At 40.3% G+C, this 60948-nt stretch overlaps 2 protein-coding genes across 5 annotated transcripts; one reads left to right on the top strand and one right to left on the bottom strand.

Annotated features, from left to right (window-relative positions):
- Window positions 1-282: 282 nt before the first annotated feature.
- RBM12B (RNA binding motif protein 12B) lies at window positions 283-8119 on the top strand. 4 transcript variants are annotated; one of them, XM_054708209.1, is made up of 3 exons: window positions 283-330; window positions 4031-4078; window positions 4635-7708. In XM_054708209.1, exon 3 carries the CDS (start codon window positions 4663-4665, stop codon window positions 7480-7482), a length of 2820 nt encoding a protein of 939 aa, XP_054564184.1. In that variant the 5' UTR covers window positions 283-330; window positions 4031-4078; window positions 4635-4662; the 3' UTR covers window positions 7483-7708. The 4 variants fall into 4 exon arrangements, 3 of the variants coding, with proteins under 3 accessions (XP_054564184.1, XP_028011916.2, XP_028011917.2); XR_008554522.1 differs by lacking the exon at window positions 4635-7708 and adding an exon at window positions 7718-8119 and having other exon boundaries at window positions 286-725; XM_028156115.2 differs by having other exon boundaries at window positions 286-357.
- Window positions 8120-11177: 3058 nt separating this feature from the next.
- On the bottom strand, window positions 11178-33869 carry CIBAR1 (CBY1 interacting BAR domain containing 1). Its single transcript, XM_008148546.3, has 9 exons — window positions 33743-33869; window positions 33069-33303; window positions 30171-30239; window positions 29078-29179; window positions 26134-26139; window positions 24820-24924; window positions 19287-19400; window positions 13820-13939; window positions 11178-12255 (listed from the first exon to the last, which is right to left on the bottom strand). Exons 1-9 carry the CDS (start codon window positions 33766-33768, stop codon window positions 12166-12168), a joined length of 867 nt encoding a protein of 288 aa, XP_008146768.1. The 5' UTR covers window positions 33769-33869; the 3' UTR covers window positions 11178-12165.
- Window positions 33870-60948: the final 27079 nt, after the last annotated feature.

The raw sequence follows: 60948 nt of genomic DNA, 5'->3' as shown, positions 1-60948 counted from the left end.
AAAAAAAAAACAGAAATCGCCAACTTTTCTCTGCTTTTACATCCCTTAACTCCTCGAAATCGCGAACGTTTGTGCAGTGCACGCAGGCAGTTCTCGATCGCAGCTTCCAAAGAGCTACAAACGAACCTCCCAGTTTTGGGTCAGAATCTCTCCTTTCCGTGGTTGGCTGGGATCTGAGCATGCGCAGAAGCTCCGCGAGGCCGGGCGGGCTCGGGCTGGCGCCTCCCCCACGCCCCGACAACAGGAAGTGGGTGAGCGTCACGGCGCGTGCGCAAAGCTGGCCGGGGCGCCGGGCTGGTGGGTTACGCCTGGAGAGCGCATGGGCAAACTGTACGTCCGTTTGTCCGGAGTGGAGGGGTGAGTGGGCGCCATCTTCTTCTAGGTTCACTGAGGGCCCTTCTGGGAAGGCTGCTGCGACGAGGAGTGTTCCCCCCGCCCTCTCCCCCTCAGCCCCCCGCCTGTGTGTCCGACCCGGCGGCAGTGGCGTGTGCTTACTGCCCAGTGCGAAGCCGTTACCGCGGGGGCGTCGGGGGCGGGGAGGGGTCGGCCTCGGAGACGGAAGAGCCGCGAAAGGCGGGGCCGGCCGCCGCGCCAGCATCTAGCACCGCTCGGCCGTTAGGGCACCCGCTTTCCTCGCTCAGCACCGACTCCCGCCAGCCTCCATGTGCTGTTGTGTGTGCGCTTCCCAGGTTTCTTAAAAGTGAAGAGATCGACGGATTTCATAGGTATTTCCTCCCCCCTCTTTGCTATGTCATCGTAGTCAGTGTTGGCAGGCAAGAAGGCCCCAGCTCGTCAGGCTTAGGAGAAGGGGCCAAAGTGTTAGATTTGGGGAGCAGTTCACCCCGTGGCGAGTCACGGTGGCATGTTTGTCCTTGGGACTCGGTAACGGAAAGGCACGGAGGTTGGGCGGTCCAAGTTAATTTGAAAGCTGATTTTGTCCGAAGGTCCTGGCGACAGCATCGGATCGGACCGAGCAACTTTGGCCTGGCGTGGAAAGAAGGAAGCTCTGACCCCCGGGAGTCTGGACAAAGGCTGTGGGCAATAGCAGCTCTGCCTGCGGCTGCTCCCCATTTGAGGATTTGATGGATGTTTTGGGAAAACCTGTGCCATGTGGATTCGTCGTCATTTACAGTGCCTACGGGGGACCCTGGCTCTGTGTCTAAATGCCTTTGGTTTTCATTTTAACCATCTACATGATAAAAGGATAAAGGGCAGGTCATCATAAAGAATAATTGTGGACCAGGGGTAGATTATTTTCTGCAGGGGAAACTCGTGCATTTAGAGTTTGAATGTGCTTTATCATAACTTTGGGCTTTAAGAAGTTGTCGCATTTTTCTCTCCTTGACCATGTTTGGAAAATGACTTGTTATTCACTAGTTAAAATCAAATGGATCTGAAATAATGCCTATTTAAATTTAGTCCTCCTCCAGGTTCCCCGCTCAGGCTTGATTAGAATATACACATTTCTTGTTGTTTAGTGATAATGGTATTAAGGGGGATGAATTGTTGGCTAAAAATAGCAGCAAAATAAGTTTATTAATTTCACTAACTTGCCCTTAAATGAGCTTTTAAGGACCCATTTCCTTCTTTTCATAGGTTAGAAGTTCTAACCTATCGCTGTCTTTAAATCAGCAGTTACAAAAAGTACTTGTGTTGCATTCAGAAGTAGTAACATTTTAAGTGCTTTAGAGTATTTTGTGTCTTGTTTTTTGTGTGTGATGTTCTAAGAATAGAATTTCTGCAGAATTTACCTAAGGAAATTACACGGCAACCACAGGAAAAGTGCTTATTTTGAGAACTGGTCTCTTATAGGTAGTTGGTGGTCTCGTATGTTGTTATAGAGAGATAAATAGTACATTACCCTGGTATCTCAAGGCAAAAAAGTTTAAGCATTTGTTATATTTAACTGTGACAAATTGAAACAGTTTTTATATAGTCTGCTTAAACTGAATTTATAAAATTTGCCCTCATTTTAACTCCTTAGTTACAATAATTGTTTTTAAGTTAGGGAGGATATATTATTAGAGATCTTTTGAATTTGACATATAATTATTTATTGAAACACCCCTAACTTTTCTTGTAGATTTATTTTTGTTCCCAGGATAAACCTTTAAAAAAATAAAATAATAGAAATTTGGCAAGGACAAATGATGTGTACTTACACTGCTTTCTAAAATGTTTTAAAAGTAAAGGAGCTAAGGCAGTTTGCATCAGGAGTCTCAGAACTTGAATGGGGACAACTATTCCAGAAGCCACTTACAGTTTTTGTAAAATTGCTGGTGTGGATTGGTATATTGAATAAATTAGGCTGTACTTGATTTTTTGATACTGCAGATTTTTCTTTTAAATACACATTTTTTTAGAGCAGTTTTTTAAAGGTTCACAGCAATATTGAGTAGAAGGCACAGAGATTTTCCATATACCTACCATGAAAATAGTTTAATAGTAAATCACTATATATATATATATTTAATATATTTAATATATTTAATATATTTTATTGATTTTTTTACAGAGAGGAAGGGAGAGGGATAGAGAGAAACATTGATGAGAGAGAAGCATCGATCAGCTGCCTCCTGCATGCCCCCTACTGGGGATGTGCCTGCAACCAAGGTACATGCCCTTGACCGGAATTGAACCCGGGACCCTTCAGTCCCCAGGCCGACGCTCTATCTACTGAGCCAAACTGGCTAGGGCAAATCACAATATTTTTAATACAATTTGACATTGATAATTAAGATGTAGACTGTGCCAAGTAATTTCTTGATAACTTTTTTAGTTTAGCTAATAGTTTTAAGTTTAACCCATGGACACTTTTCAAAAGAAAATAAACTTTGTAGACCTTAAAGAATATGACTTAAGATCCTACTTTGTGGAAGAGTAGTACTTAACTGTAAGTACCAAATTAAAACATTTATTTGCCTATTAAGAACAAATTTATAATTATTAGTAGGTCATAAAAGCTTATTTGGAAAGACTACTTTGGGTATCTCAGAGTATTAGATGTGAATTTCCTTAAACACTAAGTTGGGATTTTTCAGTAGTTAATATTGATAGTTCCCAAACATTCCAAATTAATGTATTTTTATTATATTTTTACTTTCCTACATTGTCATTTGTGTTTCTGCATTAGAACTCAGGACATAGCTTAAGAAGATTCTATATCTGAACATTTTTCTGTTTGTCTTGAGATGAATTTTAATAGTAATTATTTTAGGAGTTTAAGTAGTAGTAGTTGAGTTTAAGATAGGGAGTGGTAGTAGTTGAGGTTTTTGATTTTAGGGATATTTTACTATTTGCCTTAATTATATTTGGTTCCATGTTTGGAAGTGTGAGCTGTCTATGTAGAACTTAACACTGTTTCCAAATGATAGCCATTGTTTGGATTTTGCTTTAAAAAGTAGTGTTTGAATTTGAAATGTTAGTGTTTCATTAATTTACTTTGTCATTTTGAATGGTTGCTTTTTAAATTTGATTTGGTCTTATGTTTTGAAAGAGAGGAGAATTGCAAGAGAGTCAGACATAAGTTAGGTGTTGGGTCTTTTCATGGTTGGAAGAGATTGAAAGTTTTTGGGAATTTTCTGGTGTTTTTAAATTGTCATTTTACTTGTGGAGCAGTTTTTGTTTTTTTAAGTGAATGTAAAATTTATATACAGTGAAATGCACAGACCTTAAAGATAGAATTCATTTAGTCAATAAATTTATACACCCATGTAACCTAACACTCCAATTAAAATATATAACATTTCCATCATGCCTTTCCTTGTACCATCTCAAGTTTAGTTTATAAAAGGTTTTTGTTTTTAAATAATTTGCAGATGTCTATTCTGAATTTGTACCTCCTTTTTGCTAACGGATGATTCATTTCCTCTTGGAATAAAAAAGGTCATCTTGTAATGTCCATAGTTGTGGTTCCTTATATTGCTTCACAGTTTAAGTAGGTCATTCTGAAGTGACTATCCTAATCTGGCGTTGTTTAAGATCAATTACAGGGTCCTGGGATTAATTATATTTCATTTTCTTTCCACAGTTAAGTTGCTTTTACAGAATTAGCAGGTCTCCAAGAAATAATAAAAAGGTAAGCTATTCAGAGCTTAAGGCTTTTTACAGAGGCTTGACAAAAAAATGTAAAAGTAAAATAATACATCTTAGGTATCCATGCCTTCTGTACTTTATGTCTGGCCAGTGATGCACTAGTGGTAAGCAAGCAACTTAGCAGAAATTATATACTGACTGTAGATGGCTTTGTAAATATGTAAAATTCCTCAAACCACAAAGTTCTCTCTCATGTGTCAGAAGATATGCTTCTTAGTGAGTTTGAAAATAGTTTGGTCTTGGTGTGAAGCAGCACTTGGCAGACTTACAAGAAGATTTGATATTTTTGTTGTTCATACTATATAGGATAGGTGATATGAAAATGTACCTTCGAAGTAGTTGGTTTATTTACATGTTTAGATAGGAGGTAGTTTATTCCTTTTTTAAAAATTGGATGCAATCAATATTTTTGTGAACTTGTATTTTGTTTTCATTTATATATGCTGAAGAAGGTAGGAAGCAAGTAATTATTAAGCTTAGTGTGGGATAAGGTACTTCAAAAATAAGACTTGCTATTATGTGTACCTTTTTGTCTGCAGGTCATTATTGCTGTGATTTGAGCTCAGCATGGCTGTAGTCATCCGTTTACTGGGGCTTCCTTTTATTGCTGGGCCTGTGGATGTTCGTCGTTTTTTCACGGGATTGACTATTCCTGATGGAGGAGTGCATATAATTGGAGGGGAAAGAGGGGAGGCTTTTATTATTTTTGCAACAGATGAAGATGCAAGACGTGCCGTAAGTCGTTCAGGAGGGTTTATCAAGAATTCATCTGTAGAGCTCCTTCTTAGCAGTAAGGCAGAAATGCAGAAGATTCTAGAAATGAAAAGAACTGATCACATAGGAAGAGAGCGACCAGGATCTGGGGCATCAAGGGTTGGCTGCTTATCTAATTTTGTTGAGGGTATTAAAGAAGAAGCAAGTAATTCTGGATATGGCTCTCCAATTAATCAAGATGCTGGGCTTCATACTAATGGTACAGAACATGGTGATATAAGGCTAAGAAAGACACGGCCATTGAAGGCAGAGAATCCTTACTTGTTTCTACGAGGTTTGCCTTACTTAGTAAATGAAGATGATATACGTGTCTTTTTTTCTGGTTTGTGGGTGGATGGAGTAATTTTCTTAAAACATCATGATGGCCGAAATAATGGTGATGCCATAGTAAAATTTGCTTCATGTATTGATGCTTCAGGAGGTCTTAAATGTCATAGAAGTTTTATGGGTTCCAGATTTATAGAAGTAATGCAAAGCTCAGAAGAACAGTGGATTGAGTTTGGTGGTAGTACAGTTAAGGAGGGTGACATTCCTGTGAGAACTGAAGAACATTCTCCAACAAGAGGAATCAATGATAGACATTTTCGAAAACGAACTCATTCAAAATCTCCCAGAAGAACACGTTCTCGTTCCCCTCTCGGGTTTTATGTTCACTTAAAAAATCTGTCCCTAAGTATTAACAAAAGAGATTTAAGGAATTTCTTTGAAGATATTGATCTGACTAATGAACAGATTAGGTTTTTATATAAAGATGAAAGAAGAACAAGATATGCCTTTGTGATGTTCAAGACTCTGAAAGACTATAACTGTGCTCTGGGTTTACATAAGACTATTTTACAAAATCGTCCAGTTATTGTTGATCCAATTTCTAGAAAACAAATGCTGAAGTTCATTGAATGTTATGAAAAGAAAAGACCAGCATCAATAGAGAAAGAGAGGCTTGGACATGTTTCACAAAAACACTCTCAAGAAGACTACTCTGGCCAGAAACTGTGCATATATATAAGAAATTTTCCATTTGATGTTACAAAAGCTGAAGTGCAAAAGTTCTTTGCAGACTTCTCTCTTGCTGAAGATGACATTTACTTGCTTCATGATGACAAAGGAGTTGGTCTGGGAGAAGCATTGGTGAAATTCAAATCAGAAGAACAGGCCATGAAAGCTGAACGTCTAAATCGTCGAAGATTCTTGGGGACAGAGGTATTGTTAAGACTTATATCTGAGGCACAAATGCAGGAGTTTGGTGTAAATTTTTCCAGCAGGAGAAGGCAAGACCATTCCCAGTCATGTGATAGAGATGACCCTGCCCATTCATTTGACTCAGATGATCCACCAAGATCCACAAGGGGCCTTTCTGTAAACTTGAGGCATCAGCAGGAAGATGTGAGGCAACTGGACCATTTCAAGCATGCCCAGGGGGATTTCCAGCGGCCTGAGCGGTGCCCTCCAGACTTTAGGCATTCCCCGGAGGACCTCAGGCACCGGCGAGAGGGACATTTCCGGAGGCCTCCTGAGGAGGACTTAAGGCGACGGGAGGATTTCAGGTACCATCGGGAAGAGGGCTTAAGTCACCCCAGGGAGGAGGACTGGAGGCGGCCACCAGAGGACGATTTCAGGCAGCCTCCTAGGAAGGACTTTAGACGATCCCCTGAGGAGGACTGGAGGCGACCTCCCCATGGAGAGTTCAGACGGCCACTGGAGAAGGATTGGAGGGGCCCACCTGACGAGGATTGGAGACGACCCCCCGAGGCCGACTTTAGGCGGCTTCCCCAGGGGGAATGGAGGCGTCGACCTAAGGAGGACCTCAGGCGGCCCAGGGAGGGAGACTTAAGGCAGCCTTCCGGTCAGGACTTCAGGCGGACTCTCGAGGAGGAGCTCAGGTGTTCTCCTGAGGAGGCCTTGCGGCGGCGGCTGCAGCACTTGCGGAGGCCGCCCCAGGAGCACTTCCGCCGGCCGCAGGAGCCTTTCCGGAGGCCGCCCCAGGAGCCTTTCCGGCACCCCCTGGAGGAAGACTTCCGGCGCCCGCGGGATGAAGACTTCAGGCGTCTTCCGGATGAAGACCTCAGGAACCCTCGGGAGGACGACTTCCGGAGCCCGCAGGAGGAAGGTTTCAGACGCCCTTCTGGTGAGGACTTCAGGCCGCTCCCGGAGGAAGAGCGCAGGGAGGCTCCGGAGGAGGACTCGAGACTTCTGGACGGTTTCAGGCCGCCCGGGGAGGAGTTCAGGAGCCCACCCGATGATTTTAGAAGTCCTCGCCCTTTTGTGAATTTTGGTCGCCCAGAAGGTGGCAAATTTGATTTTGGAAAGCGTAATGTGGGAAGTTTTCCCGAGGGGAGATTTATGCCTGATCCAAAATTAAATTGTAGTTCAGGTAGAATAACACCTATTAAGATAATGAATCTTCCATTTAAAGCTAATGTTAATGAAATTCTAGACTTTTTCCATGGTTATAGAATTATACCCGATTCAGTTAGGATACAGTATACGGAGCAAGGATTACCTACAGGGGAAGCCGTTGTTGCTATGATAAACTATAACGAAGCCATGGCTGCTATTAAAGATTTAAATGATAGGCCAGTTGGCCCGCGCAAAGTTCAGCTACTTTTGCTCTAGAGAGCACTTTAAGTCACAGTTACCTTTTCCCAGTATTAATGCAGTAAAATGCTTTCATGTTTTTCTAAAAAGTGTTTATTTTAATTATCTAATGAAACATTTTAAATTTGACCTGTGACTAGAACAAATGTAAGTAGTAGAATGTAAGTCTAGTTATCTTTTGCTTGCAAATTGTCGTTTTTTTTTCTAATTAAAATTAAATGGTTTTCTTTCGTTTGTTTTTTTTTTGGTTTAGATTGACAGTAGGAAGAGGACTAATTCTCTGAGTGCATTCATTTTTTTGTTGATGTCATGGGTAAACCTCAAGACCTGTATGAAGTAGTGCTGTATTTGAAGAAGATAAATTTTATATTCGCTTTTGTTTGCATTCTGTAGCCTGCATCTTTTACTAAAAAATGTATAAGGAAATGGTCAGTAACTGATTGTTCAGGTTTAGCATTTTTATTGCGACTGCCTGCAGAATTAATGCCCTCTTTCTTGTCTGAGATATTACTGTTAAGCTTCCCACTAATTATCAATACTTCAAAATGAACATACTGTGAACTTGAAATTTACTTATGTAAAAAAGTTAGGAGATTCTTAGTTTATATGTTCACATCTTGAAAAGTTTTATAAAAATAAAACAATTACAACTGGAGAGACCAACTAATTAACTTGTATTTGTATAAAAGGTAAAAAGAATTAAAACTTCTGTGAAGTTTTTCAGCAGCTACATTAATATTTATGTTAGTGCAGAGTGTTATATATAGTTCTATGGTTTCTTCAACATCTCATCAAACAAACTGATAATTTAACTCAAAACACTTAAAAGACAAAAAATAAAGTGTAGATTCAAGGAGACTTGCAGGCTTATGCTGGGAACAACTGATAAATGGATACAGTTTGTGTTTCTAGGAAGAATTTTCTGATGATCCATTTAACTTCTATTTACTCTTAGGTTCTCATTTTTTAAAATTCAAAACTTTGTATCAAAAGTCTTAATAACTAAATATAACGAGACTTGTGAGATTGAATTTTGATTTTGATATTCAACATTTAGTATAGACATTTTTGCAAATACTGGATTTGATTTTTCTATACCCATAATAATAATGGCTAAAAAATACTGGGCACTTACTATGTGCTAGGAAATATAAGTGTTTTACATGCACAATCTCGGTATGATAAGAACCATGAGTATTATTTACCCCTGCTTCACAAATGAGATACTGAAGTTTGGAGAGGTTAAATAACTTACTTTAAATCATAGCCAGTAAATCATGGAGCCAGTTACAACAGACTCACTACTGACTTCAGTTTATATTCTTAACACTTTTGCCTGCTAACTTTGTTAAATGGTACTTTAAATTTTAGTAAGACGATGCCAAAAATATTTTCAAGCGTGAGCCTTATTTTCTTTCATTGTTGTTTTAAAAATAGCGTTAAAAATAAAATTAGTATTCTCAAACATTTTTAATAAAAGACAAAGTAACTTTAAAAGTTTTTATATATTGAGGGTTTCTCTTGTATACTAACATTATATATTGGCTTATTTAAAATTGTTCATTTTACCAAACTAAATTTGATTGTGGGCCTTTATAGTTATATAAAGTTAATTTTTTCAATTCTGTGATCCAGAGATTATTCACATTGAGCAAATAAGTATAAAATTTGAGTTTACATACAGTAGTTAGTTATCACTTAGTAATAGGGTATTGCAGAAGTAGAATATATTTAGTCAATTAGTACTATACGTATTTTGGATTAATCTCCAGTGATTTAAAGTCAAAGGAAGCCAACTTAATTTTATTTTTTTTAAATAATGAATATCCTGCTTGCTGGTAGAATGAATAAACTGGTAAATTTGTTTTTTTTTTTTTAAAAAAAACACATCAATATGACTCATTAAGCTAGTAAGCTTTTAAGTAGCTAGGAAAATGATAAACTAATATCCAAACCAAGCACAATGAACAAAATAGGTATTTTTAAGTGCTAAAGGATTATATAGATGGTTCATTTGGTCAGCATTCTTAAGGAATATATGGAAGACAAAAACACTTCTCAAATACATATCAAAAGCTAAAATGAAGCTTAAAAAATGAAATATCACAATGTGGAACTGCTGAAAGTAGGCTGGGGTGGTGTGATAGTGGTAGATGAGGCTAACAACAGTAAACAAGCTTTAAAAAAAAATTCTTACTGGAGGGTATGTTTATTTTTTGGGGGGGCGGGGGAGAGAGGGAGAGAGAGAGAAACATCAATGTGAGAGATCAGTTGCCTCCCATAAGTGTCCCTACCTGGGATTGAACCCATAACCATTTTGGTGTACAGGATGCTCCAAACAACTGAGTCACCTGGCGAGACATAAATGTAAGCTTTGTATTTCGATTATAAATGTAAAATTAATGAATTGATATGAATAACTTTATTCTGTAATCTATCAGTTTAATATATTTTAAAACTTTTTTTTTAAAGTTTATTATACAAAGCTGGCTTCTGGTTAGGAGCCATTTTTCCCTATCTTTTCCCAGCTCTTCCTCCAGTGATATGTTAATGACTGAAATTAGCCATGGAGTATTACACCATGGAAATAGGCAAATGAGACAAATCAGGGTGCTTTCTATTCTAGAGAGCCAGATTACCAGCAAACCACCAAATTTCAAACACATAAAAGAGAATAATATGCTAAATCCTCATATCCCTATCATCCAGCTTCAGTAATTATCATCTCATAGCCAGTTATGTTTACTTTCTCTTAATGTGAAAAATATTAGTCATGTATAGGAAGTAACCAATCCCACAACCAATAGGATGGTAAGAATCTTTTTAGGAGTGTACTTTTATCAATTACTGAGAACATGGTCAAGAGCAGTGGTTCTTAGTCCATATATCATCTATTAAGGAGTGACTCTGTCATCTCCATACTTGTATTAATGTTAGCTATCATTTATTGAGCTGCATTAGATAATATATATGTATGATCTAATTATATATGAGTTAACTATATCATTTAATCCCAATAACCTAAGAACCTAAAACCTATTTTGGAGATAAGAAGTAGGCTATGTTAACTGGTTGAGGTGGTGGTTTTTTTTTTTTTATAAGAAAGCTAAAAGGTTTTCACATTTTTAAAGGTGGTTACATTTTAAAATAGTTGACTTTTGTCTCTCGGCCCATTAATATAAAAAAATATTTACCATCTAGCCTTTAAAAGAAAAAGTTTGCCAATCCCTATCTGGTCTAAAAGAAACTTAATTTTACATTGGTGAAAGGTATTATCATCTATAGTATTCCTTTTGCCCTTAGAATATTTCTTTGTCTTTTTATTTAAATTTCTTTATTGATTAAGGGATCACATATTTGTCCTAGAATATTTCTTAGAGGTAAGCAAAGCATACATTTTATATCAGAATCAATTGCTAATTGTTTTTTATATCAGTTTTGACTTGACAGGGCAACCGATGCTCAAGAGAAAGTGACTTGCCATTGTAAGCAGCAAAATAAATACTATAACCCTGATTTTTTTTCTCAAGTTCAACACCAAAATTAAATACTGGGACATAAAAATGCAATAATATCCTCAATTTCTTAAGAATATCAATTTAGGATTTTATAATGTGTTGAATATTTTAAAGTTCTGAAGTAATTTTACCATATGGGATTTTTCTCAGGAAGCAGTACTTTGTTAAGAACAGAACCATGAATAACAGTCAAAAAAGCTTTCTAGAAAGTCTTTATTTTTCTGTAGTTTTCCCAAATGATTTTATAAATTTCATAGTTTTTATATGCCTGATTGGGACCCATGAAATAAAGTACAATGTCCTATCCAAAGAAACAAAAGCAGCAGCATACTGAAAGGCTCTGATTAAATTGTTTTAAATTTTCAGGAGTAAGTGTGAAAATTTAAAACAATTTTATTAGGTGGTAATTTGGTAGCATTTTTCATAGAATTTTTAATGATTTATGGTTTTTCATGATGCTTTCATAGGCAACATTTCACCAAATTACAGGTTCCTAGAAGTTGTAGTACCATGACAACTTAAGTATGATAGTTTTGCTTTAAAACCAGAATCAGGCTAAATATGGCACTCCTTTTAAAGCTGAAATACATACTATATGTATAGTTGTAAAACACTGATATCCTAGACTTCCATTACTTTTAATCAAGAGTGATTATACTCTTGTTGAAAAGTAAATTTATGTATTAAATGAAGAAATTTCAGGTTTTAGTAAAAGTGAAAAAGAAAAAAAGATGCCTTTTTGATTAAGGCTTAATGGAATAGAATTTATATTTAATCAGAATGAGTAAGGACCCTTTTTTGATAATGAAAGCATGGTATCTTAACCTAGAAGAAGCCAGTGGAATTGTTAAATATTTTTCTCTTTTGTCACCTATTTACTATTGCAACCTCAACTAGGTATATAGTGCATAAATATGAAATACTTTTAAAATCCATAGTCTTTGAAAAAAAAAAAAGGAACCTATACAAAATGATCACATACTGCTAGACAGGATGTTGAAATGACTGGTGTGTAATGTTTTTTAAAGCCTCCATTTTTTGTCAACATAAATTTCCTTTATTTTACATTTCTAGAAGGATTTCATTTTGAAGTTTGATGTATCAAGCCAGTATAAAGTTTTACAATTTAGTTCTGGATTCCAAGGCATTTAAGATAAAAATGGAAATGTGAAGTTTAAGAAAATTAATTTTCTTCTTCTGTTACATCTAAGTCTTCATCCTCTTCCTCATCATCGTCTGCTTGTTGATCCTTTCTTAGTCGACAAGTGGGTACCTGTTAAAAAGCACATTTTAAAGAATTCTCACTTAAAAATATTTTTACATGCTTGGTATCTTAAAATGCCCTAAAAGAGAATGGTACATAGGACAAATATTTCAGAAAAATGTCCATAAGTAATAATTTTTAGTAATGAAAATTCCCTATGAATTACTGTATTTTAAGGTAAAAAACAGTCAAAAGATTTTTCACTTGTTATTTTTTGAATAAAAATGTGAAATTAATCATTCCAGTTGGATACCAGTACTTCAATAACAAAATACTTTCAGAAAAAAGTAGTCTCAGTATATTATGAATGTCAAAAAGTTTAGGTTAAACAATTCTTGGGTCTCAAAACAGGTATTTGAGAATGATTAAAGGGATAGCAAAAACAAGGATATTTCAATGAGGCAACTGAAAGATTAAACTTTAAAAATAGTGTGATTTAAATGGAATGAGTTGATAAACTGAATTCATCACTTAGCGTGAAGTCCTTACTATTATCACTTGGGTCATCTTGTTTCAAACCTTTCTGAGGGTGATTATACCTCCTAGGGGACATCTGGCAATGTCTGGTGACACTGTTAATTGTCAGACTGGGTGTGTGGTGTTACTAGTCTCTTGTTAGTAATGACTAGTGATGCTTAACATCTTGACAAGGCACAGACCAATACTACCCCCTCCACCACCAAGTTGTCTGGCCCCAAGAAAGTATTTTGCTCAATTTTAAATTCTGAAGGCAAGATATGAAAACACAGCTCTCTCAATTAGAAGTTGGCAAGCTATGGCCCAGTTTGTCTCTTCTTTAAAAAATAAAGTTTTATTATGGCACAGCCATTTTTTATGTTTTAAATTATTTAAAAAATATTTTTATTGATTTCAGAGAGGAAGGGAGAGAGAGAAACATCAATGATGTGCCCTTGACTGGAACTGAACCCGGAACCCTTCAGTCTGCAGGCCGATGCTCTACCCACTGAGCCAAACTGGCCAGGACCATTTTGGTTTTTTAAAATGTATTGTTTATGGTTGCTCTTAGTTGGGACAGAGGGACATAGACTATATAGCCCACAAAATCTATTTTTCTCTGTGGTCCTTTAGAGAAAAAGGTGGTTGACCTCGTCCTGTTCTACTAGTACATACCAGGTAATTTAGACTTTCTGGATATGGAAGAAATGAGAAAATTGGCACTCTGAAGATCTGTGCTTCTGGATCTATGATAATGCTCAGGAAAAGCCCTTTTTAGGTATAATTACTAATCATTATAGTGGGGCTTAAACCCTAAGCAGTTTTACTTGAGAATTTGCTCTTCTTACTATACCAGAGAACAAATTTAGATTAGCATTCTCCTGTGCTTTCCATCTTTGCTCTGAAGTGTTCTGCTTTAGAGAATATTATGTGTTATAGTATACACAGTAAAATAAGAAATAACAGAGCTGCACTTAGTGCAGTCTGACATCATTTTACCTAAGAGACAAGAAAGGGTAGTTATAGGAGGTTAGATGACTTAAGGGAAGTATTTTTAGTACTGAACAATTCCAAAGGCAGCAGCTCAAATTCTTTTAAATTATGGTTTCTAGCTCACCTGTCCTGTTCCAGATACACACTTAGCTGACAGTGATCTCTGAAGTGGTGACTTTGAATTTGCTCTTACAATATCTAAACGAGATGAATAATCTGGTGGATACAGAGAATTTCGGAAAACCTGTTGCAATGAAAGGAGATATTAAACAATGGAAATCTAGAAAGCCATGTTAAATTCTTCTTACATGTTATTTTTTAAAAGCACCCACCTCAATTCCCCGATACAAAATTTCTATTATTTATTGTACATTTAAAACAAAACGAAAATACCAAAAATATTTTAAGTTGTAAAGATGAAGGCTAAAAAAATCTATTTGGACCATATGTGATGATGAGCCCTGAAACAATCACTTGAGCTTTTCCTGGGAAAAAGTGCAAGTTCCTACCCTCAAAGAATATGCAATCCAGTTGGAAGGCTGCAAGTCCCCCCTTTGATTCTCTGCTCTGCTGGTCCTCAACTCTTACTGTTTAACTTCGCTGTAGTACAGCACATCAGAGTAAATTGGAACCACTGTAATTTATGGATTCCAGTCTCACTAGGATCGGGACTGCCATTACTTTCAGTCCTTTCTCCTTATCTGTATCTTTTCTCTTCCCCATTTCTCTAACATGTAGATCTATGGGTAAGATTACCAGATGTAATTTCTTCAACTTCCTTCCCTTTTTCCTTCACCTCATCTTTTTTTAAAAGTAAATATTCTGATTCTTTCAAAGGTGTATTTTTCCTTTGTCCAAAATTTCAAACCAAACCAACAAAAAGGCTTTATTTCTCCACAGATTCCCTCTCCAGCACACAAGTTCAAGATCAATCTTTTTCCCTCTCCTGTTTGTAGTCAACTTCAAGATACAACTTTACTCCTTAAGAAACTTCTCAAATAGTCTACTTCTCCATTCTTTTGTCAATAAACTACAATTAAGCGATCACCTTCCACTGAAATTGTTTTTGCCAAAAAACTCACTATTCTTTCGTCCTTTTCACTGACCTTGTACTGAAACTTCCATGCATGCCATTGCTACACTCCCTGTGCCAGCTACCCTATTCCTTCATATCCCTTCCACGGTAAATATTTTTAAAGGGTTTCCCTTAGGCCACTTTTCCTTTTTCTTTTGAAATATATTTTTATTGACTTCAGAGAGGGAGAGAGAGAAACATCAATGATGAGAAAGAATCATTGCCTGGCTGCCTCCTGCACGTCCCCAACTGGGGACGGAGCCTGCAACCCGGGCATGTGCCCTTGACTGGAATTGAACCCAGGACCCTTAAGTCTGAAGCTCTATCCACTGAGCCAAACTGGTCAGGGTCACTTTTCCTTTTTTGACACCTTTCTCTGAAAGATCTTATTTGCAGTGTTTAATGGCTACCCTTCAACCATTCTCTATGGACTCTCTTCTGACAGTTGTATCTGTACTCCCAGTGTCTTCTGTTCTCCTAGACCAGCAGTCAACTAGAACTTTCTGCAATGATGGAAATGCTTACTGTTTTAGGATGTCCAAAAAGGCTGCATGTGGCTTCTGAGCCTTTAATTTTAATTTAATCTTAAATAGCCACACATGCCTAATATACTGGACAGTATCTCTCTAGATTTATCTTTATAATGAAAGACATTACCACAAATTTAGTAGACTGAGCTAGAAGCTGGGCATCATTCTCAATTTCTCACCTGAGCTATTTCTGTTTTAATTTTTGACTATGCATTTTTCTTTATGGTTTACTTGGAATTGTCTTACTAAAGACCAAAATATGATTCCTATACCAAAAAATTTTGTGGCTCCTGACTACCAGAGTCCAAATGTCTTCAGTGACATCCAAGGCTTAAGATCACCCAAACCTACCCATCACTCTTCACTCTAGCCTATATACCTACATGCAGAACATGCTGTACTCTCACTTTGCAATGAATGCTGGTTTCTCATCCTGAAATTCCAGTAAAATTACTCATCTTTCAAAAGCCAAGTCAGATTCCATCTTCTGCTTTCCCCTATTCTCTAGTCAGTAGCTCCCACTGTTCACACACTCAGTATAGCTTTTATCACACTGTTTTGTAATTACATATGTCTCCACAACTAGTTTTAAGTTCCTCTAAAGCAGGGGTGGGGACCGTCTGGTCCACGGGCATATAAGGCCCACGAGATCATTTGGTCTGGCCCTGCCAAGGCATTAGGGGTGAGTTAATGAAATTGTCTGACCAAATATAGCAGGCTAGTTTTTAAGTTGTTAATTTTAAATGGCCCGTGAATGAGGTTATCAATATCCAAATGGCCCTTGGCAGAAAAAAAGAGTTCCCACCCCTGCAAGGAGCCCTGTTTTATCTGCACATTTTCCTAGCTGAAGACGGCGATGACCTGGTAAATTAGTGATGTTAACATGAACTTAATTCTGAAGTTTTTTGGGGAAAGGAGAACCAAACTAGAGGACATCTATGCATTCCTTTAACCTTTAGAGAGGTACAGAACACAAAAGGAATCAGGGAATGAAACTTAAGAGGCATGACTTGTGTTTTAGGGAAATTCAGGCATGCTAATTAGGTTATTTAGCAGGTTACCAAGGACCCAATTGTATTTTGGTGCCAGACATGGAACATTGGCATCCTGGTGTGATATAGAAACTGGATGACTTATCAACTAATATTTGGAAGGGACATATGTTTTGTTAGAACATTATTTTTTAAACTTTTCTAGCAAAATGAAGTAAAATGTAGGAAGTAGAAGACAATATACACTCCTGGGATAAAATTTTAAACCAGTTAAATATTAATCTCTTACTGCAAAACAACAGATTTATTGGCAATAATGCACTTTTCAGTATGGTCCAAGAACTCTTCTAGGAGTGAATCCCAAGATCTGAATATGCTCTGAAGTGACTACACAGAGAAAATGGGCCTGACAGTACTTTTTATGTGAAGTACAAATAAAGTAAGATGGTTTGATATAGCTAGATGCCTAACTGGAAAATGAGGTGCTGCCAGAATAAGTCATGGTGAAGCCTGGACTACCTAATAAGAATATCAATTTCTCTGTCCCTCGCTGCATATTTTCTCTACTTGATTCCAAGAAACCTTGCATTTAAAGGATACTTCCTCTTCTCAGTATTTGTTTGATATAATTTTACTTTGGTTCTATAACTCTCCCAGACTATTGTCCTCTCTTCTCCACAATTTCTGTATGGCATAATAGTAATAGTTTATACCTATAATTCATTATGCCTCAGAACCTTTGTATATCTATACCCTGTGCCTAAAAGTTGTTGCCAGGCATTCTCCTCATCCTCAAGCTTCTAATTAAATCATTTATTTGATGCTTCAGACTATTTAGAATCCTCCATCACATTTCACTCACAGCACACTGTATATTTTCTCTATGAGACTGACTGCATTACAAAATTTAGTTACAAAGTATATTTTTTTAATTGTCTTAACTCCATGGTAGATTTTTAAGTTTCTGCTTTGACAAGTTGGACCGTTTCCAACTTACAAGGCTAAATCCTCAGCACTTAGAATGGTGCCTGGCTTATATCAGGTGCTCAGTAAACAGTTGTTGAATAAACATTTTATGAGGTAAGTGCCACAAGAATCTGTTTTAGAGATGAGGATGCTGAAGTGTGGAAAAATTAACTTGCTCAACATTTTCCCATTAAACAGTGGGAGAGAGATACTAAAAAATGCACCTACTATGATGCATCTACCACACAGCCCTGAGAGCTTTAATTTTTTATGATTTGCTCCTCCCACAAGCTACCTATCTAGCTGATTAAAAACAGTGGTAAGAGAAGTTGTAAAGCAAGTGCTGTGACAAAAATATATCTTAGGACCTCTGGAATGAGGAAAATCCTGGGGTCCAAAGGACCTGAAGGAACTTTAGTGTCAGTTAAATGGCATGTCAAGGGTATTAGAAAAAGGAGAATGAAAATATTTGTAAAGGACTCCAGTCTTACAGGAAAAGTGGGGGATCAATTCTGAACCTGCTACTCGATGCAGCATTGTTTCTGCAGGAAATGGTTCGTGTCACTCATGAAGAACCACGCTTCTGGCAGTATAATGGAGAGGATAAAAAGTGTCTACTATAAGGGATTTGGATCCTAGCTATGGGAACCTCTGGAAGTTTCTTAACCTCACTGTGTCTCAGTTTTCTCATCCATAGAAAGGACAATAAGTACTTTCATCAAAGTTGATGGAAGGATTAAAGTGCATAGATCAGTAACTGGGCCAAAGTAAACACTTGCTATTTTATTCCACAAATGACAGATAAAAGCTTGATAACCTAGTTTTAAAAACATAGGACATGAAAAGTGAAAATGAAGAAACAGCTTTAGTACTTGGAAGAAATGGACACTTAGGAAGTGTCCATCTATTGACAAATAGTAAATATAAATATGATCATGTATGAGTAACAAAACAGATTTTGGCATTGGAAAACTACACGAACTAAATCCCATGTACCTTTTTCATATAATCTGGTTTTACTCTATTAAATTTCCTGGAACCAGTGGAGTAGTATAAAGCCTGTAAAAGTTAAGTCAGTAAAAAAGAAATCGGGGGAATCTTCAAAATTGTCAAATGGCAGACACTCCCAAATTCCACCACTTACTACAGAATTCTAGTTATATCTTGAGAACGCATGGCCTTTTTCACTTCTACTGTAGAGATAATACGTACAAAGTATATCTCGAATATTTTATCTATTTTAGCAAAAATACTATTGTGCCTCCCCTCCCACTCCCTTTGGAAGGTAAGAGGGTAGGACATACATAAATTCTTCAGATATGCTTATTGTAGCCAGGTTTTGATATTAAATTGCTCTAATGTTAGTTGGCCAATCAGATTTATTTGTGTTTAACTATCAATACAAAGCAAGCCATATATACTAGTATAATACACACACACATATACATATATACACATACCTGTGTTTATTTCATGGCTTACTAATGAAGTCCTAGAAAACTGGTTAGAATCCTGATTCTGCTATTTACTAGCTAAGTGTCCATGGACTAGTTATTTAAAGCCTCTAATCCTGTTTCTGTAGCTCTAAAATGAGAATAATAACAGCACCTACCTCACAGGATTAAGGAGTGAATAAGAAAATGCACATAAAGCTTTGGGTACTGTGCATGGTGTAAACACTCAGATGTTAGTTCAAATCAGTGAATGCTTTAGCACACTTAAATGACATTACCATTATATTAAAATGATGCATTATTTCATGTAATGGCTTTATTTAGATTATATTTTACTGGTATTAAGTTATCTCTTAGAACTTTACTGTGGTTAACTTGCAAAGTTAAAAATACAGAGTAAAATCATACGAGTTCAGCTATTTGGAACTGCTATGTATTCAGTACAATAACAAAATTAACAAATTAACCATTGTAGAATTCTAATTTAAGATATTTTTACCCAAATAAACTAATGGTCTCTTTTAAAAATTTCCATACTAATAGTAGTTCTAAGCTTAGATAGACAAAATCCTACCTCTAAATCTTCTTCTTCATCAATCTTTTGTATATTTTGGTAGGCAGCAGTGTAGACCTCCAAAGCTTTGCCATGAAACAGCATTTCAATGGTGATAAATTCTGAAAATATAGTCTAAAAAAACACAAAGATCTGAATTTAAACAATCATAAAAATTGCATTGTGAATGTACTGAAGTTATTCCTTACTATATAGTCTTGTCATTTTATGGAATACAGAGGTACCTTTTTTTTTTTTTTTTTTTTTTTACTACAGGGCAAATAAAAATAGTTGTAAGACCTTTTGCAGCAAAACCTTCAAATTATGCAAAATATTTCCTACCTTACCATTTACTTACCTCTTATTTTTTTAGTCAGTTCTATTTATGCCTTGTAATTGACACTTGTAATAAAAAATATTGGGTTAAATGTATGCCATTATGTACTGTTGCCACATGCCTATAAGTATTAGGTAAAGCAGCTCAGTTCTGAAGCTGGTATTTTATCAACTACAACTGATGTTTAAACAATAGAATGTTTTTTTCGACAGGAATTATATCCCACCATATTTTTTATTATATGTTACTTACATTCTCTAACAACAAAGGAATTACGTGGTAATAATGATATTTCTACTACTGATAATAGCATCATACATTTGCATAAAGCTTTTTAGCTTACAAATATATGACTTGCCCAGTGTTGCTCAATTGGAATGTTAAGGCTTGAATCTGAGTCTTCAGAAGTTATAGCTCTTGCTCATTGTACTATGTTGTTCTTGCTGGAAACAATATTTCCTTTACAAATAAACTGTGTAGGTAATCTCTATGAACATGTTGACAACTTATGACAAGGAAGATTATAAGCAAAGAGAATGAAGATGTACATGTTGATCTAAACAGAGATGAGATAATCCATAGGCAAGGAAAACTACAAACATTGTTAAATTAAGGAAGATTCATATAATTGGAAAACATCTCATGTTAATGGATTAAAATGGTAGTATTCCCCCAAATGATCTACAGATTTGATGCAATCCCTATCAGATTCCAGCTGACTTCCTATAGAAACTGACAAACTGATTCTAAAATTCATACTGAATTACAACAGGTCCAGAGTAGGCAAAACAATCTTTAAAAATACCAAAGCAGGTCCTAACTGGTTTGGCTCAGGGGATAGAGTGTCGGCCTGCAGACTGAAGGGTCCCAGGTTTGATTCTGGTCAAGGGCATATACCTTGGTTGTGGGCACATCCCCAGTTGGGGGTGTGCAGGAGGCAGCTGATAGATGTTTCATCGATGTTTCTAACTATCCCTCTCCCTTCCTCTCTGTAAAGAGTCAATAAAATACATTAAAAAAAAATACCAAAGAGGAAGAACACACACACTCTGATTTTAAAACTTAATACAAATATTGCTAATTAATCAAGATAGTATGGTACTGGCATAAGGATAGACCTATAGATCAAAGAAAGAACAAGAGTCCGGAAACAAAACCATAACAACTGATTTAAATATCTAAAAGATCAACAAGGGTGTCAAAACTATTCACTGGAGGAAGAATAGTCTCTTCAACAAATGGTATCGGGACAACTGGATAGTTACATACAAGAAAATGAAGTTTTAACCTTTAGCTCATGCCATATACAAAAATTTACTCAAATGGATCAAAGATATGAAATAAAAACTAAAATCGGTTAGAAAAAAAACAGGGATAAATCTTCATGATCTCAGATCTGGCAATGGATTCTTAGATACGACACTAAAAGCATGAGCAACAAAAGAAAAACATACATTGGACTGTCGAAAGTATATAAAACTGTAAAAACGCCCCGAGAAGTCTGTTCTGAGTTAACTTTTGCTGGTAGAATTCTGTTTAGAGATACTACTCTCTTAACTCACATTAAGTTAAAGCATTAGCATATAAATCCTATTGCAATGATATATAATAAAACAGACTAATTAAAAATAAATTATGCTTCAAGGAACACCATTAAGATAGTGAAAAGAAGCCACAAAACAGGAGAAAATAATGCAAATCATACATCTGATACAGGACTTGTATCAGATTATACAAAGTACTCTTATAACTCAATACTAGAGGCCTGGCGCATGAAATTCCTTCATGGGTATGGTCCCTAGGCCTGGCCTGTGATCAGGGCCATCTTTCCCAGCAGCCGGCCCCGCCCCCTGCCATCCCTGGGTCCCCATTTGCCTTGGGTAATTGGAGCCTGCTGGCTGGGAGAAGGGACTGAGAGGTTGGCCTGCTGCGTGCTGGGGGCAGCTCCTGCGTTGAGCGTCTGCCCCCTGGTGGTCAGTGTGCATCATAGTGACTGGTCATTCCACTGTTTGGTTGATTTGCATATTACCTTTTTATTATATAGGATAATATAAAGACAACCCAATTCAAATATGGGTGAGGAATTTGAATAGACATTTCTTCAAGGAAGATAAACTAAATGGCTAATAAACATCATCACGGAAATGTAAATCAAAACCACAGTGAAATACTATATCACACTCACTAGGATGACTTATAACCATAATAGCCAAAAGGTATAAACAACCCAAGTGTCCATCACCTGAGGAGTGGATAAGTAAAATGTGGCAATACCCATACAATGGAAGATGCAGCTGTAAAAAGGAATGAAGTACCGACACATGCTACAAATATGGATGAATCTTGAAAGCGTTATGCTAAGTAAAGGAAACTCCTACAAAAATCATGTATTTTAGGATTCCATTCTAAAATAGAATAGCCAAATTCAGACATGAGAGTAGAGGTGGTGGTTTAGGACTGGGATAGGACTGTGTGTGTGTGTGTGTGTGTGTGTGTGTGTGTGTGTGTGTGTGTGTGTGGTGGGGGACGGAGGGGGGGGATGGGCGCGGGGGCGGGGGCGAGAGCAGGTTGGTAAAAGCTAAAGTGTACTAGATTTCACTTCAAAGATGATGAAATGTGAAAATGGTCTAAAATTGAGTGGTGATGGTTGCACAGATCTGAAAATATGATAACACTCTTTGTAAATGGGTAAATTGCATGGTGTATGAAGTTTTAAAAAAGGGGTTTCTTCATGTCCTTTTTTTTTTTTTTAATTTCTTTATTGATTAAGGTATCACATATTTGTCCTCGTCCCCCTGTCCTCCTTTTTTGAGTGTGTGGTCACCAGCCTTCCCTCTTCCAGGGGCATGATACAGCAGGCAAAGAAAAATTTGGAAGCCCTTTTCTTCTCTGTGCACCCTCCACTGAGCAGGCCCTCGCTCCGTGTCCTATTTCTTCAGGAAATCCCAGGTATTAGAAACTGAGTGGGAATACTGCACTCACTCTTGCCTAGTTTGATTGCTGATGCTCAGGGAATTAAAAACACCTGTAGAGGTCATGAGCCCAAAGATCAGAGACAAATGGCCATGTGTGAAGGAAAAGTCTGCAGGCCTGAGGAACATTGGTGAGAACAAGGAATCAGATTCCCATCACGGAGGAAGCCCGTAAGTGGCAGTGGAATCAGGCATACCTCCAAGTCTCCGTTCTCACTTTTTAGGTTAAAGCCAAAATATTATATCCTGCTCCTACTCTCCCCTCTCAGTAAAGACACTTGTCTCAGGGCAGCTTCCTGAGATGCTTGTCAGGCGTAGCAATCTACCATTACACAGCAGAACGAAGACTGAATTGAGTTTTCAAAAAGGTTTTTTGGTCCTCAGGACCAAACCGGAGACCTTAGAACCTGGCCATCAGTGAAACTGAAATTCTGAAATCTTTTGACACTGGCAGGGAATTAAAGAAATTAAAGGTGCAAATGGATTTTGTTTCACAGATTGTAGAGAATGATGATATAATTAAGTGGCAGAAAATTCATATTGATAAAAACATAACTTTTTGAAAGCAGGATGTTTCTTTGTTAATAGCTGTGAAATAACAAAAATACTTGTAAATCAAATGACTTGTATTAAAGGACATAATCTGGTCATAAACAATCCTCAAATCTTTCTAAGATGCCTATGAAAAAGTCACCAAGACCTTCTGGACTCCATGATTCTCAAGGTTTCAAACTGACTGATGTGTTACAATAAATTAAGGCAATTCTTGTGACACCTTATCACGATGGATTCAAATTTAATATATTTTTTATTGATTTTTTACAGAGAGGAAGAGAGAGGGATAGAGAGTTAGAAACATCGATCAGCTGCCTCTTGCACACCCCCCACTGGGGATGTGCCCGCAACCAAGGTACATACCCTTGACCGGAATCGAACCTGGGACGCTTGAGTCTGCAGGCCGATGCTCTATCCACTGAGCCAAACCGGTTTCGGCACGATGGATTCAAATTTATATGGTTGGTTATCCTTACCTAATTTATTTATTTTAAAATGTGTAGTTATTAGAAATCTTTATGCTATAAAGATTAATAATAGTGTATTTTTATTATAATGGGAAGCACAGATTTTTAAAATATGTAATTGGTTTATAGTTCAAATTTTGTCTATATCTGCATAAGTTACTTTATACTTCTGCTTATTTTTTTTAGATAATATGGATAATGCCACCTCATTCTCATGGGGTTGCTGTAAGGATTAAAAGATAATTTATATAAAGTGCCTGGAACAGTGCCTGATACATAAAAACATAATAAATGTTCCCTTTGATTAAATAGTATTTGTGATATAATGCTGAATATCTGGTCTCTGGTTGGATGTGTAGCCCCTTTATACCATTTTTTTTCCATAAGAAAGTTAACATCTGATATATTTTTAAATGTCTTTTTCACACAGACTCGGCTAAAAAAATCAGAATAAGTTATTCTCTATAAGTCTGTTTCTGTTTCATTTTGTTCTTTACATTCCACATGTAAGTATAATCATGATATTTGATTTTTTTTCTCTTATTTCACTTAGCATAATATCTTCTAGATCTATCCAAGTTGTCACAAATAGTAAGACTTCATTCTTTTTTATGGCTTGTATTATTGCATTGTATACATTTCCCACCTCTTCTTTATCCATTCATCTATCAATGGACACTTAAGCTGCTTTTATACCTTGGCTATTGTAAATAATGCTGCAATGAACATAGGGGGTGCATATTATCTTTTTGAATTAGTGTTTTGGATCTCTTCAGATAAATACCCAGAAGCAGAATGGCTAGGTCATAAGGTAGTTTTATTTTTAATTTTTTGAGGAACCACTGGAATGTTTTCCATAGTGGCTGCACCAGTTTGCAATCCCACAAGGTGAGGACTGGGTAAAAAAGGCGGAGGTTTTAAGAAGTACAAATTGGCAGTTACAAAATAGTCATGGGGATTTAAAGTACAGCTTAGGGAATGTAGTCAATAATATAACTATACATGGTATCTGATGGGTGTAAGACTGATGAGGGGGGGAAATCACTTTGTAAGTTATATAAATGTCTAACCACTATGCTGTATACCCAAAACTAATATAAATTACCACTGAATGGCAACTGTAATTGAAAAATAAAAAATTCAGTAGTTTAAATTTTTCATAAATTTAAATAAAACATAAAGGTTAGAAAACATGTTTTTAACCTTAACAGTTACTTTATTACCTTTATATCCTTTATTTTCTGCTTTTCAAAATTGTCAATAGTTTCCTCCAGCTGACGAGTTGTTCGAGTAGCATCCATTGTAGCTCTCTGTAATTCAGTTTCTGCCTACAAAAGTATTGCCCAACAAAAGATATGAAAAAAAAAAAATCAAGTCAGAATCTATTAATTTGAGTCAATTTGTAAATACTACCATTACAGTATTGGTTTTTTTGGCATAACAGTATAAATGTCTGATAATATTTTTTGCTACATAAAATAAAATGATCTATATAAAAAGCACATGCAGAATAAATAAAGTTAAATCTGTGAAGTTACATGATTCATGATCTTAAACAAAAGAAAACAAAACTCCCTTTGTTTCTACTAAATCATTTTCCCTCCTATATCACCTTTGGATGATTTACTATAAAACAATTATCTTTTTTTTTCTACTTCTTTCATGTATTTCATGGTCTGTGCCACCCATAATATTATTTTTCTCATCATTTCTCTCCCCTTTATCCCTGTCTCCCCCCAAAACAAAGGGCTTGTGATTTGAGTATTTTCAAATTTCTAGTTTTCCAAATGCATTAAATATTTCTAATTCTGTAATATTCTAATCAGGTGGAGTAAAATATATATTACATTGAGTTTCTATTTGTATATTCATATAAGCTAACAATATTACACTGTTACTATTAGTTAATGCTTATTACATGAAATATATATACCAATAACTAATAAATTAGATGACAAGTCTAATGCTTTACTTCATATACTCATAATAAGTTCTTATATTTCCTAGATCTGTGTTGTACAATCAATGGTGGCACTAGCCATATGTGGTTCTTTACACTTAAATTTATTAAAATTAAATGAAAATTTAAAATCTGGTTTCTCAGTTACTCTAGTCACATTTCAAGAGTCAATAGCAATATATTAGCTTGTGGCTGCAATTCTGTAAAGTGCAGAACATCTCCAATCTTATCATGTGTTTCTTTTAAAAAAGCAGCTCTTTCAAGGACAACAGTTGCCCAAAAATATTTAAGAGTTTTTGTTAAACAGTAACATAGATATTTTAAAAGACAGACCAATTTTCTGATTAAGTTCTTTTTAATAGAGTTTAATTTCCTATGCTAGTATTATATTTGCTCAAAAGTGTCGCATATAATCATTTAATAGTTAATCCATGAGGAAAATTTGCATCTGCCACCATTTTTGACACATAATATTGACATTTAGCCCTTGCTTTCTTTTTCAAGAAAATGTATAAATTGAAATAAGTAAAACGGTTTACTCTAAGGATCCATCTCGACACACCATTTTATTACCCACCTGTGACTGAAATTTGTCATAAAGGAAAAAATACATTTCAAAGAGAACATTTTTTCAATAAATTAAAATCATATACTAGTACTCTTAAAAGAATTATATATTCTTACAATTATACATGAATTATAACTACATACTGATTATATACTCTTACAATTAGGTTAATTAAACAATTTCAAGATACTAACCATTTAAAAATATATTCATTTATACCTATGTGTGTGTGTGTGCACTTGCCATAGGGTGTAAAGTTTTTTAAAACCACACAAACTTTTAACTTTAATCATAACTAGTAACCAAAAACAATTCTCTATGTTACTGGGCTCGGAATTTTAAAAAATGTAACTTCATCACAGAAAATTCAAAAGTAAAATAGAGCTCCCCAGAAGATTCATCAGAATGAAAAAATTTCTTATATTTGATGCATGTTAAACTTTTACTAATGAGAGTTTCAAGCGGACTAATTTCTTAGTATTATTTGTGATTTAGGCAATTCTTTACGTGTCCTTTCTTTTGATTCACGTCTTTCCCCTTCCCACTTACTGATAGTTGCATTTTAGATTTTGGAAGGGTATATAGATTTGGCTAAAGGAGGAACAAATGGGGAAGCAGAAGCTATTGTGACATCAGTATCTTAATCTACCACCCTCAGCAACTACTCTTTATTTCTTAAAGTCTAAAAGCCTTTTATTCCAGCCTAACATCTTGCCCAAAGTTACACAGCTATTTTTAACAAAGAGGATATAGATTTGTTTCTTCTTTTTGTGGAAAATTCTTCAAAATCCTATACTGATTTGAGTAGGAAATGGTTTTGATTAAAATACGATATGACTTTATGAATACCAGTGTATCTCATGAGTGCAAAACAGCTTATAAAGGGGTGAGTCAGATTGGTGTTTTTAAATTGTGATCCAGGCAGCTTGTTCAGAAGCCACCTGGTCTTAAGGAGTGAGGAGGCAGAGCCCTAGGATTCTTCTTTACCTTACCCTCTTGTACCAGAGCTACGCCATTTTAATTTACACTACAGGCCTGGTGCATGAGCACTGGTGGGGTCCCTTGGCGTGCCCTGTGGGGATCCAGAAAGGGGCCGCTACTGCCTTGAGCATCTGCCCCCTGGTGGTCAGTGCGCGTCATAGCAACCGGTCAAACGGTCATTAGGTCGCTTAGGCTTTTATATAATAGGTATTGAACTTTAATGTGCTTCTTTTGAATGGTCTGATATATTTTAAGGGCCTATCCTGATTAATATTCTATGATGCTATGGTTGAATATATTTACATATATATTTATATCAAACACATTTATATGTAGATTGTTCTTTGTTTTCTTGTCTGAGGTTGTCAAAATCCATTGGATTCACAGATCTTTCCCAGTGAGCATAGCAATTCACCTATAGCAATAAGCTATCCAGTTGTTGCATTTTTCTCCCCATGTGAATCTGCAGACCTGTTTTATCTATGGTACAAGATTATTTCCTCCACAGCAGTGTTTAAAGAACAGCATCTAAGTCAGTAACATCTGTGTTTTAGGAATAGATTCCTTTCTCGAGGTTGAGTGTCAGTACTAATGCCTCTCACTCAATCTTGCCAACCACTCAGGATTTCAGGCGTAACATTTTTTTCTGCCTTTATGTACTCTTCTACAAACAAAACAAAATTTTGACCTCTGACTTAATTCTTAAAAACTAGTGACATCCCCTGGCCTCTGCCTTAGTCCCTGTTTGTCAGTCATACATTTTCTAGCATTCTTTGTCTGACTTACTTAAAACCCAACCTCTATTGTCTCTGGTTTGCAGATCTTAAGCCTCAAGTACTGTCTAGATGTTCCTGTCCTAGCCTCCAATGGGTAGTCCCAGCCCTGTGGCTGCCCATTTTTGTTTATTACAAGGTTGGGCATATGTACCTTTGGTCCAAAGGAAGGAGGACCAGGCAATTGGCGTAGCCCCAAATCACTGCTCAAGGGATTCCCCTCAGGAATGGAGGTGTTCTGGAACCTCAAGTGACCCCAAAGAGCCACTCCTCAGGTGGTTTCTGGCTGAGCTGGGCAGTAAAAACCTTAAGGAAGTAGGAAGGAGACATAAGAAATGGGAAAAAGAGGCAGTGGGATAAATTAGTACTTTCTATACAATTGCACCTATCCCAGACGCTGGCAATTTTCTATTCTTTTGTTTAGTCATGAACAAGGCACAATCCAGTTTAAGTAACAGTCATTCTAACAGAAGAACTTTGTTACAGTAGACACTCCTATCTAGATCACTTTGTGCCCAGCTGTGGACATCAATTATACTCTTTGAATCTCCTCAGGGTTTTGACTGGCAGTCATTAACTGGTTTCATATAGTGTTTTTGTTTTGTTTTTTAAGATAAAGGGAATTATTTTGGCAAAAAAAAAAAAAAAAAAAAAAATTTTCCTTTCCTTTTTTAAAAATAGGGCAGATAGCATTGCTAAATTATAATTAATCATAGATCTTTAATTTTATAATTAATAGTCATTATCATTTGAAAAAAATCTCAGAATCTTGTACTCTTTATAAACATTTACATGTATGTTGTTTTATTTTTGGAATATCTATTGTGAAAAACAATATAAGGGGACTGAATTCGTAGTGTATTCTCTTTAAAATTATCTAATTTTTATTGTGGAAATTCATGAATGCATATTTCTTTTCGACCATTATATTCAAACTAGAGGCCCAGTGCACGAAATTCGTGCAAGAGTAGGCTTTCGCAGCCCTGGTGGCTGCCTCGGCCCCCGCAACTGCGGCTTCATCCGGAAGGTCATCCAGATGGTCATTCTGCTGTTTGGCTGTTTGGCTGATTTGCATATTATGCTTTTATTATAGATTCTCTGCACATTTAAAAGTAGAAATGCATAATTTCCATATATATTTACTTTTGTACTGCATACCTTACAAAATGTTTTTTTAAAGATCAAAATTCAAAGGATACAATAACATGTCGGTCAGATGGGTTTCGCTGGCGTGTTCTTTCTAACTGAGTTAACTGTTTGGCTTCTCGATTCCTTGCTGTTAATGTTGCTTTGAGGTCATCCTGCAAATAGGCATTTTTTTGTTAATAATTATCTGTGACTTTAGAAATAAAATACACACACTCTGATTTAAGAATGGGAGAATGGTCTTGTTTGATCCAGGCATCATTACCACAGGAATTACTGCTGCAATATTAGTGTGTACGTCTGTATGTGACAATGCACACATATGTATTTCTTTAATATCCTCTCAAAATGACAATGACCAGATAATTTCAATGCGAAATTATAACCATGTAAACACAGATACATATACATATTCAGTATATATACATATGTATATATATATTTACACATATATAATTTTGATAGTGGTTATATATACATATTTGTCAAAATTCAATGAAGACTTAAAAACGGGAGAATTTTATTAATGTAAATTATACCTCAATAAAAGTTTATTTAAAAATTAGGACTCTGAGGATGTAATGTACAGCATGGTGACTATAGTTAATAGCACTGTATTGCATATTTGAAAGTTGCTAAGGGAATAGATCTTAAAACCCTATTCACACACACAAAAATTGTAATTATGGTGACAGATGTTAACTAGACTTACTGTGGAGATTATTTCACAATATATACAATTATCAAATCATTATGTTGTGTACGTGAAACTAATGTCAACTATACCTCAATTAAAAAATAGAATTTTGCTATACCCATTTTTAGTCTACATTTTATTACCTGCTCTAAAACAAAAGTATAAACTCATATGTATTTAGTAAAATAATTTCTGTTCATATTGTCTTCATGACTATAAATATTAAAAGTGTCCATAATAAACATAATATTGCTTTATGTTGCTACAGTGGTATACTTAGTAAGCTCACTAAAAACATCTTTTTATTCTCAGAGTTCTAGGAAATAGCTCTTCAGAGTATATAAAAATGAAACACTACATTCAATTTTATCAAAAGAACAAATTATTGGAAATCTTATACTTTTTGCTAGGATACCTAATAATAGTAGAAAAATAATGAATTTACTTACTCGTTTCAATTTTACAATGGTTCCATAAGCTTTCAATGGTTCAACTACTTTGGCTTCAAGTCTTTCAACCTATTAAAATTATAAAATATAACTGAAAAGAAACATAGAGCAAAATTTCAATTCTGAAATAAAAGCTGTGCTGTTTAACCTAAAAATAATTACTACACAAATTGAAAACATTTTCAAATTAAAATGTCACAGTTCAACTTATCTTCAGTAATCACCAGAACTGATAAGACTCAGAATCTAACCTTAAACACATTAAAAAACTGCTAAGCTGTACAGTAACCATGAAAGCAGAAAATCGTGTACTTATATGGCAAGGAAATCCCTCAGGTTTCCAAGGAGCTCATTCTTTTTTTTTTTTTTTAAATATATTTTTATTGATTTTTTACAGAGAGGAAGAGAGAGAGACAGAGAGTTAGAAACATTGATGAGAGAGAAACATCGATCAGCTGCCTCTTGCACACCCCCCTATTGGGGATGTGCCCGCAACGGAGGAATCGAACCTGGGACCCTTGAGTCCACAGGCCGACGCCCTATCCACTGAGCCAAACCGGTTTCGGCCTAAGGAGCTCATTCTTGCCATACCATCTCTGCATGACTTTTGTACCTTACAGTAAGTAGCTTTTGGGTAAGTTTTAAGGCATTCAAACATTTTAAAAAAATACAATTTTAGCCGAAACCGGTTTGGCTCAGTGGATAGAGCGTCGGTCTGCGGACTGAAAGGTCCCAGGTTCGATTCCGGTCAAGGGCATGTACATTGGTTGCGGGCACATCCCCGGTAGGGGGTGTGCAGGAGGCAGCTGGTCGATGTTTCTCTCTCACCGATGTTTCTAGCTCTCTGTCCCTCTCCTTTCCTCTCTGTAAAAAATCAATAAAATATATTAAAAAAAAAAATAAAAAAATACAATTTTAGTGATTTCAGAGAGGAAGGGAGAGGCAGAGAAAGATAGAAACATCAATGATGAGAGAGAATCACTGACTGCTACCTCCTACATACCCACCACTGGGGACTGAGCATGTGCCCTGACTCGGAATTGAACTGTGACCTCCTGGTTCATAGGTCAAGGCTCAACCACTGAGCCACACCAGCGGTAAGACATCTCAAATTTTAATACAGTTGCCAGTTTGAGTGTGTTTAGCACAGTGTTGGGTACTTTAAATATATATTCTCCAAAATGTAATAGCCCAATCTTCCAGATAAGAAAAGCAAAGCAAAGCTGAAAGATACAGCATATTGGAAACATTTAAAGCAACACAAACCTCAAAATCAAGAAAGCTTAGAGACCACTGTATTAGCTGCGATTTTTTTGGTGTTCCTGAGCTGTCAAGTGTACGGTTGATCTCTTTTATTTAGAAGTAAACACTTCTGAAACATTATAGTATTTATCACATATTGGGCAATTCTTTTTCCAATAGATTTTTAAAGAAATGGATTTTTTTTTTTAAAAAAAAGCAAGTATATATAGCATAAGAAAAATAACTTCTGGACATTAAAATTTTCTTTTTCAGGATAGGTGATACAAGCTGACATGTATTTAACTGTTTAAGAGCAACTATTACTTTTGTAGCAGGAAAAGGGCTTTTATTGCTAATACATGTTTAGATAGATAATCAGTGAGTACATTTCATATTGATTTTTCTTCAGCTCTTATAAATAAAATGTATCTGAATGTTTCATTTGAAAAGATTTTAGGAAAACAAAGAAAATCAAGTTCTCATTGAGCATTGCAATGTTAGGAATCCCAAAGTCAAAACCATGAGTATGCAGGATAGTTTAGTCTATACCATTTTGAATAATCCATACACTGATGACTCAGTGGAAGGGTTAGCCAAGGCTTTTTTCTGTTCTCCTTTTTGTCGCCTACCTTTTGTTCATTAGCACCTCCACCATTTGGTAAGCAAGGGAAATAAAAAGGAGAACAAATGTGAATCAATTCACTTTGCTATTTGATAAATAGCATAAAGGTTTTCTAGAAAGGGACATGGAAATGACTGGTTAACAAGGGATTTTGGGGTTATCTGTCAGTAGGAATTATTTCTGAAATAGTAAGCCACCAGTTATGTGTAACTGTGAGAGTTGCTTGTTTATTACAAAAGGAGTGTATGACAAAACTCAACAGTTTTCCAGAAAAGTACACCCAAACATAACTACTCAAATTTCTGTATGAATAGCAATTATAGGTTCAAAAATCATTATACTCATTTTTTTTTTTTATAATTGAAATTTCTGTTCTAGGCTTTAGAAAAAAAAAAAAGATCAAAATAACTAAGGAGAAAAGGGCCAGAGAAGCAATGGACAACTTCTGACAAGTTAACCTGTCTTGAAACCTAAATAAATATAAGTGAAAGTGCTTGTGAGGTATTAAAGGCAAAAACTGGGCTTTTGGAAGGAAAACCATTTCACCACCACAAAGTCTCACCGCTGGCTGGCATTCACGATATAAGTCAGCGCCCCTCCCTCCCCCTCAGTGACACATTGGTCAACTTCCCAGAGCAAAGAAACAGCCAAGATCTCTGGTCCGTCTGTTACTGACTGGCATGAGCATTCCCAACATCTTCCACCTCCAGACACACTTCCCACTTACCTGACCACAAGACACAAGCCATGCACCTCATCTTTCTTCCCCAACACCCCCCTCCTTGGCCAGGAGTTGGAAAAGGAAATGGGGAAAGTCAAGATTTCGAGACACCCTAAAGTTTAGTTTGAAAATGGCAAAATGAACAGGAAGCTTCCCTTTAATAGACTCACACAGCGTCACCGACGTGACAAGTCAGGTTTATCAGGAAGCGCGTGCGTTCCCCAGGGCAGATGACCAGGGGGTCCTCCTGGAGCCTCCATCCACCTACTCCGGGGCTCACGCCCAACAAGGACGCCGTGCCCTCGCCCCGTACCTCTGCTTGTCGGTAGTCCTGAAGTTTGGCAAACTCGTCGGCAAAGTTTTTCAGGCCCTGCTTTAAATTTGGGGTCTCTGTGGCGGCGTACACGTTCACCTCATTCACCAGGAGGTCCGCTTTGTCCCGCAGCCTGGCCGTTTTCCGCACGTAAGCAGCAAAAATCTGGCACAGCTCTCCGAAATGCTTCTCCACGTTGGTGACCGCATTTTGCAGCTGTCTGGTTTGAGCATCCCTAGAGAGAAAGGGGACACACAAAAAGCACATCAGTCTCAACAGGGACAAGATGGCTTCGTCTCCACGTTCATCTGATAGGCAAACACTCCCGGGGTTATTCTGCAGCTTCTCCCAGGCGGATCCCCCTTCTCTAGGTCCCCCCGGCCCCCTCCGGGCCCGGCCTCCCAGTCCCGCCGGCGTGGGCGCACGGAGAGGCCGGGCTCCCGGGGCCGCAGCGCAGCGGGTGGCGGCGGCGAGGGCAGCTCAGCCCCGACGCCCCGGCTGCCAACCGGGGCTCCCCGAATCGGGGAGGTAGGCCCCACGGCGCCGCGCGCAGGACCCCCGCCGCCGGCCGAGGCTCGAATTCGGCGCGGAGGCCCCACGGAGAGAGGATCCGTTTCCCGCACCGAGCCTCGGCGGGCGGGACCCCCCGGGGCCGCTGGGGCTCGGGCGGTTACCGGTGTTCCAAGCTGCGCCTCAGCATCTCGCCTCGCACGCCACCGAGACCCTGGACCGGGGCCCAACGACCGGATCCGACAGGGCCGGGGCATGCGCGGGGCGCGAGCTGCGGCTGCGGGAGCCCGAGAGCCCGCCCCGCGCGCCGCGCGCGTCCCTCCCCGCGTTTCCACGGCAACGCGGCGCGCGTCCCGGAAGCCCAGGCCGGAGTCGGCGGGAGCCCGGAGTGAGGTTCCCGCAGGGCGGCGGCGCGTCGAGGGCCAGAGCGGGAGCAGAGGAGGAGAATCCCTGGCCCACCCACCAGAACCGCGGAGCCGAAGGCCTGTGGGGTCCCGTCTCCTTAGGCGGCATTTAGCCTGCAGACATTTGCTCAACTCGTCCGATTCTCACTCCGAAAATGTGAGCCTCTGCCATTGGAGGGAGCAGTGCTTACCACCTCATCTTCAACTTTTCACTTGTAAGTATTTATTGAGTTCCTATTTTGTGGGGAAAAATTGTGTTGGACATTGGGAATAATTCAAAGATCCTAAGACCCCCCCCCCCCCGCCCCGGGCGCTCCCCGCCAGGAGACAGATATTTAAACGGGAACAGTACTTGGAGGTAAATAACGAACAGGAGACTTTTCTTTACCTTTAAACACCCGTGTCCTTTTGGCCCTCTCGGCCTCATCTGTGCTGCTCTTACAAGTCACACCTTTTCAACCCTGACCTCTCTCAAGAAACCTCCCCTGACGACTTGCAATTTGAAACTTGTATTTTTGGGTACCATGTACTGATAAAAGTTCGTTTTGGACAAATGTATGTCCTGAGTCCTTGGTGACCTCTCTTCTAGAACTCTAATCCTCTCATGTTACAATAAATACCTGTTCCCTCCCCGTCTACTCCTTCATCCAGTTACCTATCGAATGAATGAATGTCTGGCGTATTCCAGATACCATGCCTGGCCCTGAGCATGGAGTAGTAATCGAACATTAGAAGAGTCTTTGCTCTTATAGAACTCACAATCTCCTGCAGGAATAGGCACTTACCAAACAAATATATAATATTGCAAATGAGGTATGTGCTACTGTTTCAACTTTTGCTGCTTTGTAGACCAACACAAAGCCTTGTGGCATGCAACAATCCTTGAGCTAACTCAGGATTCTATCAGTCTGCTCAGCTGGGCCGTTTTAGTCAGCTGGCGGGTCTGCTGGTGGCTGGATGAGCTGGGATGGCCTCAAGAGGCAACAGAGGTAACATGTTAATGGGCACTTTTGCAACATAGCACAGGTAACTAGGAAAAAGTACACAACACCAAGAGAGCATGTACTTAATACAAAAGTTTGGTTTGAACTGTGTTGTGGGGAAAAGGACTTCATTGAGAAAGTGACATTTGAGCTGAGATCCAAAGATTGGGAGGGGGCTGACTAGTTGAAGAAAGAGGGAAAAACAGTTCAAAGAGTGGGACAGTGTAGGCAAATTGCCCTTCCCCCAACCCCATTCTTAGCTGGACCTAATTTACACGTATCAGAAAATGGTACTACTGATTATTCCAGTAAAAAAACTAGTAGTCTTTTTTTTTTCTTTTCCCCAGGCACACTGGCAATTCCTGTTAGTTGCTCTCCCGAAACATATATTCTGAGTCATTCCTTCTTCTCCATCACTGTAATCCAAGCGACTACCATCGTTCTCCTTTATTACAAACCTTTTTACGGGCCTCTCCATGCCCACAGTTACACATTGCAAATGCAGAATAAAAAAATGTAGATCAGATCATGCCACCCTTTCAAAGCCGCTGCTGACTGATCTGAATGTTTGTTTGTGTCTCCCCCAAATTCATGTTAGAATCCTAACCCCTAAGATAATGAATGGTGTTAAATGGTGGGCCTTTAGTACTTAAATCATTGAGAGTGGAGCCCTCTGTACTGTGCCAAGAAAAACAATAGAAAAGGTGGAAAAATTCATCCATCAACCAGTTCATCATGTTGTGTACAGAGTAACTGGTTGGAAGGTTTTTTTTTCTTTCCTTTTTCTCCCTCAACTCACTATAACAACTGCCTCGCCTAGGGGCAACGTGGCCGAGTCGTGTAAGTTACCAGCTGGCAGTGTAACTAACACCACGAGGTCTCAGAGTGGGAAGACTGGACATGGTGACTGTTGACACCCGGTGCTGGACTAACATTCTCTTATTCAGTAAGCTCGGGCCTTCTTGTATATGATGCCAGCGTGCTTGCCCGCTGGGTGCGTTGCCTGGCCTTCGAAGGGGTGGCACACCCAGGCAGGGATAGTCTGTTTGGACAGCATTCTGTGGCTGGCTTGCCTTCGCTGGACATCAGGGTGGTGGCTGCAATGGGAGTTAAGAGGCACTTCTCAGGTTCCCCTTCTTAATACCAGGAGAGACTGATCAACGTGAGATTTCAGAGACATCAAAAGGCTTTATTGAGTAGACTAGAGGCCCGGTGCATGAACATTCATGCACTGGAGGGGGGTCTCTCAGCCCGGCCTGCCCCCTGTCACGGTCCGGGAGGCGACCCGGCGATCAGGGGAAGACGACGCCCCCATCACACCTCTGCTGCTGCCACTGCTGGCAGCGCAAGCCTCAGCTGGCTCTGGTTACCTGAGCCTCGGGCTGGCCCTGGGTGGCTGGGCAGCCACCATCCAAGGCTAGCCTGTGCCTCAGGCTGGCCCTGGGCAGCTGAGGGGGCTGAGGGTGGGCCCGGCCGCATCGTGCGCCTGCCGCGCGCCCCCCCCCCCCCCCCCAGCTGGGCTGAAAGGACTGTGGGACTCAGGCAGCAGGTACAAGGAGCGGCCGGACCCACCCTCACCACGTGCCTGCCACCCCCCGGTGGGGCTGAAAGGACTGGGGAACTCCGGGGGTGCTGAGGGGACTGGGTGCCGCCACCTTGTGGCTATGAGCACTGCCATCTTTGTGATGGTGTGATGGTCAATTTGCATATTCCCTCTTTTTTTTTTAGATAGGATTATGCTGAGGCAACCAGGGAATTTAAATATTTAAATCAAATAAAACAAATTTGTAATGATATCCAAGCATAACAATAGGGCCATCTCAGCCAAGAATGGATTAATGTTAAACCCTCCTCATTCAGGTTGTTCCTGAGAGGCCACCAGCTGGTTCTAGTCTGGCCCCAGGCCGAGGACTTTTCTTATTCGCTGTCCCAGTTCTTGCCAGCCTACCTCTGGTTGGTCCTCCCTGCTGGTTGTTCTGATACACTGATCCATAAAACATTTTTAAAAATTGAATAAAACGCTTTTATAATACGTTGGACCTCCACACAGAATAGAGCCATAGTTATTTCCTTTCCATGTTCCGCATGACTTCCTCTTCCTCTCCTTTCTTTGTATTTCCTGGTTCTTTCCTTGATCTATTCTTGGATTATCTACCTGTAACCACCTGGTTTATCTGCTAGCCGGTTCCCTGCCTTTCCTTGGTACCTTCCCTCTCAGCTTGTAGTTTTGCCTCATTCAAACCCAACCCAACCCAACTAAACCCAACCCCAAAAGTGGTAACACCCATACTCACAAACATGGCCCTTGTATGCCTGAGAGCTTCGCAGCCAATAATTATAATACATTTCCTTTTCCCACCATCAGCACCCTATGCTCCTTACTCCCTCAGATACAGTGTCCTCTTTGGTGATGCTATTTCAAAATGTTCCTGAACTGGAACATGCTCTGTGCTGCCCAGAGAGCACCCTCCCGCCCCCCCACCTTAGAGCTCAGTCGCCTCTGCTGCTGAGGTGTACACTCTCTCTCGTTTTCAATCCTCACCTTTTGTTCTTAATTCCATTACTATGTTGACATGCTTTGTTTTTGTGATTGCTTGTTCCTTGATCTCAAATTGTGCTGTCGTCATTTTGTACGCCATGCCCCTTGATTAACGTCTGTCACAGAGTAAGCCTACAAAAGGTTGAAGAATGCATGTGCTGTTCTTGAAATTCTTTGAAACTTTAACCATCCAGGATTATATAGATGTTGATAAAATAATGGCAGCAAGTTCATGGAATAGCAGCTATGTTAGTGTGCCTACTGCGTGCTAGCCTCTGCCCTGGTGCTTGGCATGCATCAGAGAACAAACACAGATCCCTGTGCCCTTGGCGTTTACTTAGTGATGCGATGCAGGCAAGGAATACTGGACGGCGTAAATCATCCAATTCTGTAGTATGTTAGAGGGCGATAACTGCTACAACGAAGACAGAAAGTAGAGCAGGTCAGAGAGATGAGCTGTGCTGGTACCACGGTGGACAATTTCCAGTTCCTCCCTGTTGTTTTTAAGTATGGCATCGACTGATGACTAACACTTGAGCTAAACAGCTGCAGCACTTTGTAAACTCATTTAATTCTCATCCTACCAACATAAGGTAGACATTATTATCCTATTATCTTTATTAATATAACTAGAGGCCCGGTGCACAAAATTCATGCATGAGGGGGTCCCTCCGCCTGGCCTGCACCCTCTCCAATCTGGGACCCCTTGGGGGATGTCCGACTGCTTCTCGCAATCTGGGACTGCTGGCTCCTAACCAATCACCTGCCGGCCTGCCTGCCTGATCGCCCCTAACCCCTCTGCCTGCCTGCCTGATTGCCCCTAACCACCTCTGCCTGCCTGCTCGCCCCTAACTGCTCCCCTGCTGGCCTGATTGTCCCTCACTGCCTCTGCCTTGCTCTGCACCCGGGACCCAGGATTCCCTCCTCTGGCCGGTCGCAGGCACCCAGGACCCGGGCGTCCCTCCCTCTGGCTGGCTGCAGGCACCCAGGACTTGGGCTGGCTTCACCTGGGCCGCAGCCACAAGGGACTCTGGGCAGGCGGCTTTGCCCCAGCTGCAGCCGCAGGTGCCCGGGACCACGGGGCGGGTGGCTTGTCCCTCTCCTGGGCCGCTGGTGCAGATGCAGCCGCTGGCACTCAGGACCGCGGGGAGGGCAGCTTGTCCCTCTCCTGTGCTGCAGCCCCAGCCGCTGGCGCCCGGGACCGCAGGGCAGGTGGCTTGTCCCTCTCCCAGGTTGCAGCCTGGCTGGTCCCCATTCCTCTCTCACGAGCTCATTTGTGCCTGGATGGTCCCCATTCCTCTCTCCCCAGTGTTGAGTGTCTGAGCCATTATGTCAGGACAGCGTGAGGGCATGACGACCATTTGCTTATTAGCTCTTTATTATATAGGATTAGGAAATGAAAACAGAGATTCAGGAACTTGACTAAGGTCACATAGCTAGTACACAGCAGAGCTGGAATTTGAACTTAGGCAGTCTGATCTAAAAGTTCATGTTTTGGTTTTTTGAAATATATATATTTTTTATTTTTTACATTGTTTCTTTTTTAATTTATTATTTACTAAGGTATTACATGTGTTATATATCTTCCCATTGCTCCCCTCACTCACCCCACTCACATACATGCCCTCACCCTCCAGTGTCTTGTGTTCATTGGTTATGCTTATATGCATGCATACAAGTCCTTCGGTTGATTTCTTATCTCCCCCACCCCTCCCCAACCTTCCTGCTGTAATTTGACAGTCTGTTTGATGCTTTACTGCCTCTGTATCTATCTTTTTGTTCATCAGTTTATAATGTTCTTTATTATCCATAAATGAGTGAGATCATGTGGTATTTTTCTTTCATTGACTGGCTTATTTCAGTTAGCATAATGTTCTCCAATTCCATCCAGGTTGCTGCAAATGGTAAGAGTTTCTTCTTTTTTTATAGCAGCATAGTATTCCATTGTGTAGATGTACCATAGTTTTCTAATCCACTCATCTGCTGATGGGCACCTAGGCTGTTTCCAAATCTTAGCTATTGTGCTGCTATGAACATAGGGGTGCTTGAAATATATTTTTATTGATTTTTTTTAGAGAAAGAGGAAGGGAGAGGGAGAGGTAGAAACATCAGTCGGCTGCCTCCTGCATGCCCCCTACTGGGGATTGAGCCTGCAACCTGGGCATGTACCCTGATTGGGAATCGAACCAGTGACCTCTTGGTTCATAGTTCAACACTCCACCACAGAGCCACACCAACTGGGCTAAAAGTTCATGTTTTTAATCAGTATTAATTAATACTCTGATATATATGGAAGGCAATGCATTTCCTAACTTCTCCACTTCACTTTTTCAATATACAGTAATTCTTTTAAAAACGGTAGTTTTATTGAAAGATAAGAAATCTCTGTACATCCAGGGGGCAGCAAGCTGTTGCTTTTTAAACTGTTTAATTGTAGTTATTAAGCCCTCAAATAAAAAGATGAAAGTCTTCCCCGGGCTTTTCTTTATTCTTTTAGAGTAAAATTAATGACTGTGCTCCTGAAAGTAACATTTAAAATATTACTTTGAAATCATAAATTTACAGAAAGAGGATCATCATTTTGATCTGAATTGATTGAAAAATCAGCATCACAAGTATTTTTCCACTTTGATTTTATATTTTAAGATGCCAGAATGTGTTTATTCTTTACGAATATTTTATTTGCTGTTTTCAAAGGCAGAGAATGGAATAAAATGGGTATTTATGATTATATATTCTTAATTAGAGATGAAATTTAAAATTCATGTATATAAAGTATTTTTTAAAGTTTTAAAAAGGAAGGAAGTGGTGTGGAAAATGACCACCAACTCCAACTTAAATATTAATTTAGGTTTTCTGAGTTGTGAAATATTAATTTAGGTTTTCTGAGTACTTGTTAGATACTGTAAATGAAGATTTGGGGTTACATTTTTTTTTTAAAGTTAATTCTCATCCGAGGATATTTTTTCCATTGATTTTTAGAGAGAGTGTAAGAAAGAGGGAAGACACACAGAGAGAAAAACATCGATGTGAGAGAGACACATCAATTGTTTTTTTCCCACATGCACCCCTATCAGGGCTGGGATTGAGCCTGCAACCGAGGTAGGTGCCCTTGACTTGAATTGCATATGGGATCCTTCAGTCCGTGGACTGACGCTCCATCCACTGAGTCAAACCAGCTAGGGCAATTTGGGGTTACTTTTAATCCTCACCCAAGGATAAGTGGGGCTGGGGCTAAGGAGGAAGAGAGATGTTCACAGCAAGGACCCCTGATGAGGGAGCCAAGACATAAATTCCAGAGGCAAGAAGGGGTGAGTATGGTCATGTCAAAGACCTACATTTGGAGGGTTAGGGACCGTGAAAAAAATATACATTTCATGATATTTGCTAAATGGTTGTCTTTTGCTAAGGGGAGAGAAAATAATTATCTGGCCTCTTCCGGGTTCCAAATCAACAGTTGGATGCCATTTCCTACCCGTCCTCTCATCTCCATTGATAGGACTTTCTATTTGACCAAGAACTTTCCACTTCCTTTTCTCAAATAACAAATATAAGGAGGGCCCCTTTCATATACACATTTGAGGAAAGTTCTGTGCTCAGGGAAATGTGATAGATTTAGTATATGTGCAAACATAATTTACGTATAATGGAAATATTATACAATATTTTTATAAATTTACATACTATATGTACATAATATTTCATATGTATATTTTGGTCCTAACTCTAGTTGGCACTGTGGGTGCTGCTTTATGGACCTACATGCTTTGTATGTACAGACCCCTCTCAGATTTGAGCTCCTCCTTGGATCCCTCCTTCCCCCCGACACACAGATGTACACACACACACACACACACACACACACACACACACACACACAATCCAACCCCACCTTGCCCTGCCTGTTGATATTTTTCAACTATGTTATTCCTATGGAATCTGAACTACTATGGAATCATGTTTGTATCTCTCATCCAACTCTTAAAAGAGTCTAGTTGTTATCAGGTTTAGCCCATTGTGTTCTAGGCTTTCTGACCAGATTCCAAGCTCTTTTAGCTTGTTTATCTTTATGGACTCTGCAGTGCTTAGCACTGATGAAGCAATGTTCCTCCTTTGCACGCGCTGTTGCCTTTGACAGTGTCCTTCCCCCAGATATCTGCATGATCCGCTCCTTTACTTCTTTAAGGTCTTAACTCAGAAACCACTTGTCAGGCCCTAGTTGGTTTGGCTCAGTGGGTAGAGTGTCGGCTTGCAGACTGAAGGGTCCCAGGTTCAATTCCAGCCAAGGACACATGCCCAGGTAGCAGGAGGCAGCCAATCAATGATTCTCTCTCATCATTGATGTTTCTATCTCTCTCCCTCTCCCTTCCTCTCTGAAATCAATAAAAAATAGATTAAAAAAAATCACTTGTCAGTTCCTGAAATCTTTTTGTCCCACAGCATGTTGCAGTTTCCTTTCCTGCTTTATTTTTTTCTTCTCAGTGCATTTAGCATCCTGTATATTTTAGTTATTTATCTGTTTCCTTTTCTGTCTGAGGGGAGACAGAAAAGGAAACAGCATTCTATATATTTTATTAATTTATCTGGTTCATTTTTGGTCTAAATTACAAGTTCCATGAGGAACTTGAGATTTTTATCTATTTTGTTCAGAACTGTAGCTCAAGTACTTAGCACATAGTAGCGGTCCAGTAACTATCTTACCTAATAATAGACAAACATGTAAATTGACCGTACATCCGCTACACCCACAGCCAATCAGAGTGAGTATGCAAATTAAAAGGCCAAAGATGGCGGCTGCCCAGCTGCTCCAGGCACGGAGTGGCCAGGCTGAGTCAGGACGCCTGCTATGAGAGGGAGGGTGGGGGCGAAGGGATCTATAGGAGCGGAGTGCCGCATTGAAGACAAGACTGCAGACTCCGGAGTCTGCAGTGAAGACGAAGATGGCAGACTCTGGCCGGAGTCTGCAGCAAAGACAAGACGGCAGACTCCAGCTGGAGTCTGCAGCGAAGCAGCAAAGACGAACTGGCCGGAATCTGCAGCAAAGACGAAGAAGGCAGACTCTGGCCTGAGTGAAGGCCTGGGTCCCGGGTGCCGGAGGAAAACCGGTGCTGGAAGCCAAGGGAAAGAAGGCCTATTGCACGAATCTCTTTGTGCAACGGGCCTCTAGTTTAACAAATAAAGGAAGAAATAAATAGCAGCCTTAAATAACTATAGTAGAAATGATTCAGAGCATATAGGCATTGGATCTGAGCCCAGAACGAATTCAAGGGAAACGAATGGTTCTTTCCAACAGGTGTAAAAGGGCACTAGCTAAATTAATGCACTTTTACCGGGATCTGTTAGGTTGATGAAAAGGCAACTAATTGTTTCATTAATGTTTGCCGTACACATACATACTTTTAATAAAGAGTGGTATAAAGATTCCCAACCTATTTACGCAGACAAAGGGAAACAGAGGTCTTTGTCTTCTGGATTGTCAGAGTAGTGATTATGTTTCTGAGACATCTGTTCGGCTCATCGTATTGGCTTCCCCCTGTGGTTTATACCGTTGAGCCCATTGGTACATCTTTGTTTACATGATATGGCATATGGTGCCGGTCAGTTCTGGCCATAGAAATGTCCTGAACATTTGTGGTAGCACTGGGCCTTATGATGTGAGGTTTTCGTCATTGAAAAATTAGATTGCATTTCTGTTTTGGTAAACAAGTGAGCACTGAGCATATTGACAGGCATTTTGAATAAAGGTATTCAGATTTCTCACCCCACTGTACAAGAGTGAGTTGTAAGAAGATTATTTAGTGATCTAACAGTAAATAAGTAGTTTTTTCACTCATTGAAGGAAAGCTTGGATCTGGGCAAAATTTGGGGAACTTGATACTCCAGGATGAAATTTGGAAAATACTGGGATTTTTAGTAGAAATTGTAAAAAAAAAAAAAAAAATCACTATTTATTTGAATGCAAGTATTTTCTAGAAAGCATGGCTCTTAAACAGTTGGGAAATGTTATCTTGGGTGGAGAGTATACAGGCGTTGTAAGATTTTGCTTCTAAAACAGGAAGACTTTATCTTATAATCCTGATGTTTTATTTAGTCCACTAGAGGCCCAGTGCATGAAATTCGGGTCCCCCTCATTGCAGCCTGCACCCTCTCCAATTTGGGACCCCTCAGGGGATGTCTGACTGCCGGTTTAGGCCTGATCCCGGGGATCAGGCCTAAACCGGCAGTCAGACATCCCTCTTACAATCCTGGACCACTGGTTCCTAATTGCTCACCTGCCTGCCTGCCTGGTCCCCCACAACTGCCCCCTCTGCTGGCCTGATCACCCCTCACTGCCTCTGCATGCCAGCCTGATTGCCCCTAACTGCCCCCCACTGCTGGCCAGGTTGCCCCCATCTGCCCCCTCCCTGCTGGCCTGGTGGCTCCTAATTGCCCCCACGCCGGCCTGGTCACCCCTTACTGCTCTCCCTGCTGGCCTGGTTACCCCAAACTGCCCCCCTTCTGCCGGCCTGGTCTCCCCTAACTGACCCCTCCCCCCCGCCAGCCTGGTCATCCCCAACTGTCCCCCTGCTGGCCTAATGCCCCTCACTGCCCCCCCCTGCCAGCCTAATTGCCCCCAACTGCTCCCCCTCCCCCCACTGGCCTGGATGCCCCACACAGCCTGCTTGTTCAGTTGTTTGGTCATCCCTCACTAACCCCCCCGCTGGCCTGGTCACCCCTTACTGCTCCCCCTGCTGGTCTGGTCTCCCCCAACTGCACTCTCCCTCCCCCTGTCCCCGCCAGCCTGGTCGCCCCTAATTGCCTTCCCACTCCCGCTGGCCTGGTCACCTCTTACTGTCCCCCATGCTGGCCTGGTCGCCCCCAAATGCCCCCCTCTCCTGGCCTGGTCACCCCTAAATGCCCCTCCTGCCAGCCTGGTTGGCCCATGCAGCCTGTTTGTTCAGTTGTTTGGTCGTCCCTCACTAACCCCCCTGCCGGCCTGGTTATAGGCAGCCATCTTGTGAGGGTGTGATGATCAGTTTGCATATTACCTCTTTATTATGTAGGATTTGCTTCTGCTTTAATCAGAATTTTGGTTTTGTCAAACAAAAAGCAAATCCAGACTTGGTATGGAGAGACTTTATTTGAAAGGATTATTGCAAGGTGGGAAAGGGACTATTGCGATGTTGTAAGGGGCTACTGCATTAGGGAGAACACTGTGACAAGGACATGTACACATATGTCAAGAGTTAGGCAAACAGGGCCTTTTTTTGTTAATTGATTTTTTACAGAGAGGAAGGGAGAGGGATAGTTAGAAACATCAATGAGAGAGAAACACTGATCAGCTGCCTGCTGAACACCCCCCACTGGGGATGTGCCCGTAACCAAGGTACATGCCCTTGACTGGAATCGAACCTGGGACCCTTCAGTCCACAGGCTGACACTCTATCCACTGAGCCAAACCAGTCAGGGCCAGGGCCTTTCTTTTACAAGAGAAGTGAACAAGGCTAGCAAGACCTGGGTGTGGGAAAGGGGGATGAAAGAAAGGATGGCGTAGCCCTAGCAGGTTTGGCTCAGTGGATAGAGCGTCGGCCTGTGAACCAAAGGGTCCTGAGTTTGATTCCAGCCAAGGGCACATACCTTGGTTGCAGGCTCCTCCCTGGCCCGGGCGCTGTTTGAGGCGCATGCAGGAAGCAACCAGTCAATGTGTTTCTCTCACATCGATGTTTCTCTCTGTCTTTCCCTCTCTCTTCCATTCTCTCTAAAAAATCAATGAGAAAAATATCCTCAGGTGAGGGTTAATAAAAAACAACAACAAAAGGAGAAAGGATGGCTTACAGAACAGTAGATCAGAGAATGTTTTATCCTGACATCAGGCTGTTTTCTGGGAGGGACCCACAAATAGGACCTGTATGCTGTCTCAGCTGAGAAGAGACTCAAGTTCAGGGACCTAACGGACGGAGATAAGGTTAACCAAAGTTTGGTTAACAAGCATTTTGTTCTGATCAATGGGACACGGGGTTCAGCTAATCATATGAGGCAAAGGCTGGCTTTGTCATAGGTAAGCAAGATAAGCATTGATGAGTTTTACCTAAGTCATAGGAGAAGGATGGTTCTTTGTAGTAAGCCATCTTCCAGACACAAAAGGGTGAGAAAATTCCATTAACCTTCACTGTTTTCTCAGGTAAAATTCAACATTGTCAGCTTCTATACTTAGAATGAATTTGGAAAATACCCTTCTTTATAGAAGGATTACAACGAAAACAATCTTGATAGTTGCTGTTTTTTTTTTTAACATTGGAAATTTCCTCTCCATGGAGTTCCTGGGAAAAAAAAAGAAAAAGAAAAGAAAAGAAAAGATGAATAAGTAAAACAACTCATGAAAGGAAAAGGTATCTTTGGTGCTTTATTCTGGCAGATAAAGTACATATTAAAAGATGTGACCTTTGTGGTAACTGACTAGCAGAGGCCTTGCATATGTAATTATAGGACAAAATAAATCTTCTTTAAAAGATTGATTCATCAGATTTAATATTTAGAAACGTCACCATCAAGGCAAATACCCAGGTCACCCGAAGCTACCTGGTTTACAATAAAAAATAAAGATTACATCCTGACACTCTAGGAAGTTTCATTTCATAATACATGGCATTGTTATGGCAGAAAGTTGCCTAAAGATAGAACAAATTAAAAAGAAAAGGCTAGGTGTTTCATTTGTTGTCTTGTGTTAGAAAAGACCATAAAATCACAACATTCAGAGTTAAATCCGTTTACTCTTTTCAGAAATGTGTTGGATACATCAACTTCGAGATAACTGCCAGTTTTATTTTCTCTTGTAGCTATGTATTTATATTAAATCCCGACTTTCCTCAAAATAGCTCACAGAAAATATGTGAGAGAAATGTATAATTTTTATTAAGCCTCTGAAATGCCAAAGATACGCAAAACCAATAAAACCAGGCTGGAGGTGGTGGAACTTTTGAGGGACATTTTGTAGGCGTGGCCACCCTGCAGGAACATTGATTCTTCCTGGGCTCAGACCTCGAGGAAAACGTGTGTCCTGTTTGAGTTCTGTCACTCACCGGTTGAGTGACCCCAAGATCACCTAAATTTTCCTGGCTTCAGTCTCCTAATCTAGTCAGTGCACACTTAGAAGGTCTGTCAGGATCCGTCTAGTTTTAAAAGGTTACTGTATTGTCTTAAAGCCAGAAATTCCTTTATTTAGGAAGCACTTTAAAAATCTTGGATCATCAACAGGTTTCCAGATCTAAAAGATCTGTAGAAGGTGCCGTTAGGGAGGAGGGAGGGAAGGAAGAAGAAAGAAATAAAGGTATAGCCCTGACTGGTTTGACTCAGTGGGTAGAGCGTCGGGCTGCGGACTGAAGGGTCCCAGGTTCGATTCCGGTCAAGGGCATGTACCTTGGTTGCGGGCACATCCTCAGTGGGGGGTGTGCAGGAGGCAGCTGATCGATGTTTCTCTCTCAGCGATGTTTCTAACTCTCTATCCCTCTCCCTTCCTCTCTGTAAAAAATCAAATATATATCTATATATCTATCTATCTATATATATATCTATATGAAGGTATAAAAGTAAATGGCACAGGAGAGGTTTTATCAGAAAAGAGCCAAGTGCTTGGGGAAACTGTAATTCATGCTGGTGACACTTTGCCCAGGATGCTGTATTCCTTCTTACCTCCCACAGGGGCTCATGCTGGCCAGATGTTGCTTCAGAGTCACCACATTTGCCAAAGCAACTATTTTCCTCTCTCCCTCTTCTCCCTCCTCTCCTTCCTATTTTCCTCTCTCCCTCTTCTCCCTCCTCTCCCTTCTCTTCCTCCTCTCCCTCCTCCTCCTCTGCAGAATACTCAATCCCTTACCAGCCAGGGCTCACCCTGGTTTCCAGAATTACCTGCACCTGTTAACAGCCTTGCCTTTCCCAAACCCAGAGCCCTCCACACGGGCGGGAATGAAATGGCTTCAGTTGCAATTTCCAGACAGTAGATGGCGCTGGTCAACTATTAAAAAAGGTCTTTGTGGTCGTCATCTGTGTTCCCAGGTCTCCCACAGCAGGTTCTGTGCAGAACCACCTTAGAGTTAGAAATGTCTGATTTTCATTTGTTTGCCATCGTATCTTCTAGGCAGTCATTTCACACATTTTTGTAAAATACGCAAACAGGGCTTCCCCGTTGCAGACATTTCTGTAGGAGAGTTATTTTCTCACTGTGATGCCGGTGGGTAAGGAACACTGGCTCCCTGCCTTAGAGAACTTCACCACATCATGTCATTCATGCCCATGAGGTATGGAGATGGCCTTTTGGTAACGGATTAAAAAAAAACACAACTTTTATAATTGACAACATTGCCCAGCTAAATGTCTGAATTTTGAATCATGCCACCCATTTGATTTTGATGCCTGTGTCTATCTCCCTTCCTCTTTAAGCCACAAGACATTCTGTAGTCTTAAAGAATGCCACTGGGAATCCGTGTTCTGAAAACAGTGTGCCATTTTCTCCCTGATGCTGATCCAGTAAGAGATACACATCTCCACGATAGACAAAGTACAGTGCCACCGGGAAGGTCTGCCTACCTTTTGTAAGAATTTCTTTAAAAAAAAATAATTTTTTTTTGCCCTAACTGGTTTGGCTCAGTGGATAGAGTGTTGGGCCTGTGGACTGAAGGGTCCCAGGTTTGATTCCGGTCAAGGGCATGACCCTTGGTTACGGGCACATCCCCAGTAGCGGGTGTGCAGGAGGCAGCTGATCGATGTTTCTAACTCTCAATCCCTCTCCCTTCCTCTCTGTAAAAAATCAACAAAATATATTTTAAAAAATAAATTTTTTTATTGTTGATAGTATTACAGATGTCTCCCATCTTCCCCCTTTCCTCCCCTCCTTGTAAGAATTTCAAAGATGCTCATGGGAAGTGTTTTAAGAATTTTCATGAAAAACAAAATTATGTAGAATCTGAAGACATTTTTCTTATCATTAATAAACTTATAATTTTTGTATCTCCCGTGACCCGTGTTCCCCGGATACAATTCCATCATTTCCTTGAATGTGTTTTAAAAGTTCTCTCTTCTTTCTCACCCCCTTCTTATTTAAGTCAATGCTACATAAAACCAAAAACCCCAATGTACAAATTAAAATAAGAGGGTTTTAACTTTCCTGAAAAAGTTTTTAAACCTCGTAGTTTTTCACAAAACCCTGAGTATATTAGCTTTTCTGGAAAATGTCTTTTTTAATTAAAAAAAAAAAAATTCCTGGCGCTATGGTTTGAGAGGGTAACCTAAACATATTTTAGGAGATAAGTTAAATTTTTGATAGGCTGTGTGCTTATCATTAAAAAAACATAAAGATCTTCCATATACTCTCAAACCTGATGGTTTTGAATAGATTATAATCTAAAAAACATCTGATTTCTCTCCCAACATCGGGTGCTGTCATTTCACTGTCAGTTACCTGAATGCCTACACACTGAGCACCCCACCCCTGTGCCTTGATGGATTTGTGTAGCTGTCAACTCTAGAGTTACTAGAGGCCCAGTGCACGACATTCATGCACTGAGGGGGGGGGTCCTTCAGCCCGACCTGCACCCTCTCGTAGTCTGGGACCCCTTGGGGGATGTCCGCCTGCCAGCTTAGGCCTGCTCCCCATGGGAGCTCCCTGTGGGAGCGCCGCTCAGCCAGAAGCCGGGCTCGCTGCTCCTTAGTGCTGCCTCAGGGAGAAGCTCCCGCCACCGCCATTGCGCTCACCAGCCATGAGCCTGGCTTCTGGCTGAGCAGTGCTCCCCCTGTGGGAGTGCACTGACCACCAGGGGGCAGCTCCTGCATTGAGCGTCTGCCCCCTGGTGGTCAGTGCTCATCACAGAGACTGGTCATCCTGCTGTTCGGTCAATTTGCATATTATCCTTTTATTATATAGGATTGCTTGGTTTGGGAATGAGCTGTTTCAATGGCATGTGCCCCACACATCTCTCAGAACTAGTGAAGACTGTTCATCTGAAAGAAAATACTAGTCTACACCTCCCATGCCTGCAATTCTGAGATGATGTAGGTGTATGTGTGTCTTTTCTGAATTAAACTAGAAATCCAAAATGACAAGAAAAATTTCTTAACTTTATCCTAACTCTGCGATATTGCTGTCTGGCAGCCACCACGGCCAAGCCCACAGTTTAAAATTCCAGCTTAGTAGGTGAGAAAGCATCTTCGAGAGCCAGAGTCCACAAAGCGCCAGTTGCAACAATATCCTCCGCGATGCGCGTTAGAAAGCACGTCACAGACACTTTGCCCAAATTATTAATTTTCTAGAAGGAAAACACGCAGCAGATGTTCTTATAAAACTCATACAGTACGTGCCTTGGAAAATTGCTTTAACTGGCAATAGTATAGAGTTGTTGAATTATATTTTCAAGACATTGGAATTCTTGTTAATTCATACTTTAGCTGTTTCATAACGAAATATACTTGAGGAAACCAAATATCTTTCAGAGCTGATGTTCTGAAGACTGGGACACAGCTGCATTTTTAAAAATATATATATTTTATTGATTTTTTTACAGAGAGGAAGGGAGAGGGACAGAGAGTTAGAAACATCGATGAGAGAGAAACATCTGATCAGCTGCCTCCTGCACACTTCCTACAGGGGATGTGCCCACAACCAAGGTACATGCCCTTGACCGGAATCGAACCTGGAACCTTTCAGTCTGTAGGTCGACGCTCTGTCCACTGAGCCAAACCGGTTAGGGCCACAGCTGCATTTTTGTGTGTGTAAGAATGAGAGAAGAAAAGGCGAGGAGGCGGGGATCTTTCCTCCTTCTCCCTTCCCCTGGTGTTTCTCATGACCGGGCATGATTTGACAAAACAGTTCCCCTCAGATGTTCTGTTTTCAAGTTCAATACCCCAGGCATAAACCGACCTTTCTCTCTTCCCAACTGCAGTATTTTTAATCCCCTTATTTATGTTTCTTCCTTCAGGTTAAAAACTAGTGGCTTTTGGAATCTCCTCTGTCTCTTGTCCCTTCCCTAAACCCTCGTGGTCACTGATTCTTTCTCTGAAACAATTCCTGTTTTTGGATTATTAAAATACACGTTTTTTACTCTCGCCTTCACATCCGACTTGATAGGTCAAAGTTTAAATGGGTCTTTTTACAACCTTGCTTTTTTAATGTCTCTCTCCTCTTCCCCCAATCTTGCCCAGAACTCTGTTGCTGGTAAGAGCAAATATAGAATTTGATGTTAGATTTTTTGTTGTTGTTAATTCTCACTTGAGGATATATTCCATTGATTTTTTTTTTTAAGAGAGAGTAAAAGGCAGGGAGAAAGAGAGAGAGAGAGAGAGAGAGAGAGAGAGAGAGAGAGAGAGAGAAACATCCATGCAAGAGAGACACATTGATTGATGGGCTGCCTCCTGCACTGCCCCCAGGTGCCCTGACCAGGGCTGGGGATGTGCCCGCAACCAAGGTACGTGCCCTTGACCGGAATTGAACCTGGGACCCTTCAGTCCGCAGGCCGACGCTCTATCCACTGAGCGAAACCGGTTTGGCTGCTCACCGATTCTTAAGCCTGGCAACAGCCTGGAAGAGAGAGACGTGGTTGCAATGTAGCTTTTAACTAATCACCTGGTTGTTGAATGCTGGAAAAGCTGGGATGCAGAGGCCAAGTCAGGAGTCATGGCACCGGGGACTTCTCTGGACCACCAGGTGGGCGTCTCTGCTTATTGTCCCACCAGCATCTTGGCTCAAGGTTGTTCAGAATGGTGGGAAGGTGGAATGGAAGAAAGATCGGCAATCTGTGTAAGCCAGATGGGCACTGGGCCTCTGGCTCCCTTCGCTGGCAAGTTTGCCGATGGTAAATAGAGTGTGGGGGAAGATACAAAGACTGGAAAGTGTTCCCCCCGCCCTAGGACTCCATGAAGAAAAGTGGCTAGTCCTAGGCAGAATAGGCAAAGGGGGCATTCATTATAACAAACCATTTTCCAACTATGTAGTAGTTTTTGGACAAGGAAATCAAATTTTCTCCATGGTCTCCTAACATTTACTTCATGTATGCGTTTGATACCTTCAGTCACTGCGGTCAGTGGTGATCTGACTTTTCAAAAGACAAGAACCCATTTTCGGAAGGAAGTAGAGCCCATGTGGGAACTGTAATTCCCATCCTTGGACCTTGGTGTCATTCACCCGAGGTGTTGACCACCGAGGAGTGGGCTGGGGTGAAAACCTCGGCTTGGAACCACAACTCCAGTCCTCGTTAGTGTCTCAGTGGCAGGTGACCGTATGTCTCTGCTCCTCAGTTTCTTCACGTGTAAAATGTGGATCGTCCTACCATCCTCTCGATGTTGCCATGAGGATTAAATGAGATGATAATTGTGAAGCTCCTGTCAGTGCCCTTTCCCGCCTCCTTCAAAGTGAATCTTGAGTTCTGTCTACGTTGGAAAGCCCTCCCTGACTACTGAAGCCCCCAACGTGTACATAGTTATTTCATGTTGCTATATACTACTAGTTAAGCATATATCTTATGTTCTTGACTAGTCCGAGTAGTTTCCAAGTCTTTGAGAATATAGCATATAACCTGTATTTTTTTGGTGTAGCTATTGAATCAACAGTAGGGGGAGTTGTACGTGAGCCACTTACCAGAGACTTGTTTACTGATAACTGCAGTGATTTGTTGACTTTTTAAATCCAGGAGCTTTCCTAGTGATATTCTTAGGGAGCCTTATAAGAACCATTGAGTAATGTCTACAGACATTCTCTAAAGAATTCAACTCTTCTCTTGGAAATGGAGCCAGGCCATATCCTTGGAGAATTTACCTGCCTCAAGAGAGGATAGCAGAGAGTAAGAAGTCATGGAGAAGAATTTCCATGGAAGGTTTTCCTTAAACCTACCACTCCCTTTCCCAGTCCAGGTTCCCATGGTGTTATGATGTTGATGATGACAATGACAAAGATAATAGTAATGGAGATGATGGTGGCTAGCACTCACAGTCCTTTCTATGTGTCAGCATTGGGCCAAATGACATAAGCATTTCATATGATCCTGACAACAACCATCTGAGTTAGAAATAATTATAATCCCTCTTTAATAGATGAGGAAACTGAGGCTCAGAGATATTGTTATTGTTGAGGTCACAAGTAGCTTACTCAAGGTCACAGAGCTAGTACATCTCAGTATGTATGAAATATGAAGGATGACTCCAAGCCATGCTTTTGATTGTACCTTCACTGTAGCCAGCCTACTGAGATGTGTGTGCATGCATACATACATACACACATGTTTTGTGTACAGCTCTCAGAGGATAAACTTGAGGTAGTTAATTTTTGGTTGACATATTTAATTCTATCAAAGAATAGAATCAAAGAATAACGTTTACCTCAGGATAGTTGTGTTTTTTTTTTCTATTATTTGGGTTTGACTTTTCTGTGATGCATTTTTCCTGAGAAATGACTTTATTGAAGCAAGTTTCTTCCCCCTCAGTATCTATATCTCTTCCTCCCTGCCTCCCCTCCTTCCTATACATAGTCTAATCAGGCAGACATAGACAATCTTTTCTAACTGGTGTGTAGAGTACATTAGCGACTATGTGGTTGTAGTAAACTGATCAAACTCTATGAGAATGTTCACTTTAATACTGTTTTGTGTTTTAAAGCGTAGAGTTCCCGTATTTGAAAATTTTACCTTTTACAAATCCAGGGAAGCAGCGTGTCAGGGACTAAAGCGCACTTCATTAGAGTGAGGTCTACGAGAGGCCAAAGACGCGGGGATGGAACCTGTAAGCGTTTTAACAGATGGGTAGTCCCCCTGGGATCTGAGAAGGAGTATGGCTTTCCCTGGTGCTGGATGCAAATGGCTCCAGCCAGGAAGCCTGACTTCACACAGCAGCGAGTCCTTCTTCCCGTGCGAGCATCGCTTCTGCGGAAATAACCTGCACGGTGTCAGTCTCAGGGTGGTGACTGGAGAGCCTCATTCTTGGGACATCTCTCCACCAAGGAATCCTGAAGCTTGAGGGAGTGTGAATGTTCAAGGTTGCCTTCGGCTTCCCGACGTCCGCTGATAGATTGCTGGGCTCCGGTAGGTAATAGCATTGGTTCCTGGCTTGTGGAGGGATTTCCATTTAAATTTGGAATCTCCAAGCCAAGTGGGAGCCTGTTTCTGCTGTCCATTCTCCATGAACAGGTCTTCCATGGAGCCAGCTCCTTTGTCAGCACCGATGGGGCGGGGCCCAGAGGCTGTGCCTGTACGGGATCTTCTAAACCGTTAGATAACATTTTGCTCTGATTTATACTTGCAAGTAACAAATTAAATATTTTGGAGGCATATACTGCAGTCAGCCACTTCATGAATTCTAGCAAGAGTGTGAAAAAAAAAAAAGTGCAATACCCCAGCCTGTGGCTTCCACAGGCCACGTCCACGGGCAGGTCTGAGGGACACTGATGTGTCTGAAGGGGACATTTTTCAGTGCCACCCTTGGGGGCAAATAATGGCCGAAGTGGTGGGGTGACGTGAGGAAACGGCCTTCTCTTTGCGATCCGGATGGGGATGCCAGGGACGATGGAACCTGGGGCTTGAATGGGGTGAGCTCAGGGCATCCTAGACGAGTTTCTAGATTGTTGTGGTTAATATGTTCCCCATTCCTTTATCAACACACTTTGGAGGATCCCTAAGGGATTTATGTACATTACAGCTTTTTTTAAATGTATAATGTACAGCATGGTGACTATAGTTTGATACTATCTACACAATAAAAGAGAAAGATGCAAATTGACCATACCTCCGTGACGCCCACCAGCCAATCAGGAGTGAGTATGTAAATTAACCCAACAAAATGTCAGGTTAATTTGCATATGCAGGCACAGAGTGAAGACTGAAGGCTCCGCTGCGGTCAGAGCCAAGCCTGAAGGCTGAAGGCTTGGCTCCAATGTGGCCTGGGTCCTGGGTGCCAGAGGAAAACTGGTGCCGGCAGCCCAGGGAAGGAAGGTCTATTGCATGAATCTTTGTGCAACGGCCTCTAGTATTACATATTTGAAAATTGTCAGGAGAGTAGACCTTAAAGGTTATTATCACAAAAAAGTATGTTGTAATGGATGTTAACTAAATTTGCTGTGGCAATTATTTTGTGATCTATCTATCTATCTATCTATCAATCAATCATTATGTTGTATAGCTAAAACGAATACAATGTTATATGTCAGCTATATCACAATAAGAAAAATCCCTAATACATTTTCTTCCAACTTGTTATATCCTAGATGGATCAAGTCTTCAAGACCTTTCAAGTGATAAAGTAAACTTATAGAAATTTCTAGACTCATAGGGAGTTTTTGTTTTGAGATCTAATAAATATTTCTGTGAATGTGTGTGAGGATTTCATTTCTTTCACAATTGCTTTATAGCGTGTCCATGTGTGTTTTCACTTAGGAAAATGGTTAAAAACCTTCTTGAAAAACAGAGACTACAAGGTGGCTTGGTTCATGGCTCAGCTCTGACTCATATCTTCTTGTAACCGTGGGCAAGTCACTTCCCTTCTCTGGTCCTCAGTCACTGTAGTTGTGAAGTGAGCGAACTGAGACAGGACTTTTGGTTTGTATGGATCCTTATAAAATACTAGAGGCCTGGTACATGGATTCGTGCACTGGTGGGGTCCCTTGGCCTGGCCTGTGCCCTCTCGCAATCCGGCCCCCCCCCCCCCCGGGGGATGTTGGAGAGCCAGTTTCGGCCTGATCCCTGCAGGCCAGGCCAAGGGACCCCACTGGTACACGAATCCATGCACTGGGCCTCTAGTATGCATGTAAGATCTTTGGTTAATCTCTTCCCTCCCTCCTCCCTCCCCTCTTCCCTCTGAGATTCATCAGTCTGTTCCATGTTTCCATGCCTGTGCATTGAGCGTCTGCACCTGTTGGTCAGTGTGTGTCATAGCTACCGGCCGGTCGGCCGGTCGGTCAGTTGTCTGGTCGCTTAGGCTTTTATATATATAGATGTGATGCTGCTTGTGTGTAACTGTGCTTTTAGTGCACAAAGACCATTGCTTATCTTTTCCACTCCTCCCTATGCGGTGGGTACTCATGTGGAGGAGTGTAGGGATGTGGAGCAGGAATGAGGAGGAAGATTTTACAGAAGATACGCTGATGACAGTAGTGCCCCGTGAACTGAGGCGTGTTCTTAACTCAGCTCTGCACCCGTGGTCCCTCAAACTGGACCACCTGAGCCGTTCCTAATCTATCTAATTGCATCAAGCAATAATATTTCAAAAGCCATGTTTGGGAATTGACAAATCATTAATGTAAAACCATAAAAAGTCTGGTAGGATGCATTACCTTTATTTTTATAAATAAAATGACATTCCAATATGTGAACTATAGGGAGCATATATTATAATTAAAAAAAAGATGGTTCTTTCAATTTAACAAATTTATCTTTTGAAAAACTGTTCGCCTTGTCCTTCGTTTTTCTCACTTTTCCTTGGACTGGTGCAGTAGTCATCTTGTATGTTATAGGTTTCAGGACTGGTATTTGTTTGTTCATTTATTTCTGTAGCCCTTACCTCTTTACTTTTAAATTTATTTTAATGTGCTTTTTCAACTATTAATATTATTTTGTTTTAGTTTCGGGTGTACAGCCTAGTGGTTAGACAATCATATACTTTACCAAGTGTTCCCCCCTCCCCATATTTTGTCAGTACCCACCTGATACCTTACATCGATATTACAATATTATTGACTCTGTGCTCTATGCCATACTTTACATTCTCGTGACTATTTTGTAACTTTGAATTTGTACTTCTTAATCCTTTTACCTCTTTCACCCAGCCCCCCAAAACCCCTCCCGGTGGCAACCACCAGTCTACTCTGTGTCTCTGACTCTAGGACTGGCATTTAGAAGACGGTGAGTCCTTTCCAGAATTTATTCTATGATTCTTGTTTGTATTTTCTGGGACAGAACTACGAGGTGAGCGCTCTCCTAGGTTTGTTTAAAACCCCAAGAGCCGCCGAAACCGGTTTGGCTCAGTGGATAGAGCGTCGGCCTGTGGACTCAAGGGTCCCAGGTTCGATTCCGGTCAAGGGCATGTACCTTGGTTGCGGGCACATCCCCAGTGGGGGGTGTGCAAGAGGCAGCTGATCGATGTTTCTCTCTCATCGATGTTTCTAACTCTCTATCCCTCTCCCTTCCTCTCTGTAAAAAATCAATAAGATATAATTAAAAAAAAAAAACACAAAAAAACCCCAAGAGCCTAACGTGTAGGGGTGCTGGTAGTGCAGGGACCTTAGGGGCAGGGACAACTCTGTTTGTCTCCATCTTGGGACCGCAGCTGAGCGGCTCTGTGTGTCTGGAGGGGACGCTTGCGCGAGCACATGTGCCTTTAGAAGCAGCGGGGAGCACTGAGATGAAACCTCCATAACCCTGTTGGGATGATCATCTTTAGATCGAGTTCCACAATTAAAATGGTATGAATAACATAAATAAACTGACAGTGATTTATTATTATTATTATTTTTTTTTAATTTCACTTCCTGGAGTTTTATGTCTTGCATTTTGTGAAAATCTCCATGATCAGTTGGTGGGCAGTCCACCAACATCAAATTATTTGTTGATCGCCTGAGAGATAATTTTTCCCCAAGGAAGTCCAGCATTGACCTAGCGCTGCCTTCATCGTTCAACAAGTCTGCTTGTTTTTCCCGAGCCTTTCGGCCATGTGTGGCTCCGGGTTGTGGGGCCCTCTAGCAGCGCAGCAGTGCTGTCTGTCCGTGGCATCCACACTTGAGTGGGAATGCCTGCTTTCAGGGGATTCAATTTCCTCTTTGTGTTTGCGAGGATGATAACAACCAGAAAGTCATCGTCTGGAGGCAGAGATAAGAGCATCCCTCTGTCCTATCACGATTCCTTAATGTCACCGGGCTCACTACCAGTGCTTATTTAGAGTGTGAGCTCCTTCACCCTGAAGTCATGGTTTCTTGTTGCAAAATTGCAGTATGGATGGTGGTAGAATCATCAACACCCCTTCGAAGGACACCAGAAAGCACCTCGGACTGTTTCTCTTGGCAAATGCGCGTCTTCTTAAGTCTTTTTCTGGTCGGTCCGTTTTGGTAGGGAAAGGGCTGAAGCTCGTCTTGGCCCAAGGCACCCCACAGTGGGGAGAGGGCGAGTAAGGGATATGTCTCCTGCTCTTTTTTTTTTTTTTTTTTTTTAAATATATTTTATTGATTTTTTACAGAGAGGAAGAGAGAGAGATAGAGAGTTAGAAACATCAATGAGAGAGAACCATCAATCAGCTGCCTCCTGCACACCTCCCACTGGGGATGTGCCCGCAACCAAGGTACATGCCCTTGACCGGAATTGAACCTGGGACCTTTCAGTCCACAGGCCTATGCTTTATCCACTGAGCCAAACCGGTTTCGGCACGTCTCCTGCTCTTAAAAGTCACCCAGAGATCTTAAAAGACATTTCTCGAATGTTTATACCAAGTCACTCTTTCCCTCAAAGGGGGCTGTTTAGTTCATTAAGTGGTGATTTCATTCTGCTCATTTCCATCTGAATGTTGTATATAATTAAACTTACTGTCTTTTTTTTTTTTTTTTTTTTAAGAAAATTCCTGTCCTGGTAATGAAGTAACTTTAAAAATAGTCTCTTAGTTCTATGAAAACAGGGCCCTTTAAAAATAGTAAAACTAATGCCTGTCAGAATGGCTATCATCAAAAAATCAACAAACAATAAGTTTATTGGCAAGGATGTGGAGAAAAGGGAACGCTTGTACACTGTTGGTAGGAATGCAGACTGGTCCAGCCATTGTGTTAACAGTAAGGCGTTTCCTCAAAAAAATTAAAAATAGAGATCAACCAAAGGACTTGTATGCATGCATATAATCCTAACCAGTGGACACAGACAACAGGGGGGTGAGGGCATGAGTGGGGGGTTTGAGGGGGTAATGGGGGAACATAGAATAAAGTAATCTTTTTAAGATTACTTTATTCTATGTTCCATAATTTGATATGACATAATTTATTGTCTCATTTATTGCTGATATTATTTTGTAACAATTTGGGTACCCACTAAAGTGGTATAGAATAGGTGCTTCATGTATAGCAACAGCCATAGCCATGAATATTTACTGAGCACTGTCCCAAGCACTCTTCTGCATGCTTTACATATAGCCACACATTTAATCCTCAGAATAACCTCATGAGAAGAGCACTTGTATGTAGTTTATAGGTGGGACAATCGAGGCACTGAATAGTTATGTAACTTACCCAAGGGCATATAGCAAGTAAGAGGTATGTATGAACTCTCACGGCAACTCAGAAAGGCAGATATCATCATCTTCCCTTATTCCGACGAAAACAATATTGTTCTCATAAATTAAGTGACACATCGAATACTGCACAGTTTCGAAGCAGCAGGGTTCAAATGCAACCCTAGCTTTCCTGACTCCAAGTTCCATGCTCTTCCCACCGCAGTGTATTATATTGCATTTCATCTTTAATTTAATTTATTTTTTAACCAGATTGCACATTCTTTAAAAAAAATTTATAATAGAGAATATTTATTGAACATACGTCTTTGTGAGACCATTTCTAATTCTTTCACGTGGTATTTTATTTAATTATTTTAAAAACCTTATAAAGTAATGTAGTAGTTACATTTACCATCCCAATTTGTAGTGGGAGGAAATGGATGACGATAGAGTTCCATTAGTTGACTCATTGTCATATTGCCACGGAATGGTGGCATCTGTGTTGACGCCCAAGGCTGTCTGAATTCAGGCCCTGATGATTTAAACATTTAAAAATGCTTCTTCAAAGGTCATTTTGTGCATCTGTAAGGAAACAGAGGATTAACAAGACTCAGTAACTTCTAGAATTAAAAACCCAGGGATTTATTGGAAGAATTGGAATTCAAGTCTAGATATTTCTCCATACTGTGCCTTTACACTCTTGGGTATTATAACTGATGAAGTACTCAACATGTAGCACGTGGGAAATAGAAAGCTTAAACACAGGAGCCTCTGAATAAAGAGGGACTCTGAAAGCTAAAAGGATTCAAATAAACACAAACTCTGCAACCAGATTGCCCATTCTTGAGAGAAGAAAGCATCCTTCTAATTACTGGATATTTCCAAGCATGCAGCGTCTGTGATCAATAAATATTTGATTTCTTCTTGTTAGGTCAATACGCGGATGAATGTATGGAACTCAAGGCAAGAACACAATAGTTTTGAGTGGACACTTGAGAAGTTTGAGGACAGGTGCATGGGAAGAAATCCTTTAAAGCCATACTTTCACAAAGAAATTAGGGCTCAATAATTATTGTGTATTTCCATCATCTGTAACTATGTCATAATACATGGACTGCAGTGCTACATATGCTGCATCCCATGGGGGGGGAAAAGCCATTGATTATTCACAAGAGTTACGCTATTGTTGTGAATTATTAAAATTTGTTAATGAGATGAGATACAACCCTGCACTCTCATCAGGCTGCTGCCACGGGGGGAGGGGTGCTTTTCTGTGAAGAGGGGAGGTCTTGGGGAGGGAGCCAGGCTGGTAGGGGATGGCTGACAGAGAGAGTCAACATGAGGATGGATGGCCCCCGTGGGAGGAGGGCATGTGTGAATTGAGAAGTAGGATCCATCCATTATATAAAAATAAACACTAAGCAACTTTTGAATTCGTGGTGCTGTATTTCCTTCTGGGATTCAAATGGCTACACAAACCACTTGAGCTTCATTTTTATGGTTTATGGAACTCAAGGGAATTCTAGGCTTATAATTTATAGTTGCTGGTTCCATGCAGTGTTTATGGCTCCGTATGCTACGTACGATGATACCGTGTGCATGCCGGTACATAGAGTTTAATGAATGGCCTAGAGATGATCCTTGGCCACCTGACTTTATTGATGTCTGTGTGTTGGGAAATATGTGCTTCATGCTGAAAAAAAAATAAGAGAGGCTCCGGGCCAGAGCAGTAGCCCCTGGAGTCTGGAGTGAAATGACGCACTCCTGCATGGTCCCCCCAGTTTCAGATTCCGTCTGTGAGGTTCTGCCTGCGTTGTGCACTTTTCCAGCCCATCCTCTAAGCTTTTGCAGGAAGTGAAACAATGAAAAGTTCCAGTTAGATTCTGGGTCCCTTTGAATCAATCTTCTTCTTATATTTTTTTTGGAAGGTGTAATGGGCTAAAAGTTAAAATTGAGTTTTGAGTTATTCTTTCTTTGAGATGTGGTGAGTCTTCTACACTTTCCGCAGTTGGGGGCGAGTCCTGCAAGGATGCCTTTAGGGGACTCAGGGTGCAATTCTGTTAACTTTTTTCTTTAGAGCAGCTCTCGCTAAGCTAGATTTTAGAGTGTTCAAGTGACTCAAGCAGGTTGATTTCAGTGGTTTTCAAACCTTTCAAACCCATAGATCCCCTTTTTAAATAATAAAAAAAAAGACGCATATGCAGAAGCCAACAGATAGAACAGGTTAAAGGAGTAGCTGCCTTAGTCCCTTT

This window comes from Eptesicus fuscus, chromosome 19 (genome assembly GCF_027574615.1).
Source record: "Eptesicus fuscus isolate TK198812 chromosome 19, DD_ASM_mEF_20220401, whole genome shotgun sequence".
Taxonomy (NCBI): Eukaryota; Metazoa; Chordata; class Mammalia; order Chiroptera; family Vespertilionidae; genus Eptesicus; species Eptesicus fuscus.
This window is presented reverse-complemented; position numbering and strand designations above follow the sequence as displayed.

Coding starts and splice junctions, on each gene's coding strand:
- CIBAR1 (XM_008148546.3), bottom strand. CDS start 33,768: ATGCTGAGGCGCAGCTTGGAACACCG. Junction 33,304..33,742: donor AGGCGCAGCTTGGAACACCG/GTAACCGCCCGA, acceptor CTTTCTCTCTAG/GGATGCTCAAACCAGACAGC. Junction 12,256..13,819: donor GTGTATCTGGAACAGGACAG/GTGAGCTAGAAA, acceptor GCTTTTTAACAG/GTACCCACTTGTCGACTAAG.
- RBM12B (XM_054708209.1), top strand. CDS start 4,663: ATGGCTGTAGTCATCCGTTTACTGGGGCTTCCTTTTATTGCTGGGCCT.